This window comes from Marmota flaviventris, chromosome 12, assembly GCF_047511675.1.
Source record: "Marmota flaviventris isolate mMarFla1 chromosome 12, mMarFla1.hap1, whole genome shotgun sequence".
NCBI lineage: Eukaryota > Metazoa > Chordata > Mammalia > Rodentia > Sciuridae > Marmota > Marmota flaviventris.
In genome coordinates, this window is record NC_092509.1 from 908,177 (window position 1) to 977,533 (window position 69,357).

General features: G+C 42.1%; 1 protein-coding gene and 1 pseudogene across 1 annotated transcript; one reads left to right on the top strand and one right to left on the bottom strand.

Annotated features, from left to right (window-relative positions):
* The first annotated feature begins 24,027 nt into the window (after positions 1-24,027).
* On the top strand, positions 24,028-51,679 carry LOC139707867 (ruvB-like 1; annotated as a pseudogene).
* Positions 51,680-57,324: 5,645 nt separating this feature from the next.
* Positions 57,325-58,681, bottom strand: LOC114103316 (E3 ubiquitin-protein ligase RNF152). The gene has a single exon (XM_071619690.1). The coding sequence runs from the start codon at positions 58,409-58,411 to the stop codon at positions 57,800-57,802; it is 612 nt and encodes a 203-aa protein (XP_071475791.1). The 5' UTR covers positions 58,412-58,681; the 3' UTR covers positions 57,325-57,799.
* Between the last annotated feature and the right edge of the window lie 10,676 nt (positions 58,682-69,357).

Here is a 69,357-nt window from a genome sequence, read left to right on the forward strand (position 1 = left end):
GTGGTTTTGTACATCCAGGAAAGATGGGTGTGAAGTTCATGTGTGAGCACATGAGGGCCTGGTGAGCACATCATGATAAAGCCTGAGAGTGACCTACTGTGCCCACTGAGGCAAGTATCTTTCTCACTCAAAAATCAATCAGCCTGAGGAAGATAAATGCACATTATGGGTAAAATACAAATGTGAGATTGTGAAGAGTAGAGCAGTAACAAATTTAGTGTCAGGCAGTAAACTTCATTCTGTAATACACTCCAGTTTGAAGAAAAACATAATTAACAAGGTTGCATGTTTCCTAAGAATGTTTTTAACCTGATATCCTGGAATAATGACTGTCATCTCTATTTCAAAACTTACTAGGTAATCCACATTAACTTTCATTGTTTCATGGGGAAAGAAATCCATCAGTTTGTTAAAGCTAACAAGGGCCATCGATTTTACATATTATTTGTAGTTTCTTAACTAGTTTTTGCTTTGGTCTTTTTGGTGTCTCATATTTTCTCATGGAGATGAGTTATTGCCCCACAGGTAGCTGTCTTGGAGGAAATGCCCAGTAGTGAGTCAAAGTGATGGTCAGGATAAAGAATAATGGGACATCAGATGTCTGTGGACCAAACACAGAATTAGCCTCACTGTACAAAACAGAGGTGCTCCTCAAAGGTGCTGCCTGGAGAATCCCCTGAATGGGTCTTGGTTTGGAAAAGATCACTTTGTCTTTTAAGTTTCTGTCCTCCATTTCTCTTTGGCCTCCAGTGGGCAGAGGCCCCTGCCAAGTGAGCATGAAGTGCATCCTTTCCCTGGCTATTAGGAAGGTGGCTTTGCCCCCCACCACCCAATTCTGCAGAAAGAGACATCATATGAAATGCTTTGTGAGACTGCCATATGGCACTCCACCCTCTTATACACTCTGCAATAAGTAGGCTTTCCCAAAACCAAGGAGGGACATGGCAACAGGGTAACACAGGAGAAAGAGAGTGGACTCCATAGCATTCATGGCTCAAATCACAGCTGTCTTTTCACACGGCCTCTGCATTTTGTTTTAGTGTCCATGCCTCAATCTCCTCAAACTTAAAATGAGAAGAGGATCCATCAGCCAGGATGATGCAGTTAACACTGGCAGGGCAGTTTTTCCATGAAAATTACCTTGTGTGTTCAGATGTTCAAAGCTGGATATGACTGCCTAGGTGTGCCAGTGAGACACAGATCCTCATGTGAAGTTGAGTGCAGTTTTGCCACATGGAGTTGGTCCAAGGCTCCTCAGCATTGAGGCCCTGGGTCTCAAGCATGTGGTCAGCCAGGATACCACTGGTGGTGAGTGGACTTAACTGGACTGCTTAACGACCTAAGCACAGGACCACAAAGCACCAGTTCCCACCCACCACTGCCTGATCTCAGCAGCAGCTGTGAAGTCAGATTTGTTCTCTCCAGAAAGAAATGGAACACGAGTCCAAGAGGTCAGGCCCCTCCTCCCACACGTAGCACTGCTTAGGGACCAAATCCAGATTGATAGTCACACTTCTTATCCACAATACATGGAACCTCAAAGATGCCTCCTTCATCTTTTCCAGGTAAATTCAGGCAAGAGCACTGGGCTTGTGATCCTCTCAGCAGGTCTTTGACCACTGAGTTCCCAAACAGAGCCTTCCTCCAGTCCAAGTGAACTTTGTCCAAGGCCACATTTTCATGAAATACCAACAGCATTCCTTCTTCTGACTCTGGGCAGACAGTGCCAGCCTCACGAGTACCAAAGGTCCCATGCCCAGAAGGGCCTCCAGTTGTTCTGCTGTGCTGTGCTCACCATCTTAAAATCCTCAACAATTTCATCCTTGAACCTGTGCTCTGAAAGAGCAGCCTAGTGAAACAAAGGCAGTCCACAAGCATAGAGTGCCTGCATCAGGCATGGCCATCCTTCCTCACCTTCCCAGTCACCTGCAGAGCCTGCAACTACCAGGAGCACATGAGGCTGGGGCTGGCAGAATGCCTTGTCAGTCAGCAGGATGCATAGTGAGTACCACAGGTGCATCATGAGGAGGCCGGGAAGACAAGCTGCCTCAACAAGTTGCTCAGCACCTAACCACAGCTTGCTTTGAATGCAAAAAAAAAAAAAAGAGCAGCAGCATTCTAAGAAATATGACTGACCAAAGAGCTGCCTAATGGATTCCTGCCTCTTGTTACTCATCAGCATACAGAAAATCTTTCACTGTAGCAAACTTACTCATGTAACTGCTCCAAATACACCTTTTCCTTTGACCTTTACTCTATGTAAACATGACTGTAAAAGAAAATTACTAGTGGATATAAAAGTGAAGAAATTGGTCTCCCTGGATTGCACAGTTGTCTGTTTACTGGCTTCAAATGAAGTCTGAATGTTTAGCTAAACTGAAGGCTCAGTCACTGAATACTGAAAACATTACTTTTGCAAGCTGCCCTAAAGCAAATCTCTAATTCAAATAAATATTTACTGCACATAGCACTGTTGAAAGTGCTGGATTTCATGCAGAATAGACAGCACCAAATTACAAAGTTATTCCATGTCTTCTTTTGGAATAATTTGTAAAGTTTAGCAACACTTAAATCACATGATGAAAAAATAGCAATGGAAACATACCACAGCATAGAACAGTGACTCTTCTAATTAAAGGTTAAAATATTAAATTTCAACGATAACAAGACTGGAGAACTGTATCCTAACAGTTTAGAATTCCAAAATGACAAGTATATCTCATATCTTAAGTGAACTCAGAAAAAAGATTAAAAATTATTCCACACACAGCAAGTATTGAGTCTACCAGCTCTAAGAGGTCATTCTGGCTTAGAAATATAAAAGAATGTGAAGACTGACCCCAAATGATTTTTTTAAGATACCAATAACAAACTGGAAATTTTAAGTAAATATTCTAATAGTGGGTATTAAATATAACACTCTAACAGCATATTCTTCATTACTGAACTCAGCTAACTGGACCAAGAATAGAAATTACTATATCTTATAGAAGATACAACCTTAATTATTCATCATAAATATAACCATCTATAGCTCTGCCACAATATTCAAGACATTTTACAGCTTAGTAAGGATGTCCCTTTGAAAACCATCCACTATCTTTTTCCCTTGCAATGATACTACCCTTTAAGGTTGTTTCTCTAAAAGAACCCAACACCTGCTACATTTGTGTACAATGTATAACTACTCTCATGTATAACTGATTAGAACTAGTGAATATTTTTTTTTAAAGAACCCAACAAACTCATGCCATGTACACCAAAATATATAAAAATCACTTGTCAGTGATAACTGGATGGCATGTGCTTCAAATTCCCTTAGAAAGTTACTCTTCTTCTAATTTTTTCAGGTTCTTCAGAAATGTCATGTTTTGTGTTCTAAAAGGTAATTTTGCTAAACCATAAGCTTTTAGTGAATTTTGACTGACATGATTACTCTGCCCGTGTTCCAAACACATCATACCCAAATTCATATCTACATTAAACACTACTAATCCTGAGTGTTCAGTAACCATGGAACCTAGACCATGAGCTCTGCAAGCACAATATCCAAGTATTCTCATCTTCACTGATAAGCAGTGTCCACTAAACAAAAGATGAAACCAACCATAGTATTCAGTTATTTCATCTTCTATTTGTTGATTTTTGGAGTTTTACAAATGAAAATGGCTTGATTTAGGTAAATTTGTGAAAAAAGCACAGAAATTTAACTGCTTATAGTTAAAATTATGAAAATTTACATCTCACCTCTGATACTGATTTTAATTAAAATTGTGAAATTACACCTGCTACAGCTTGAGTTCCATTGAAGCTAAGAGCCAATTTGTGGTTACTTCTGATACCTCTGATGTCAGTTACTGCCCTCCTTTTGCATTTTACTTTGAAGAAAACACTGTTGTGTGGAGTAAGATCTACTTGTAATTTGAAATGTTCTTGGCACTGTGCTTACCAGTTGATATGAAGCAGCTCTGCTCATCATCACAACAATGCTATAATGGAGAATATTATAGACAGGTAGAGTGTCACTGACCTTAATATACTTGTCCAAGGTCACTGAGCTACTTCCCATTACTAACAGCACAGAGTATATCTTGAATATTTTATCAAGAGGGCCCCAAATAGGACCACACCTGCCAGAGAATATGGATTCATCCCACCATGAGTACCTCCCATTTAATCTCAGCAAATTTATTTTTCTCGAATTCACCTTAATCTGACCATATGCCTTGGCATGGAGGAGAAACAACATAGTGGCAGAGCTGGTGTGGGCAACAATTTATCTTCCAAGTATTAGCATTCAGCTAGCCTTCATTGTCATATCTTGCAAAGCTAGGAAAGATCAAGATCTCTTAAGTAAAATGACATCTATGAAATGGCCTTACCTGCAATGCTATTTTCAATACTGACCATGTATAAAGTGACTTTAAATATTCAAAACAATTCTGATCTTATATGTAGCAGTGTTTATCACATAAGCAAATGATTTGTGTCATGTTATAACACATAAGATATATAAATGAGTAATTTATCCTTCATTCCTCCAAAAATGACTTTGTATTTCATTAATGAAAACAGAACAATGAGTTGTCTGTGGAACTGAGTATCAAACCCAAGGCCTCACACATGTGAAGCAAGCTACAACCCCAGCCCAAAATGCTAGTGTTTGAATGATGCTGTTGGAGTAACAGTGTAGTTCCAGGCCAGCCTTCCACTGTTCTCTGACCAAAATTCCTATTTAACTGCTACACACACTGATGTTTCATGGATTTACATCCAGAAAAGAAGTTCTCAGAAACCATATAACTTCCACCCTTTTAGAGTTGCTGTACAGTATATTGTACTCTTTGAGATGCAGAAAGAAATTTCAATTCAGACTTCACTAACATAGGAGCAAGAACAGTTAAACAGCATCTACTGTTCTTTGTCCATTAAGAAAGATTGCTCAGCCAGGTTGGTGACACACACTTATAATCCCAGTGGCTTGTAAACATGAAGTAGGAGGATTGCAAGTTCAAACCCAGCCTTAGCAATTTAGTGAGGCTTTAAGCAACTTAACAGAACTCTGTCTCAAGAAAAAAGAAAAAAAAAATAGTTGGGGATGTGGCTCAGTGATTGAGCACCCTGAGCTCAATTCGTGGTACAAAAAAAAAAAAAAGAAAAAGAAAACATAAAAACAGAATAAGCTGCACTGTATAAAATAAATTTTAATTACTTTATCTAAGAGCTAATAAAGGTACCTCTGAAAATCCATGCTAGTCTCTGGAAAGTCATAGCAAAAAAAATAACCAAACCCTAGAGAGGCTTCTATTAGTGAATGAAGTCAAGTGAATTGTCACAGAAACATAACATCTTGACAGGCACATCACAAACTAAGCTGGTCTAAAAGTGAACTCTGTTTACTTCCTGCATTCTAGTCTACTCACTTGTGAACCTTGTTCTTGCACAGAAATGCTGTCATCATGGTCTACCCAGGCCACAAACTTCTGAGGCATTCCTAACCTTCCCCTTCAGATCTTAACATCTGTCCAAGCCAACTTGAATAACCAAAGAGGAATAGATGGCTCTGCTCCACAATCCTTCCCCGCTTTTGGGAATGCTAGTGATAAGGGTGCAGAGCTCCCAGCAAAACTTCTGCCTGAGCAGGGTCACAAAACCCAAGGCTAAGAGTGCTCTTGGGGGCTGGGGTTGTGGCTCAGTGGTAAGCAATGGCCTAGCATGTGTGAGGCACCAGGTTTGATTCTCAGTACCACATAAATATAAACAAAATAAAGTTCATCAACAACTAAAAAAAATATATAAATTAAAAAAAAGAGTGCTCTTGGGATTTTAAAAAGCACAGGTGGAAGGAGACCCTCTTTTCTCCCTCTTGTGTGAGGGCCTGAGTATGGCCCCTGCTCTGTCCCTTAGCCCCTAAGGGCCTAAAATAATGCTGGCTTCTGTGGAATTTCATTCCTTTGAAACTTTCTTCAGAAGTCTTCTTTCTTCAATAATCCTCCTTTTAACTTATGATGGTTGATTGCAGCCAAGCATTCTGACTTGCACCTTCTAAACATTTCCAATCTGTGTGTCCACATCTATCAGCAGTGCCCTAGCTCAGGTCCTCATTGGCTCTCATGTGGACTAGTCCCACAGCCCCACAAGTCTCCTGTCTCTAGTCCACACAAACAGCTTCTGTGGAACAGATAACAGGAGGGACCATGTTCCCCACACACAACCAAACTCATCAATGGCTTTCCATTATTAAAGAAAGATATAAATTCCTTAACAGGTCTCACCCAAATATCTATATACAATCTTCCCTCCAGTCAAACAGCTGTTCCTCCTTGACTCACATTTTAGCTCTGACTACCCAAAATTGCTTGGGTTTGGTCTGGAGCTCAGATACACACACACACACCACACTGAATTAATTAGTAAGTAGGAAGTTCCCATTCTTGAAAACCTGAAGAAATCAAAGAAATGTGGCTTTCTTCTGGCTTGCTTCTAGGTATCAAAGTCATCACATTGATGTCTACAATTCATTACATCAATATCCCTAAATATTGCTGTTACAAATAACTGGTGCCAATGTACATAACACACAGCAGCAGCAAATGTCTAAAAGGAAGAATCATAGGCTATAAGAAAAGATTCTGATCACCAATGAATCTCTGCAGACAGAGCACCAGCACCGACTCCCTGAGAGGCTTTCTCACCCAGACAGTGCCCCTCTTTCTCCACTGGTGCCACTACCCTCTGTAGAAATCTGTAGCATGGCACATGACCTCTGGTTCCTTAAGGACAGGACCATGTTCCAAGCATCCCTGGATCTCCAAGCCCAGTCAAGTCCTCAGAATACATTAGACACCTGTAAATATTTACAGAATAATGTGTGCATTCTGAGCTAAGCAGATTTTTAAAAAGTGCACTGGATATCAAGTTAGAAAACTTGGGTTTCTTTCATTAAATGTGATGAAAATATTTGAAAACAAAAAAATATTTTTAATATCTGTAACCCATTGTGTAGTTAACTAAATAATCATTGTTTGTGTAGGAAGAAAAATTAATGGAAGATGTTGAGAAATAAGGTCTGTTTTTTTTTTTTTTTTTTTTTTTTTAACTTATGGAAAAATTTCAGAGAAAACTGCATAAGCAGTCAAAAAACTGGTAAATTGGACTTGAACAAAAAACCTATTGGCCTTATAAGAATGAAAAGACTATAGAATAAGAAAAAAATATATACTTCATATATCTGATAAGTGAACATTTGTGTATATCCAGAATACAGAAGAACTATTAAAACTAAACAAGAAAAGGACAGCTCAGTTTTTAAAATGGGTAAAGAATCTGAACAGGAATTTGCCTAACAAAGATAAACAATGGCTAACAAGTACACAAAGTTATTGAATATCATTATTTATCAGGGAAAGGCAAATAAAAACCACAATGCAATGCCACTTCATACCCATTAGGATGACTAATATGGAAAAACACCATGTCACAATGTTGGCAAAGATATGGAGAAATGAAATCTTCAAACATTGCTGATTGGAATATAAAGTGGTTGAGTCACCTTATAAAACAGTCTGGCAGAGTGACTTATGGCCCATAAATTTCAATCCTAAGTATCTACCCAAAAGAAAACAGAAGTCAACTCAAAAACACAAATATTCACAGCAGCATGATCATAAGAACCACAAAGTGAATGTCACCCAAATATCCATCAACTGATAAATGGATAAACAAACTACAGTGTATCTATATAACAGAACACTATGTAGCAATAAAAGGAATGAAGTTCTAATATGTGCTACCTAAAAAACAGGATTAAAAAAAACAAATACAAAGGGCCATATATTGAATGATTACATTTATATATCATGTCCAGAACAAGTAAATCCACAAAGAGAGAAAGAAGATTCATGCCTACATGGAGCAAGATTGAGTGGAGACTGACTGCTAAAGGGCATGGGTCTTCTTTGGGTATGACAAATGTCTTTCCATATTAGATAGCTGGATAGGCACACAACTGTGTGAATATACTAAAACTCAGTGAATTGCACTTTTAATGAGTGACCTTGATGGTAATGTGAATTATATATCAATAAAGCTGTTATTTTTGAAAATGGCTGCCCAAATCATATACTAACACCTCTGCACAAGGGTCTGGTTGAATCACTCTGCCTGTGACAGAATAAGCTGTCAGAAAAACACACAATCTGTTAAAATGGGAAAATAATCTATGTTCCTACCAATAAATCTCTATTTCAACCAACCATAAAACCAAATCCAAAGTAGACAGAGCAAAGAACAAAAAAAGCATGCAATTCAACAATTAGCTGGAAGGTTACAGAATGAAACTAACCAAAGATTGTCTACCCCTCTTTCCAAACAAATGATCACTTACTCTGCCAGTCTAAATTAAACTTTATGCCTAATATAGAAAGAAACTGTTTCAAATACAGAAAATCCCACCCATTTAATATGTAATAAAGTCTTTGGGGGGGTAGTTGTTGATGGACATAATTGCTTTATTTATTTATTTGTCTGTCTGTTTGTTTGTTTATTTATTTATTGTGGTGGTGATGATCAAACCCAGTGCCTCACACATGCCAGGCAGGTGCTCTACACTGACCCATAATCCCAGCCCTGTAATAAAGTCTTAATATTTATTTAAATGTAGTATAAAAATTTTAACAAATGCAGCTAACAGGAGAAATAAAGAAAAAGGTCTTCATTTTTATTACAAATTCTGTTTAATCCCTCACTTTCCAGGAATATTTTTAGTAGGTTTTAGGGCACAAAATTAAAGAAATTAACTCATAAGTAAAATGAAAGGTACTGTATAAACAAATCCCTGTACTTTCACAGAAAAGTTTCAAAAACCTAAAACTTCAATATTTTAGAAAACAAATAAGATTACATCATTAGCCACAATAAGATACCAGAAGGAAAAGTCCAGGAAAACCTCATTAATTTGGCCCAATAATGAAGACTCAGTAATTTCAAGTCTGCCTTGATTTAATTTCAGACTATGTATTAAGAAATATTTGCTAGGGGCTGAGGTTATGGCTAAGCAGTAGAGTGCTTGCCTCGCACATCAGGGCCCTGGGTTAAATACTCAGCACCACATATAAATCATACAACTAAAAAATAAATATTAAAAAAGAAACAATTGTTAGGCAAAATAAAGTGCAAATAAAACTGGATAGAGTATTATTTAATTGATTTTAAAAATTTCACATGCAAATGACTTCTGCAAAAATAATAATTAAAACAAGTTACATGTATTCTTTAGAATCCTGTACTCTAATAGAAATATTAGAATAAAGTAAATAAAATAGAGACTAAAATACTTCTTAAATCTATTAAATCTTTAATTGTTCCATTTCTATTTACTTTGGCTGTGAAAAACTGGTTTAGGAGTCAGAAAAGCTTCACAGGCAAGACTCAGACAAAAATTTATTAATTCTACTCAAAGTCTGGCAATCTAATTTTCTGCTTTTATTTTAAAAAAAATGTGAACCATACAATTATATTTACTTTATTTTGGGGGGCATTTACTTTATCATTATTTTTAAACAACATATTTTATGAAATATTGCCATGTCTATACTGAGAAACATAAACAGATCTTAAACAGGAACCAGCAGCATACTCAGTTTAAATACTTACTCTGCCCTTTAAAAAAATATTTAAAATACAGGACACATGTGATTATAAAAATTAAATAAAATATAGTCCACATCAAAATTTGAAATAAAGTAACCATTGAATGTTATGGCAGCAAGTGCCATACAGTTATGCACATCGAAATTTAAAAGAAACCATGTTAGTCTTCTCTAAATTAAAATGTATACTATTCTCTTTTGCATCTTTAAATAATAATGATAATATGAATCAACCTTTGGGAGGTTGAGGCTGAGGCAGAAGGATCCTACATTCAAGGCCAGTCTTAGGAACTTAGTGAGGCCCTAAGCAACTTAGCAAGATCCTGTCTAAAAATTTTTAAAAAATAAACAAAAGGGCTGTGGATGTGTTTCAGTGGTAAAGTGCCTCTAGATTCAATTCCCAGTACCAAAAAATTAAACAAAGAAGTAAATAATGATTTTGATGTCTGTGGATGCCTAGCATTTAGGTAGGTATTCAGTGCTGAATGAAAACTGGTGAATAAATCGCCAGTTGGTCCATATTGTCCCAGCCTTGGGTTATTCAGTAAACAATGTTAACTGAAGTGAAAAGAAAAGCACTCTCAGGAAAGGCAATCTAGATGTACTTTATATATAGAAGACAGTTCAAAGAATAAACAGTCGGTCAATGATAAAGTTGTGAATCTGCTTCATGTGAGGCCATCTTTATATGTTACTCTTATTTGATTGAAATAAAATCTAAAGCAAACATAAAATTAAAAATCATATTTCATCAGGAAGTGATAAAATCTTTGGACAGAAGAGATACACATAGTTTTACACATGATTGGACAATCATATAGTTTACATAACTCATAAAAACTATATTATCACCCAATTACGGAAATAATATTCTTTATGCTATTCAGCCATTGGTATCCATGTTTGGAAATTGTTAAGAAATTTATTTTGAAAGTTACTTTAGGCTTTCCTTCAGGTGAATAAAACACAAAAGTACTACTCTTTGCAGAAGAAAACATTCTGTGTTCAAAACAATTATAGCTGGTTGATCAAGTTTTCAAATATTGCTTTTAATATTTGCTTTTTAGTTTTTTTTTTTTTTTTTTTTTCACGGTGGACACAATCCTTTTATTTTATTTTTATGTGGTGCTGAGGATTGAACCCAGTGCCTCATACAGTCCAGGCTAGTGTACTACCACTTGAGCCACATCCCCAACCCTCAAGTTTTCAAATATTAACAATGAGTTAAAATCAAGGCAAATGACCTAAAAAATACTCAATATATTTAAATATTTTCATCACATTAAATGCCTAAGAATATCTGACATGTAAGAATCACTAGTATGTTCTTAAGGAAGAGAATTCTTTTGTTAATAAAAATGTTGAATGAAAGAAATCTTTGAATAACACAAGGTTTCCTTAATAGTTTACAGTGGAACACACCTATAATCCCAGAAAATCAGGAGACTGAGGCAGGAGGATCACAAGTTCAAGGATAGCCTCAGCAACTTAGCGAGGCCCTGTCTCAAAATAAATAAATAAATAAATAAAATAAAATGTGCTGGGGATCTAATTTACTAGTGAAGTACCCCTGGGTTTGATCCCCAGTACCAATAAAACACATGTTATCTCAAAAATGTACTTTTTTCCCTATTGAATTAGCAAAGATTAAAAAGATTAACAAAACTTGGTGTGAGCAAGCGTTTTGAAAATAGGATTCTCATGGGCATTGAAGGGGACAGTTTTTACAGATAACAGCTTAGCTATATTTATCAATATTTAAAATGTATATAATCTTTGACCTGGCAGTTATACCTCTAAGAAGATAAGTGAATAAGTATACTATAATCAATATACCACTATTAACAAGAAAGAAAAACAAGTAACAATCTAAATGGTTATGAAAGGAGTAGCTAGATAAAGTATGATGCCTCTAAATAATAGAAAACTAGGCAGGCAGGGCTGGGTTGTAGCTCAATGGTAGAGCACTTGCCTGGCATGTGTGAAGAACAGGGTTTGATTCTCAACACTGCATATATAAAGATCTATTGACAACTAAAAATAATTAAAAAAAAAAACTAGGCAGCCAGTAAAATGATCACCCATGATTATGCACATCAGGTTCAACTCATAAATAGAGATATATATAGAACACTATAAAAATTACCACATAGCTTCATATATAGAGAGAGACTGATGTGTATTTAAAATCTTATATATACTTTCATATCCATCAATAAGTTTCCAAAAGTGAGTTAATTGTGGCCATTTCTTTGTGCAGGAGTTGAGGGTTTACTTTTGTCATTATGTTGTTTTATATGGGTAAAAATTTTTCTAATTATTATAATAAAAAATCACAACAAACTTTTAAGAGAAAGAAGTGCCTCTATATCACCAAAATTACTTCAAATCTTTTCATCTTCCTATTTAAGAGGAAAGAATTCATTGAATGTTGCAAGTAAATGTAATACAGAATCTCCTTCTCAGAACCACATTTTAAAATGACAAAATAATAGAAATTAAAATATTAGAGTCATAGAGATAGGCAAAGACAAACATCATTATTCAAACAGCCCACATTATTGGCATTCACCTTACTACCCAGAGGTTGTATGAACTCAAACACTCCTAAAACAATATCCCTTTTACACATTAAGGAAGCAGACTAAAATAATAATAATAATAATAATAATAATAATAATAATAATAATAATAATTTTTAAAATGTAAAATCATAAAACACCACAGTAAAAATATTTAATTATTTTCCTGTCTTACATTCTTTCATAGCACCTTTATTAAGAACCTGAAAAAAAAGTTTGGGGAAGTTAAATAGATTTTAAATGTATACATTTAATCTGATGTTTATTTCCTTTAGATTTTTGTTTTCCTGGAACTAGAGAAAACAGTTCAAAAGTACATGGGAAAATAAGCAAGCAAGAATTCCCAGGAATATGAAAAGCAAAAAGGGGAAACTAGTTTTAAAAGATATTAAAACTTTTATAAAATCAATAATGTGATACTGGTATATGAAGAAAAAGACTAATAGAATACAAACCCCAGAGACACCCCAATACCTCCAAAATTTAACAACACCATAAGAGATTCAAAGAAGGGCTCTAAAAGCAACAGGTGAAAATAACAGGCACACATAAAAAGATAAAGTTGAACCTATGCATCATTCTGAACACCAGAATAAATCCTAATTTGAACATTTAAATGTAAATGTGATACCATAAAAGTACTAAAAGAAACCATGGGCAAATTCTAAAAATCTTGGAGGCCTTTCAGTGACTTAAACTCCAGATACCTGGGCTGGGGCTTTAGCTCAGTGGTAGAGTGCTTGCCTAGCACTTGTGAGGCATTGGGTTTGATCCTCAGCACCACATAGAAATAAAGAAATATTTTTAAAAAATATCAAGATACCATAATGATTAATATAAACTGTAAAATTTTTAAAAAATGTAAGACTTTTGTATATCAAAATATGTGAAGGTAAATAAAAATAAGTGAAAATCTGGGGAAAACTAGAATTGATATCACACAGGGCTAATCTCTCCAATTTACAAATTTCTAGAAATTGATAATGGGAAAAAAGCAACCCAAAACAGAAATGTGAAAAAAAAAAAAAAAAACATTAACAGAGAGTTCACAAGAAAAAAAATACAATTCGTTTTTAAGCATAATATGCAGAGCCTTATTAAAAATGATAGAAATCCACATTAAATTACTCTATATTGATAATTCTCATCTATCAAACTGTTAACAAATTCAAGGGTTGTACACAGTACATTGGAAAGGCCCCAGAAAAAATAGGAACTCTCTCATACACTGAGATCTGCCCTCTCGTATCTGTGGTATTCAGACTGAATTCAACAAACATAGGTGAAAATATTTTTTAAAAATATTGTCATACTGAACACATACCAACTTTTTTGTTGTCACTAGTCCCTAAACAATACAGTGTAACAACTATTTATATGGCATTTATATTGTATTAATCTTCTAAGAAATCTAAAGATGATTTAAAAGTATGTGGAGAAAGTGCATAGGTTATATGCAAATACTATGCTTTTTATATAAAAGACTTAAGCATCCTTGTATTTCAGCGTCCACCAAGGGTTCCTCAAATCAATCCTCTATGAATAATGAGGAGCAACTGTACTTGTGGGAGTTTAAAATGGTGCAACACCTAAGAAAGGAAGCATTTAACTAAATTATAAATGCAATGCCCACTGGCACGGTGATCCCACTTCTAGGAATGTATCCCACAGATGTACTTGCACATGTATAAAATGATATGTATACAAGCTGGTTCACCATAGTATGGTCTGTGATAAACCTAGAAACAACCCAAACACTACGGGGGGGGGGGGGGGGGGCTGGATAAGTAAACAAGGCACTTAATAGACACTGTTTAAACACAGCTGTTTTTTTTTTAAGTGTTTTCTATAAACAAATATTATATTCATTCTAAATAAATACTAATAGGAAAAAATCTAAAGAGCATATAAAGAAAAAACAATAGGATAGAATTACTTAAATAGTATACCACATTTTATATAAAAAGAATATAGTACACTGGCATTTCTCCTACTATAAAAGGAAACAATTGACATCTATGGGAAATAAATTAAAGGTAGTTATCTAAAAAAGAGGGGTGAAGGGGGGGGGGGCAAAGCAGTTGGAAATCACATTTTCCCAAGCATGCCTGTGTCATTTTAACTTTAGAACCATAAGAACATGTTATCTACATTAAAAGAATTTTTAAACATTAAAAAGAATATTACAGAAAGAAGAGAAAGAGACACCCATAGATAAGATTTAAAACTAAGGTTTAAAGAGATTTTTTGCTCTGAAATTAGATGCTGAAAAGCAATCTTGGTGTGGTCATTAAAAAAAAAAATGCTTTTTCCCCCTTCAATCAAGTTAAAGAATATGAAAATCTGTTTTTAAAAAGCTATTTAAATGAGTAAGAAATTTGGAAAGGGGAGAAAAATGTACAATGAGGACACTCTAATATAATGGTTCTCCAAGTATGGTCCCTGTACCAGCAACATCAGCAGCATGTGATAACTTGTTAAAATTAAAATTCTCAGGCTCCCACCCAGACTACTGAATCAGAAACTTTGTACTAGTCCAGCAATCCTGGTAATACCCTCAAGTCTGAGAGTCACATATCTTGTCTGGTTCTTCCCACAGGTTCAGATACGCCACCAGTCTGCATTTCAAACAAGCTCCAGGACATAGGACCACACTTGGATAAGCAAAGCTGAAGTCCTCCTGGGGGAAAAAGGTATGTAACCTTCATATGGTTGAGTTTCCCATGAAACCTGTCCTCAGTATCAGATGGAAAAAGTCCTTATACAGGCTTCCTAGCCAAGAGATATCATGGAGCTAGTTTCCTACATAAACTGTACACAGAAAATAAATGTTTTCAAATACATTCTTATAAAAACAATAACAACTATGAATCATTGAAATTCAACTTAAGGATGTCTCACTTGAAAAAACTTATAAGTGGACCTACAAACTTTCAGAAATTGGGCTAAGAAACAAAAATAATCCATATTCCATAAATTCTGCCTGTGTTGTGTGAACAACTTAACCTCAAATGCATTAACTGCCCACCATGTGCTTTCATGGAAAAGCACCAAGAAGTTTGTTTCCCTCAAACCCTTTTCAAAAAATTGTCCTCATGTTGATGAACACTGGTCTTCCATTTGTTTTACACAAGGAGAAAGATCTGTACAGGAATCTTCTGAATAAAACATTGTAGCTTAGCAGAGCGCATCACACACATCCAGAAGGCGGGCAGCTTTGGAGCAGCGGCGCCACAGCAGCCGCGAGATTCGGACCGAGCTTGAGCCCTCCCTGAGCCCCAGAGCTGCCCCAGACAACCACCCTGGCTCCCCGATGGGGCTCGTCCATCTGTCCCCAGCCCTGCCGCCCAGCCCCAGGACCCGCGCCTTGAGCGCCCCCCGCCCCAATTTCCTCTTCCTGGCACTGCCTGCCACCAACCCGCTGGCCACCACGTTGGTGGAGCTGGAGAAGGCCCTGCAGCTCCTGGGCGCCAAGGGGGCCATGGGGAGGGCTGCGAGGTGTGTGTGGGGGGCAGCGACAAGGGCCGTGGTGGCCCCAAGCATAAAAGCAGCGGCAAGAAGAACCAGCCGGTCAGCCAGCTAGTGGTGGAGACGTGCGCAGGCTGAGCAAGCAGAAGCTTGTCGCTGGTGGGCATCTATGCAGAGGCCAGGAAGGTGGCGGGGTTCAACCAGCAGAACAGCTGCACCTACCTCAAGTACTTGGTGCACGCTGGTGCAGAGTGACTTGCTACTGCAGGTCAAGGGCACAGGCGCCACCGGCTCCTTCAAGCTCAATTGCCAAAAGCTGACGGCCAGCTAACGGTGCACAAACCCAAGAAGCAGGCAGCACCCCTGACCCACCAAGGGTGCCACAGCCAACAAGCACGCACCCCGGAAGGCCGCTGCCACAGAGGACAAGGGCAGCAGCAGCAGCAGCAGCAGCAAGGCCAAGAAGGCAGCGGCTGGGAGCAAGAAGTTGAAGAAGGCAGACAAGCCCAGTGTCCCCAAGGTGCCCAAGGGCTGCAAGTGAGCGCCCAGGCCCCACACGCGACAACGTGGAGGGGGACCTTCCCTGCTGGGCCACGACCTCCCCTCCCCTCCCCCACGCGCCGCTCTGACCTCACCTCCCCCATGCACAGCTCTGGCCTCCCCTCCCCCAAGCGCTGCAGGGAGATTTTTGAAACAGCCCGGGTGATGCCCTGATTGGCTCTGGCCCTTAGCAATGGCCGTCGCCATGGTTATCGCCCCACCCGGCAGCCAATGGGCAGGGCCCTGGTTGGCTAGCTGGATTCAGCCTCCAGGCCTGGCCCCCTCCCTCTTGCCACCTCTGGGCTCGCAACAATTGCTCAGGATGCAGGGTAGGGCAGAGCTCCCCTCCCCACCCAAGCCACAATAAAACATTCTTGACCTTTGCAAAAAAAAAAAAAAAAGATTCTAGTTTAGACAGAAAGATTTAGAAGTGAAATGTGGTGGCACATGCCTGTAATATCAGCAGCTCTGGAGGCTGAGACAAGACTCTCTCAAATTCAAAGCCAGCCTCAGGGATGGTGAGGCACTAAGCAACTCAGTGAGACCCTGTCTCTAAATAAAATATAAAATAGGGCTGGGGATGTGGCTCTGTGGCTGAGTGCTCCTGATTTCAATCCCTGGTACTCACCCCCCTCCAAAAAAAAGAAGGATATAGAAATCTGTAACTTTTTTTACAAGTCACCTTTGAATAGTTTTGGATGCTAAAAATTAACCAATGTGCTGACATATTTATATATTTCCTGTTTCATTCTCTCTGAGATGCCATCACCTTTAAGACACTTAGAACATTCTTATTCTATGTTCAACTCAAAAGAAAAATTTCCATGTGGTTACAACATGCCAATTTTAAGATTTCATCCATCTCAGATGTGCATCTTAAAAAAATCAATGAAATGCCTTAATTATAAACCACAGAATTGTATGGTAAATTATTTGTTTTTCTTCCAATTAACTCTTATGTCTCTCAAATGTAAAACTCCAAAAAGGCATGCATGTTTTGTCCATTTGATGACATTTCCTCCATGCTTAGAAACTGGAACATTTTCAATATCTTTGTAACTCGTTATTTATTTAGTTTACATAGGAATATGTGAATATGAAAAAAAAGTAATGATTTTTAACAGTGTTTTTAACAGTACTGACCTCTTTTACTCTGGGAAATTTTACTTGCTCAAAATAAAAAAAAAGTAATTATTTTCAATTTGGCTGGCTTCTCAGGTCAAAGAGATTCAATACATCTCTACACAATTGAAAATATATTCTCTTCTGAGAAGTCTTTACTTACATGTTTCCACAGCACCTTTCAATACTAATAAGCAACAAACACTTTACAAGATTTTTAAAAAGTCAAAATAAACATCCTTTTTAAAGTTAAACAAGTTGAAGAAATTTTTGTTACATTGTAGCTAGCTTGAGCTAAATGCTATTTTAATTTTTCTCTATCATAACTAGCAGTGTTTCAAATGAAAAGATAATTTGTAATGAGTCATACCATGAGATCTGGTGTATGTACATCTATTTGCATTTTCCAAATTTGCTAATATGAACACCAGTAAGTAGAAAGGGTTATTTTAAAAGTGATTACAGCTAGGCATGGTGCTGCTTTTTTGTTAATCCCAAGAATTTGGGAGGCTGAAGCAGGAAGATCCCAAGTTTCAGACTGCCATTTCAAGAAGGGGAGAAAGGGCTGGAACTCAGTGGTAGAGTGGCTCTGGGTTCAACCCCTAGTAAGTAACCCACCCCGCCAAAGTGATGACATGAATGTATATTCTACTCAACTCAGAACTACTATCGTACACACGGCTGTCACTTCCCAACTCTGTTCTCACATCAAACTGCTAAAATGATATTAGTGTTTAGATGTCAACATTTCTAATGTGAATTCCCATTAAACACAGACAAACATAACCTTGCCTTCCAAGATTCTAGAATAATTGACAAAGGTGTCACTAAACAAGATCATAGCCTTTTTTATATGTCAGACACATCAGAAAAAATAATTTTCCCAGAAAGAAGTTGTTTGTCATCACTTTCTTGTTAAAATAAAGTAGATAATGGATATGTTCTCAATAGTATTCTCAAAGAGGCAGAACAGTCCTTAAGGAAAATTTTTAGTTATCAAATATATTGAGGGACACCAATTTAGTGTTTGGGTGCCAAGATCTAGGCTTCACACAATGCTTGGGTGGGATGGATCTGTATCATCAAGATTCATCTGGTCACAAGAATTTTGATCTTAAAATGGTTTAATCAAGCCCACTTTAAATGACAATTATTTTAAGACACAATATTTAAAAGTTTTTTTTTATAGGAAACTCTACCCCTTGCCTCTAATTATGTAAGACAAAGTAAGGGGTGCTTCAGGAGAATAAGGAAACTTTATGAAAATTAGTGCTCATTTTTTCACACTACACATTAACTCAACATAAATTTAAAATTATAGTGAGTAAACATAGACTAGTATATATGCTAACAGTATGAGATGGCACATAAATAACATCCCAATGAATCTAAAAATTACAATCTTGCTAATATTTTACTTGTTATTACTGGCAACTGAAGGGATCCATGGAAGGGTCATAGTACAACCTGTGGGTAGACTGAGGCAGCCTGTAATTGACCTTGGCATGTCATCCCTAGTTCAATCTAGCCTCTACTTTTTATTAGTTTAAATAAGGTTGTCCCAACACTAAGTGTCCCAACACTAGTTTCCATCTTCATCTCCCTCTTGGATATTCTTGTTTGAACTAGATCCTAGTACTTTTTCTTTCTTTCTTTTTTTAACCAACTCAAAAGTCTTCACTAGCAGCAGGTGCAAGCACTGGAGCACATGCTGTCTTTCACTACAGCTGAAGTTTCTGGTTATAAGTGAGACTGCAATGCATGTCATATATTGTTCTCCCTTTATTTCTCTTCTACATGTAAGTGCAAGTATCACACCCACTTTCACTTATGTGTGTAGGCAGGTTCTGTTGTGTACAAACCTCACTGCTCAGTAGCAAAGTGGGCTTGATAAACATTCAATACCAAGGAGAGGAGCCTTGGTTCTGTGATTGAAAACCAACTGTTCCAGACTGGAATCCCATGCTTCAAGGGTTATCTAAGCGTTCCTTTGCCTGAGGCAAGGCTTGGGCTCCAGTATTTCACTTTCCTTGGGTGAGTGACACCACTTCTGGAGTACAAAGATCACTCTAAGCCCACCTCTGCTCTCTCACACAGGGCCAAATGATAGTTTAGGGGTGGAAGTGAAAGGAAAGTGACCACAACACTAGGAGTGACCAAGAGATCTTTATTGCAGCAGTGCAAAAGAGGAGGAGAGAGAAAGAGAGAGTGAAGAAAGAGAGAGCAATGGAGAGTGAAGCAAGAGATTGAGAAAGAGAGAACAAGAGATGGAGGCACCAGCAGGAGGGAGTTTTTAAAGCCAAATTCTAATGGGGTCTCTGGGTCTGCAAGCTGCCTTGTTGGTGGACAATGATTGGATTACACAGTAGTTGCTAAGGGTATCCTCTTCTGCCTTCAGGCATATGGGGCAGGGGTCAGATGTGGGTTTCTGTTGCACCAGATGGGTGGGGGTCGAGTGCTCAGACTTGATGTAAACAGGTGATAAAGAATGGGGGGGGTCATGTGTTATCCTGCAGCTAACATCCGTTCAGCCTGTCCTACATACAACTGGGTTCAGCCTGTCCTGAACCTAACATTCCTCCCATTTGTTTTTCTAAGTGATATGGGGAAATCATAAAATCCTCTGGCTACATCCTGCTTAATGGTGGGCAGCGTAGGACCTAGGGGGGAAAGTGGAGGAATGTTCAGGGACAGGTCTGGGAACACCAAGCAGCCAGAAATAACACCCAGTGGCTATAAACAGTTATTTTGGCAGGGGTAAAGTCCATAAAAGTTCCTTGAAACCACAAGTGATCGATGGCATCAAATCAGTCCTGGGCAGAGGAGATCCTTGGTATCAGCCATTGGTCCTGTCGTAGGGACTCTAGGAAGTATCAGAGGTAGCTTTGTTGAATCCAGTAATGTTAAGGGTGACAGCCCAATTTCAGCCAGTGGAAGGGCAATTGACCCATAAACTGAGAGTGGGTGGTGTAATCCTTGTGCCATGTCGCTTGGATGTTAAAGCACCATCTGTGGTTGGGATAGAAACTTGAAAGAAATTTAATGATTAGTAAAAGAAGAACAGGATTGGTGAGAAATTTTGAGTTTAGTGGGCGTGGTGGAAGTCCAGGACTGGATATTTGGAACAGGTGCCTTTTTCAGGTGGGAGACATGGTACCAGGGAGAATGTCTAAAAGCTTGGTCACCATTGGGGTAGTAAATATGACTGTATGGGATCCCATCCAGCAAGGTTGCAACAACTGAGAATGTAGTTCCTGAAGTAAGACTGAGTTGAAGAGGGTCCAATTCAGTTTGTGGTTGTGCTGGGACTGAGGTGATGAATGTTGCAGGAAGGCACTGGTCTGCTTGTTTCCTGAGAAGTGGGGGCTGGACCTTTGTCTGACTGGGAGGAGGTGGGAAGTCTTCACATGGGAATGGTCTGCTTGATGAGGATTGAGGTGACAGTGTCAGCAGTTTCCCTGGATGTAGGGAAATCTTCTATCCAACCTGAGAATGTATCAACCAAAGTAAGTAGGTAGTGAAGCTTTTTGTGCCTAGGCATGTGAGTGAAGTTGATCTGCCAGTGTTCATCTGACTGGTGGCTCCTCATCTGATGTGTGGGGAGTTTAGGTTTGATGCTTCATGGTGGGGATGCTGTAGAGCAGACAGACCAAGTAGAGTGGGCCTGCCAGAGAGCAGATCTCATTTCTAGGAAGTGAAAGAGAGGTTGTAATATCTGGAAAAGAGGTTATGAAGGGTGTTAGGTGGGAAAGAGTCTCTAGAGCTAGTGTTATGCTTGAATTCGGGACCCCCAAAAGACCACCAGAGACCCAAGATAAATGTAAGCAGAAAAGAGGAGTTTATTATGAGCTAGCTCGGTCCTCTGCACACACACAGCAACTGGTGATGCTGAGAGGCCCCGAGCCCAGGATTTGCAGCAGTTTTATACATTCTTTGGAGAAGGCAGAGACCCCCACATACATCATAGCATCTCTTAGCAAATCATCAGACACTGCAGGAAAATCAAATAACAACTTTAAAACATGATTAGCACATTCACTGGTGGGAACAAGTTGGGTAGAAGTGATTGGTTACAAATATTCATTTGAACTGATTGGTTTAAGCCAAGACGGTTTTTCATGCGAATTACATGGTTTCCCAACATGTAATTACTGGGAGGGTCATCTGGCATCCCAGGTATTTCCCTGTCTCATGCTGATTGGTGGCTGCTAGGGGGTTACTATGGGTTTCCACCTAGCCTGACTGAGTCAGGGACACCTGGTGCAGCAGATCTCTCCTGTTATTTGTAGATAAACCACTTAGCAGGTTGGGAATGTGCTTAGGAGTGCTCTGTGGGTCTTTCCAAGGACAATGGTCATGTCCCTTACTTGGACAGGCTTTGCTCTAAGGTATAGGCTGGTTTTTCACTAGAAGAGTTGGTCATGAGTCATAGGTCTCTGTCTTGGGCATCAGGGGCTGGTAGTCTTAAAGAAGTAGTTGATTGCCCGGCTGGTTGGTGAATTTGTGTATCTGATCTTGCAGGAACTTCTGTAGGCAATTTAACATACAGAGTTATATTAGGAGAAACATAAAGAGGACTAATAGGGGTCCTGTGAGGGGGAGGAGCCAAGGCCACACTTGACTGAACACCACCCCTGGAGTTCTGTTGGCCTAGTTGCTGTCTCCTCTTTTCTAGCTGTTCCTGTCCTTCATTACTCCCAGGAATGACTGTGTTTTAGCTTAACTGTTTTTGGTAGGTGTTTAAGATGAAGCTGGTCAAAATTGACTTTGTTTCTATCATTAAGAGTCAGCTGAGTTCCCATAGGGATCACTTGTGGGAGAACTTGAAAGCAGCCTCTTAGTTCTGCTAGTACTATCTGCACAATGATGGGTCCAGATCTTGCTTGACCATGTGGCTTTCCTTGGAAGAATCAGGGGCATCTCCTGTCTCAAATGACCCTCCTATTCACAGCAAGTTCACTGATTGGGTTTTCATTCTCCAGTGGTCTCATTAATCTCCCTGATCAGGAGATTATGTGGTCCAGAGTTGCAAAGCTCTTTAGAGAAGTTCCCTGTTCCCTAGATTCAGACTGACTCAGAGGGCAAGAGTCAAATATTGGTTTTCTTGGCCTTTTTAATTTAACTTTAATTCTTGATCTTAAAGATCAAGTAACCCTACTTTGGAGTCATTCTGATATATAGTAAGATGGTAGGCAGAACATTATCTCAGGGAAGGCAAGGCTCTTTATAAATCTTAGGTAAAGTGTTCTAGTATTGAAGTTGATCTTTGTTTCTTAAATATCATTTTATAAAGTTTACATATATTGTTGTTTGATGTTACATGAATACTAGCTAACAAAATATGATGTTACATTTGAATTCTACCCAGTGTATAGGACTTCATATTTATATTATTGATAACAGGTCCAGTTATAGAAAATTAAATGATATAAATAAATCTCCAATATGTTATTCTTAAAAGTCTAATATTACCATGCAACTTTAGTTTGGAGAACACCAGCTTGATATAATGTTTTTTTTTTTTTTTAATATACAAAAAAATAGTAATACTACCACAATTACTATAGTTGATTTTATGTTAATCAAGTTTAGCTCTTAAAGAAATAACATACTACAGTATTGCAAAATAGCAGTTGTGGTTTAACCACAGTTGTATAATGCTTAATTCCTTCAAGATTACTTGCTCAAAAACCTTACATATATAATCAACTTACACAGACCTTCTTTATGACTTACTGAATCCTATATAGCCAACATAAACAGACCTTCTTTATCACTTGTTTAAACCCTCTTATTTACTTAATCACATACACTCTCTTATCCCAAAACAAATTTTCCTTCTACTAAATCCATACTTAGAACCTTCTAATTTCTCTTTCCCATCTGTTAACTCCTTCTTTATTCACACTTTAAAACAATCCTTGTAAATTTCTGAACTTAGGCAAATTATTCCATTTTAATAAGTGATATTTTGTTATTTGAAGTACACAATTAATCTCATCTGTTTACCGTTTCATGAAAACATAAACAATGTTTAAGTGTATAGAAGTATACTTTTGTAGTGATGGACAAGGCAAGGCACCTAAGATAGCACTGAAGATGGGGAAACAGTTTTATTTGGTTGCAGCCAGATTCAGAGGGCACCTAACAGGAAGACCTTCCAGTAATTGGACAAAGGCATGGAAAAAGCCTGTCCCAAGGAACTCACACACTCTGCTGCATCCAATTTCAGAGCAAGTCCCAGAACACCCTCAGCAGCCCCACCAGGACCTGAGGGAACCAGTTGTGAGCACCGCTGGGAGAAGGACCAGAGGCCAGGAAGGGCGCAGGCCTGCATGGGTATTGGAAGCTCATCCCACCACATCCCAGCAGTGTGACTTTGGGCAGGGCGCTGCACCTCTCTGTGCACCCTGAGCATGGAAACACACAAGTTAAATGCCTGGTACACAGCAAAGTGGTAGTGCCATGGCCAGCAGTGCCAACCCCGCCACCCTGGGAAACTGAGGCGGGCCCCAGGGTTGCACCCGAGTGCAAGGATTGAATGGCCAGGGGGACTGGCCCACGGCACCTGGCGCCTTGCCCTGTGCTGGGTCCCCAAATGGCAGGGACTGGGCAGCGCTGAGCAGTGCTGCTGTAGCCTCGGGCCTGTTGGGCTGTCTCCGAAGATGCGGGCCACCCACCCCACCCACTCCCCTTGCGGCCTTGGTCTCTGCCGCTCTCAACCTCCTCAAATACCCCCCCTTAACCTCCTCAGCCCCCACCGAACACTGCTGCTGCCTGCAGCTCACGTGTTGGCCCCACCACCGCCAGTACTAGCGAGTCTTCCCTCCTCTCTGCACTCCGCCGCCCTCACCCCAGGGATAGCGGACTGGTCTGGGTCACTGAGCCCTAGCCCAGGATCAGGACCTTTTATCCATATGCCCTTCCTGGAATCCTCTCCACCAACCATCGTGACCTGGAAGGATTAAAACCCAGGTGCTGTCATGTTTAATTTGCGGCCCCCAAAAGACCCCCAGAGACCCAGATCAAGGTGAGCAGCAAAGAGGTGTTTATTGCAAGCTAGGTCAGTCCTCCATGCACAGCAACTGGGGGCGCTGAGAGGCCCCAGCCCAGGGCCTGCAGCAGTTTATACACTCTTTGGGGAAGGCAGGCACCCCACATCCATCACAGCATCTCTTAGCAAATCACCACACACCGCGGAAAATCCAACAACAATTCTAAAACAGGATTAGCGGATTAAGAATATGGAAAGGATTCTTAGTTCAAGGGTTTGATGCAAGTAAAATGATTGGTTTAAACCATGAGGGTGTGGCAAGGGGGGCAGGAGCCCAGCTGCAGGGCTTCTAGTTTAGATATTGGCCACCACACCTAGATGGGAGCATCTGGAATTTCAGATATTACAATATCTTGGCCTATCTTCAGCGATCATCATCTGCGGCTTTTTTAGAACTGTTTCCACAGAGCTTTTCTGTGGTATTTTCCTGACTTTAGGACTATAGTAGGTCAAAGGTTAAGTTTCAGAGCAAAATGAGGTCCCAAGAAGAATGAGGTTGCTTGGGTCTTTCAGTGGATCTGCAAATTAATACAAATCTGGAAATCTGTATGAAGATTAAAAAAAAAAAAAAAAAAAAAAAAAACTAGAAATGAATACTGAGCCTATTCTGTGCCTGAGGGCTTAGGAGATCCTAGTTTTGAACTCTGCTCTCTCCTTCACTATTTATTCAGGATCACTTTACAAAGCACTCTTTCTTGAGGCCGTGACTCTCATCATCTTAACACAGTTACCCCAGGTGCTTCCTGTGACCCTGGCAGAAAAAAAAAGCAGGAATGCTGAGAGAGTGTCCAGAGACTGAAGGGAAGGGGCCCAAGTGCATTCCATTAATTGTTTTCCTTGATGATTTAATGGTTCCTTTTTCTTTGTTTTTTGCAATGTTAAATTATAGGGAAAATACTGAAAATTGAAAAGCAAATGTTTTCATGAAGCCAGAATTAGACAGGCAGTCAGTACAGATAGATAACTTGAGTCAGGCAAAATCAAGAAGACCGATTTTGAATGATTCCAACCATTTGGAGACTGTCCAATAAGGGAAGAATTTTAACTCTCTCAGAGTTCTTCTTTGACCCCTGTCAAGAACCTCACCCCTCCACCTGTAACCAAGGTAATCTGTCCCAAGAATTCCCCCTCTTTACAGGAAGCTTTAAGGTGGTTCATTTGTCTTTCGCTCTCTGTATTGCTCTTCCTCCTTCAGCCCACCTGTGTTCCACCTTTGGGCCACCCCAACAAGAATTTCTTGGCCTATTTCTAGGCCTAGTCAAGGATTCAGAAAAGAGAAAAATAAGAAGAAAAGGCATGAGAACAAAGGAAGCCTAGAATACAAAAAAGGACAGAAATCCTCACTTCTTCGGACACCAGTGTTGTTGTTGTTTACCAGTGACGAGTCCTTGGTTCCCCAATGTTGAAGTATAACACCAGAGAAGCACGCTGAGGCAAGGTCAGAGTGGAAAGTAGAAGTTTATTAAAGGACAGCAGAAAAGACGTCTCAGAGGAAGAAGGAGACCCAAGAGGTGGTATCCGTGGAAGGGTCTTCTTCTCCTTTTTATAGCTAAGGTTTTCTTTTAGCTTTCCTGCATTTCTGTCAGGGTTCCTGTCGTTTGTTCTGTTATCTTTCAGTGATTGAATGTAGGTGTGAAGGCCTGAAGAGTGGGGAACATGTGGGCCAAAGGTAGCCTTGTGAATCCAGCAAGAAGAGCTGACCAGATTCCCTCTAAGAGTGGATGAATGTAAGAAAAAAAGTTCTCACATCTGTTGAGAATTAACCTCTGAACTATTTAACCAAACATTGGCTTATCCTGTCCTTGGATAAGGTGTATCCAGCAAAGAGATGAGAAAATTGGGAGGCTATTCTTTTAAATTACATCAGGAGGGGGCTTGTTTCTGCTGCAGAGCTCAGAGGGTTCTGTCTGAGAAATCACATCACCATCAGCATACTCAAAGACAGAATTGAGTGCTTTCTTCTGACTGGGAGTTCAGGAATTCACAGGGATAGATAGATGATATATAGATATACAGATATATAGATATAGATAGATATGATGTATAGATATATAGATGTATGGATATATAGATATATAGATAGATAGGTAGATAGGTAGGTAGATAGATATAGAGAGAGATTGATACATAGATACAGATATAGATATAGATAAAGCAAGAGGTATTTTAAAATAAAGTGCATGCATGGCAGGCTGTCTGACCTGAGCCAGGGCTATAGCATGGATGATTATGGAAGAAGAAATGGTATGTGTCACCATCACACAGAAGTTTCTAATGGTTCTTCTGCAGGAACATCACCTCTCATTTTTCCAGAGACCCTGTGTGAAGACTTCCAGAGCTGTTAAGGACCTCCAAGGACATCCTGCCTGCCCCAGCCCCCTCTTTGAGTGCAGAATTTCTTATTTCATGGCAGGATGGGCCAGGAAGAATTCTAGACAGGTAGGGCTGTCCAGCCAGCTTCAACTGGCAGATCAGAGTCATTGCAAGGCCACCAGGCCTTGGACAGAAATGTTGGGGTACAGGCTTTAGATGCTGCCAATGGACCCACCTTCTTTCCTGTTTCTCTTCTGACCACCAAAAGATAGGAGCAGGTTCTGTAAGGGTAAAAGAAATTGAAGTTAAAGCGTAAAAGTTAAAGGGTAAAAGACCGGGTGTTGTAAAAGTTTCTAAGTTGCAAGGTCTGAGTTAAAATGTAAAGGAGGTATTGTTAGGTTTCTATGCTACCTGAAAAACCCGAAATTTCTGTAGCTGTTAAGACAATGCTTAGAACCACCCAGTAAATATTTCCCCTGACTATTTGGTTGTTTAGGGCTCTGTGTGGTCGCACATAGGCATTGCAGGGCCTGGACCAATCAGTTTAAATGTAACCCCCTCCTTAGGAATGACCTATCACTCCAGCCTGACCTGTTCCCGCCAATGAATGAACTAATCATGTTTAGGAGTTGTTGTTCAATTTTCCCACGCCTCATGATGATTTGTTCTGATGTATACAAAGCCCTCCGCCCTCCCCAAAAAGTGTACTTAAGCAGTGCTCAGCCCCTGCTCGGGGCTCTGGGCTGCTTTCCCTTCTTGAGTGGGCACGGAGCCCCAGCATGCTGGCTCAATAAATCCCCCTTCTGCCAATTGCATGAGTGGTCACTTTGGTGGTCTCTTTCTCCGACGTTTTGCGGGACCCTTACAGTTCTATCTCCCTTTCCATGACACAGGTAGGCCCTCTTTCAGTCCCAAACAGCCTGCATGGGAGGTTTCATGAACTGTTATGCTCGAATTCAGGACCCCCAAAGACCACCAGAGACCCAAGATCGATGTAAGCAGCAAAGAGGTGTTTATTGTGAGCTAGCTCGGTCCTCCTCGTGCACACACAGCAACTGGTGATGCTGAGAGGCCCTGAGCCCAGGGTTTGCAGCATTTTTATACATTTTTTGGAAAGGGCAAGGACTTCACATACATCATAGCCTCTTTTAGCAAATCATCACACACCGCAGGAAAATCAAATAACAACTCTAAAACATGATTAGCACATTCACTGGAGGGAACAAGTTGGGTAGGGGTGATTGGTCAGTACAAAAGGGGTATTCATTTGATCTGATTGGTTTAAGCCAAGAGGGGTATATGTGCTGAACTACATGGTTTCCCAACTTGTTATCAACCACCATAAACCACTGGCATCCCAGGTATTTCCCTGTCTCATGCTGATTGGTGGCTGCTAGGGGGCTGCTATGGGTCCCCACCTAGCCTGACTGAGTCAGGGACACCTGGTGCAGCAGATCTCTCCTGTAGATAAACAACTTAGCAGGGTGGGAATGTGCCTAGGAGTGCTCTGTGGGTTTTTCCAAGGACAAAGGTCATATCCCTTCCTTGGACAGGCTTTGCTCTGAGATAGAGGCTGGTTTTTCACAACAACAATACAACCTAAAGACTAGGTTCCTGGGGAAGGAGCCTTCAATCTGCCCAGACACTGGCACACTGGGAAAGAAGCAGCCAGACCTATACTAGTGGGTGGTTGCATGTGTTGCACCTGGCTACCTGACAGATTCAAGGAGAGTACATGGCCATTGCTTCCTTACTGCCCCCTTGACAGGATGTCCAGGGAAACATGGATTCCACAGATAGATGTATCATTAAATGCAACAAAAATGCACAATTCTGAGGCCCTGGGTTCAATCTCAAGCACAAGTGCACAGAAAGCATACTGTCTCCTTTGTAGACCTAAAGCAGTATTCTTCTACAAAGCAAACACAAGTCTGTCTCAAAGGAACATGAGATGGGGGAGTGTCTGAATGAAAGGAGGGAATTTAGAGTTATGTGGTTGGTTCTCTCTAAAATGGCATTGACCTTGACAGTGGTGAAGGTGAGAGATGGGAAAGGAAGAGAAGGAAGTGAGGCCTGGTAACAGCTGTCTCATGGCCTCATTCTAGGCCAGACAGGCAGTGCTTACTGACATGAAATTCTCAGGACAATCTCATGAGATCTGTGCTATCAATACTCCCATTTTGCAGATGAGAATCTATAAACACAGACAGCCCTTTGCTTGAGGTTCTCCAGTGAGGCAATGAGGAAGATGGATTGGAAAGGGGATGGGATTGGTTATAATGCCTCCTTTGGTTCTTTGCGGGAGCTGTGACAACTTTTCACTGCAACCACCCAGCTTTCTCTCACCTCAGGCCCTTTGCACATACTATACATTCTATCCTTTTCCTTGACTCCTTCCTTCTCTCCTTCAGCATGTTAGCCAAACCACTTTTGACCCTTATTTTTCTGGCTTCATTTGTACTATCTTTTTTCTTCTCAGGATTTGTTCTAAACTGTTTAAACTATTATTCTCATGATCTTCTATTAAAAGTTAGCCTTAGGGCTAACTTTTAATACCGCTAAGCCACAATCACCCCCACCCCTCAGGGGCTGGGGTTGTAGCCATAGAATGCTCGACTAGCATGTGTGAAGCCCTGGGTTTGATCCTCAGAATCACATAAGAATAAATAAATAAAATAAAGGTATTGTGTTCAACTACAACTAAAAAATATATATTTTTAAAAAATAGTTAGCCTTAGTTGGGTGCGATGGCACACGCCTCTAATCCCAGGGGCTAGGAAGGCTGAGGCAGGAGGATTGCAAGTTCAAAGCCAGCCTCAGCAAAAGTGAGGCACTAAGTGACTCAGTGGGACCCTATCTCTAAATGAAATACAAAACAGGGCTGGGGATGTGGCTCAGTGTTGGAGAGCCCCTGAGTTTAACCCCTGGTATCCATCCCCCCAACAAAATCCTCAAGAAAAAAAAAAATAAGGTTTTTTTTATCATCTAGCAAACAAGCTCCAGCAGGGAAGAGTTGTAATCCTTCTGCATTGTTGTACCCTCAATCTTGGCACACAGTAGGCACACAATCAATAAATAAATGTTGAATAAACAAGTGAACCAAGGAAGTTATAAATCTTCCTCCCCAAAATGACTGATTCTCAGGGGCTGATGCAAGTTCTCCCCACAGAGAGTGAGACTTTCAAGTAATTAACCAGCAAGCAAAAGGTGCAAATTTCAGATTGCATACATACATGTGACAGGTGTCATTTAAGGTAAGTGTGCATATGTGTGTGCACATACAAGTAGAAATGTGTAGGTCACTGGGTCACTTACTGCAAAGCATCTTTTTTTTTAAACTGGTAATTGGGACTTGAATACAAAGATGCTCTACAACTGAGCTCCATCCCTTGCCTTTGTGTTTTATTTTGAGACAGTATCTCCCTAAGTTGCCCAGGCTGGTCTTGAATTTATGCCCCTTTTGTCTCAGCTGCCCTGATAACTGGGATTACAGGCATGTGCCACTGTGCCTGGCTTTCAAAGATTCTCATAAAAGACTCTGGGAACTCTTCAGGATCTAATTTAGAGGCCTCAAAAGGAACTCTAACATAGGATTTTGTTGGGGGTAGGGGGTGTATACCAGGGATTGAACTCAGAGGCACTCAACCACTGTGTCACATCCCCAGCTTTATTTTGTATTTTATTTAGAGTCAGGGTCTCACTGAGTAGCTTAGCACCTCGCTTTTGCTGAGGCTGACTTTGAACTCGCAATCCACCTGCCTCCGCCTCCTGAGCCACTGGGATTACAGATGTGTGCCCCTGCGCCGGGCTCTACAGTTTTACAGGTTTGTTTTTGTTGCTGACTGGACTCTTGCATTCACCAGATCGCTCTGGATGATACACTTGCCTCTTCTTGGAAATTCAGAGCAGCAGCCTCACTTGCTCCATGTTCAGAGACACATTCTCAAGATGCATCATTTGGGAGAATGGCAGCTCTTTGGCTTCCCCTCCTCCAGCTACATGATGACTGAGGGAAAATGTCTATTTATTTGAGCAAGTCTTCTTTGTTTTAAAAATCATCAACTTGTAATCTTTCTTGCATTTATGATGTTGGTTTTTTACAGTTTACTCTGAGTTTCCCAACCACTTCTCTGAGCAGGGCAGAAGAAGTTGCCTCTTCTAAATCTTGATCCACATAAAGCAGATGAAATTGAGGTCAGAAAATGCCTTTAAAGTGTTATAATTGCCATGTGCAGTGGCACAGATTTTTAAGCCTAGCAGACCTGTAATTCTAGCAGGCTTTTCTTTCTTGGAAATCCCTTGCAGATAGCCATAATTTTTTTTTTTTGTACTGGAGCTTGAACCCAGGGGTGCTTAACTACTGATTTCCATCTCCAGCCCTTTTAATGTTTTATTTTGAGACTAGGTCTCACTATGTTACTGAGGCTGGCCTCCAACTGGACATCCTCCTGCCTCAGCCTCCTGAGCCCTGTGATTACAAGCATGCGGCAATATGCCCAACTGAGAAAAATAACTTCTATTTTGCTTTACCCACCATTGTTTTGAATCTCTCCATTAATGCAGTTATACTAACATTCTAACTAATACAATATTAGATCATCACTTGCACAGCTGTGAGTGTTCAGCTGAGGTCGGAGGCTATGATGACACAAGGGCTCCTGGGGAACCCTGGGTGACTTTCTCCTCCTGAGCAGCAGTACAGAAGGAAAGGCAGGCTTGATCCCAGGCTTGGGGGTTCAAAGATAAGATGGGACAGAGGTCAAGGCAGGCAGGGAGCAAAAGACTTGGGAACCAAGTGACTGAGGGCCTCAGTCTTGGGCTGGAGAGAAGAGAGGTGGAATGACTTAAGGTGAAACTTGATGGGAGTGAGAAGCTGAGAGACGGGATAGATGGTTTGTCCAGTGCACGGTTCTGGAAGGTAGTTCTCCATAGGATTATTGGTGTATGTTTCATTGCATTGATCTGGCATTTTAGTACCTATTAGTGGATAAAAATATAATTGAAGCCAGGCACAATGGCATATTCCTGTCATCCCGGTGACTTGGGAGGCTGAGGCAGGAGGATTGCAAGCTGGAGGCCAGCCTCAGCAACTGAGTCCCTAAGAAACTCAGTGAGACCTTGACTGTAAATAAAACATAAAAAAAGAGTGGGGATGGGGCTCAGTGGTGAAGTGCCTCTGGGTTCAATCCATAGTATAAAACTAAAGAGCATGGATTCAACACTGTGTGTGCGTGTGCAGGGGGATATCTTCTAGAACCTTCTTTGAATTCATCAGAAGTCTTATCTAGAAGCTTGTTTGTAGACTGTGTACCACGTTCCAAAATTAAAATTAAAATGGTAAATATGTGTTCTCCACCTTCATAATGTAAAGCAGTATAGGGATAGAGGCAAACATTGACTGAATAATGATGTCAATGATTAGAATAAAATAATTAGATTTTAAAGTCAGACTAGAGAGGACAAAGAAATCACATGGGAGTCAGGAGCCCCCACAGCTGGGCTGGATCTCGGGCGTGTCTTCACCCTCCTGTGAACTCACTTATCCCTGGAAGTTCTGTATTTCTCTGGATGCATTTTATTCATCTGCAAAATGGTGCAATGCCATTTGCTTCTGATAAATTCTCACTCATTTATTAAGATTCTGAGTAGGTGCCAGGCATGGTGGCGCACACCTCTAATACCAGCGGCTTTGGAGGCTCAGGCAGGAGGATCGCTAGTTGGAGGCCAGCCTCAGCAACTTAGCAAGTCTCTAAGATTCTTAATGAGACCCTGTCTCTAAATAAAATACAAAATGGGCTGGAGCTGGGGCTCAGTGACTTAGAGCCCCTGGTTTTAATCCTTGGTACCAAATAAACACCCAGAATAACGCTCCTCGGGGCCACCCACCCCCTGGGCTCAGCTCCTCAGCCAGGCAGCAAAACTCTTGGCTCCCTCCTGCAATCACACCCTCAGAGCTAGCTGGAAGAACCTGTTGCCAGGGAAGTCAACCCAGAGCCACAGCGGGAAGTGTGTGGGCGGAGCTCTACCGGCAGCTGCGATGAGCACATGCCTGAGCCAATGGAGAGTGGCGGTGTTCCAATATCCTCCAATGGGGCACCGACAGAGGCGGGCTCTTGCCAGCCGCCCTTGTAATGGCCCTTGGTAACCCCTGGGCGGGTGCAGGGTAGTGGCTCCTGCACTGGTTGGGCTCTGGCTGGCACTTTGAAGATCGAGGAGGTGGAGAGCACCACGAAGATGCCGCGCATCGCCTCGCACAGCCACGGGAAGGGGCTGGGCCTCAACGAGAGTGCCCTGGTCAAGCAGGCGGCCTCGGGGCTCCTGGGCCAGGAGAATGCATGAGAGGGATGGCGGGCGGGGCTGGGGGGCGTGGGGACCTTCCCGGCATTCGCCCCGACTCAGTGTCACTTTGGTGCCCGGCGTTGACCCCGGGGGCGCTGCCCACAGAACCACACTGTGGCCCCTTTTGTGTTTATTCCGAGACAGGATCTGGCTGAGCTGCTGACGCTGGCCTCCACCTTACAGTCCTCCTGCCTCAGCCTCCAGGTGCCCTGGGATGACAGGCCTGCACCATCGTGCCCTAACCCTAACCATCCTTTTACCAGTAAGTTCTACTTTTGTTAAGTGGCAACTGTACCAAGTCCCTTCAGTTATGGTATTTATTATTATTATTATTATTATTATTATTATTATTATTATTATTTTATTATTATTTGCAGAAAAAAATGGCCTATCTATAGGCCACCGAGTTTAGTAATGACAGCTGGAGGTTTGCACTCCACCACCTCTAAGCTGCTGGACCCTAGAGTCATGGCCCATGGTCTCCCTGGAGGCTGAGCAGCTACAGAAACCTGCAATTTATATGAGCTTGTGACTGTGGCCTTGGAGTCTCCTAGTAACAGAAAGGGCCAAAGAAAAGCCTCTGGTTTCTTGTCTATGTCTTTTTTGGAGGGCGGGGGGAGCCCTAAACCCCTGAGCCCCTCCCCAGCCCTATTTTGCATTTTATTTAGAGACAGGGTCTCTCTGAGTTGCTCAGGGCCTCACTTTGTCTGAGGCTGGTTTTGAACTGAGATCCTCCTGCCTCAGCCTCCCGAGTCCCTGGGATCACAGGTGTGGGCCACTGTGCCCAGCAGACTTTCCTCTCTCACCTCCACTGTCTGGGCACCCAGAGCTGTGCCTGGAGGGTGCTGGCTCTCAGGGTTGGTTGGACAAGTCTGTAAATTGTTTGGACCAGGGACTGCATTTTTTTCCCCACTGAAACACAGTAATAGTGACCATTTCTCCCCTCTGTGCTGCAGGCATGTGACATCATAGAAGAATTAATTGAAAGCAGGAAAATGGCAGGAAGAGCCTTGCTGTGGGCCGGACCCCTGGGAACTGGAAAGGTGCTTGTGTTCTCGTTGATTTCTGCTGCCCAAGAGGACGATTCTCACGTTGAAGCTAGTTGGAATATGCATCTTAACTAGTCTTTGTTTAGCGACGTGGGTCACATGTGTGTTTAAGAAAGGAATCTGATCTCAACTCATACTTCTAGAATGAAAATCATCCTGGTCAGAGGGAGGGGAAAGTCCTAAGAGGGGTCTGGTCTCTGGGATGGTCCTTGAACTCTTTCAAGTCTCCTTTGCTTGGGAAATGTATCTCTTTTCCTTTTTTTTTCTCTTCTTTTTTTTTTTTTTTAACCAGTTATTGAACTTGGGGGCAATCAACACTGAGTCACTTCCCATGTTTGTATTTTATTTAGAGCCAGGGTCTTGCTAAAGTTGCTGGGGGTATTGCTATGTTGCTGAGGCTGGCCTCCAACTCGTGATCCTCCTGCCTCAGCCTCCTGAGTGGTAGGATTATAGGCATGCACCACCGCGCCCAGCTGAAAATCCATTTCTGTTGGTCCAGGGCCTCGTAAAAAATTGTGATGGGCTGTGGCTGTGGCTCAGTGGTAGAGTGCTCGCCTCGCATGTGCAGGACCCTGGGTTCGATCCTCAGCACCACATAAAAATAAATAAGTGAAATAAAAGTATTGTGTCCAACTACAACTAAAAAATAAATATTAAAAAATTGAAACAAAGATATTATGTCCATGCACAATTAAAAAAATATTTAAAAATCTTCTGTGGCACATTTTTGGAGGGGGAAAATGAGTCAGCCAGTATTTTTTTGAATGCGAAATTTGCCCACCACTATTTTGGCTACGTGCATGATTGACAAATAACAGAAACACAATTTTGATCTTCAAGGGGCTTCTAGTGTTTTCTGGGCAGAGAAACAGGAATTCTCCTGATGGCACAAAATGGCTCAGTTGAGTCTGAGCTTCAAACTGCTGACTGATTATAAATGCTGGAATTGGGCAGAGGGTTTGATAATTCCCCCCAATTTGGGCTTTCCAGGGGACAAAAGAGGACACATGGTGGAGCTTGTTGGGATCTGCAAGGGGATTGGTCAGATCCTCAGGCTTCCCAGAGCTCCTGGTCTGGGCATGGCTTGTTCTCTGGAAGGGCCTCTTGGCACAGGAGAGTAGGAGCCTGCACTCTTGTATGTAAAGAAGTGGGCTCTTACAAGGGGTGGTGGCCCCTGCCTGTCATCTCAGTGACTCTGGAGGCTAAGACAGGAGGATCACATGTTGGAGGCCAGCCTCAGCAGTTTCACCAGGCTGTAAGTGACTTAATGTGACCCTGTTCAAAAATAAACAACATAAAGGTCTGGGCTACATCTTGGTGGGTATTGATTGATCAGCTGGGAGGCCTGGGGCAGGCCACTTGACCTTTCAGAAGCAGAAACACAATCATCTGTGAAAAAAGCTTGAATTCTAATTTTGAAGTTGTACATATGGAGTTGCCAGGGTGTGTTTTGTGGTGTCTGATGGTGGATGAAGAAGTCCTGTGTCTGGGGGAAATTTTTTGAGGCTGGAATGCCATACAGTGTGCACTTACAGGAACATTAGCTTGTCCAAGTCGTCTTCCATTTTTTGGGGTGGTGTTACCAAGAATTGAACCCCAAGAATTGAACCCAGGAGCTCTCGACTCCTGAGCCCCATCCTCAGTCCTTTTTACATTTTATTTAGAGACAGGGTCTCACTTAGTTGCTTAGGGCTTCGCTTTTGCTGAGGCTGGCCTCCAACTCTTGATCCTCCTGCCTCAGCCTCCCGAGCTGCTGGGATGACAGGCCTGCGCCACAGCACCAGCATGATAGCTGTTTCCTTCAGTGCTGTTTTACTCAGTGTTATTTGGTACTTTTTGTCTTCCAGTGTTGCTCTTAAGAAGTCTGATTTTCAGGGTTGGAACCTTCCTTTCTGGATGTTTTGGAGGTACTTTTGGATAGGGCGCCCTCCCCTGATTTCCCTTTCTTAATGTCCACAGGGCTTTCTGAGACTCACTGTTTGGTGTCGTTGGTGTGGACAGTCGCCAGCTCTGAACCCCTGAGCTGTGGCCTGTTCCTGTTCTCTGTGTGCTCTTTCTGGAAGTCCAGCTAGGTGAGATTAGCTCTGAAGTGATTTTCAACCTGGGCTGGTTTTGCCCTCCAGAAGATCTTTGCCACTATCTGGAGAGTCATCTCTTGTGGTTTTCAAAACATGATGGGGGGACTCCAGTGTTAGTGGCCAGCGATGCTGCCAAACAACCTGCACTGCAAGGCTGTACCCAAAAAACAGAGAAAAGACTCTCCTATTTTTTTGGGGGGGCTTCCAGGGATCAAACTCAGGTGCTTAACCCCTGAGCCCCATCTCCAGCCATTTTTGTATTTATTTTAGAGACAGGGTCTTGCTGAGTTACTCAGGGCCTTGCTAGGTTGCTGAGCCTGGCCTCCAACTAGCCATCCTCCCACCTCAGCCTCCCAAGCTGCTGGGATGACAGGAGTGCACCCCCACACCCAGCTCTCAGTTTCTTAATCCATAAAATACAAGTTAGCAGGCTGGGATTGTGGCTCAGTGGTAGAGGGCTCGCAGAGCATGGACAGGGCCCGGGTTTGATCCTCAGCACCACATAAAGATAAAAGCATTGTGTTGTGTCCATCTACACCTAAATCAGTTATATTAGTTCCGTCACCTATATCAGTTCAATATTTATTGCTAAGGGGAGGGGTGCTTAACTTTATAATGGCTTGATTTTTGAGAATTTTTTAAGATTTAAGTTCTTCCCCCAATTTAGGGCTGGAACAAAATTAAACTTGTTTCGAAGAAAAAAAAATTTAAAAATAAATATGAATAATGCAACCCTGTTCAAAAATAAACAACATAAAGGTCTGGGATGTGTCTTGGTGGGTAGTGATTGATCAGCTGGGAGGCCTGATAATATTAAAATATTAAAAAAATACAAGTTAGACTTTCAAGATGACAGGCTATGGAAAGATCAGTGAGATATAAAGAGCTCCATAGGAAAGGGTAGGTATATGTGCCTTTCTTCCATGAGTTTCTTTTTTATAATATAGTTTTTTAGTTGTAGTTGGACAGAATACCTTTGTTTTATTTATTTATTATTATGTCACACGGAGGAAGAAACCCAGGGCCCTGCACATGCTAGGCGGGTGCTCCACCACTGAGCCCCAGCCCCAGCCCAGCCCCTTCCATGAGCTTTTAATTGGAGAAAGCTGGACAGAAAAGGAGCCATTCTTAACCAAGTATTGTTTCTATTTGAATGGAAGGGTAATGGTCACCCCTTCAGTATTAGGTGGAAGGAGGCAGGGATGCTGTTCAGTGGCTAGTGGGCACTGTCTTTGACACTGGAAACTGAGAATGGGGAGTTGGGGGCTGTGAAAGAACAGGGAAGAGTCAGGCACAGTGGCTCACAACTGTAAACCCAGCAACATGGGAGGATGATGCAGGATGATCTCAACGTGGATGCCAGTCTCAGCAGCTCAGTGAGACCCTGTCTCTAAATAAGAAAAGCTGGGCCTGAGGCTCAGTGGTGGAACAGCTGCCTGGCACATACAAGGCTCTGGGTTCCATTCCCAGGAACATCAAAATAAAACAGATGAGCACTGCCACCTGTGGCCTCCCCTGGGCCTCATGGTGTTGGAATCGCATCCCTCTGTGTTCATTTTCCCTTTGCTATTAGAACACATGCTTTGGGCTTGCCAACTCAGGTGCCTAAGCATTCGGGCAGCGAGGTAAGCAAAGTGACTTGCTCAAGCCCAAGGATGTGGTGCCCTTTCACTAAAAGAGGGCCACTGTGTCCAGACCTGGTTTCTCAACAGAAACCAAATAGTTGGATTTTAACAGGAAAGTTCCTAGGGTTCAAAAAATGGCAAGAGCTATGCACTGTGGAACATGCCTTTAATCCCAGTGGCTGGCTTGGGTTGCTGAGGCAGGAGGATAGCGAGTTTGAGGCCAGCCTCAGCAGAAGCGAGGCCCTCAGAAACTCAGGGAGACCCTGTCTCTAAATAAAATACACAATAGGGCTGGGGATGGGGCTCAGGGGTTGAGGGCCCCTGCGTTCAATCCCCCCCCACAAAAGCCAAGTTTAAAGGCACATATAAAACTACATGGTCCCAATCAAACCATCCTGTGGGCAGCTTGTTGGCTTCTTGTAATCTAAACAGTATTTTAGTTCGCCAGATGAGGCTGTCCAGCATTAGCACTATTGTGTGCTCAAGACCACCCTAGAAAACAGGGAGAAGATCAGAACTAGAACCAACCTCTGCCCCATGGGCTAGTGGATTTTTCCTGACAGCATTCGCTGATCATCCCCCATGTCGGCTGCTCAGAGCTGAAACCAAACGGGCATTGAAAAGAGGAGCCTTCCCTGGTCCATCTTTGAAGCAGTAGCTTCAGTTGGCCTTGTTCCAGCAGCTTGGGAGGCTGAGGCAGGAGGATCTAATGTTGGAGGCCAGCCTCAGCAACTTAGTGAGGCCCTCAGCATCTCAGGAGGCTCTGCTTGGCCTACACACCTAGGGTCTGACCTCATTCTTATTTCAGAGATGAGGGAGGATGAAATGGCACTCAGAGGCCATGGCATTTCCCAGTCCTGGACCCACTTGAGAGCATATGCTTTCTAAAACTTGGTATTTGATGACATGTCTGTTTCACCAGGTTCTCTTTAGCATCTGCCAACCAAAGTTATGTTACTGAGCATCAATTTATAATTGACCACAGGGCACTGTCAGGGGGAGCTTGTGCAGACCAAGCCACCGCTTACAGATTTGGCCTCATGTATTATCCATTATTTTCTGGCCTTTTAACATAAAATAAAGGTCATGTAATAAATCCTTCCTGATTTGTTAGTGTTGTTTATTTATTTATTTATTTTGGTCCCAGGGATTGAACCAAGGGGCACTTAACACCTGAGCCCCATTCCCCAAACTTATATATTTTATTTAGAGACAGGGTATCACTGAGTTGCCCAGGGTATTGATAAGTGGCTGAGGCTGGCCTCCACCTTGCCATCCTTCTGCCTCAGCCTCCTGAGTCTCAGGAATCACAAGTGTGCAATACCATGTTCAGCCTCTTGAATAAATATTTTTATAGATGGGTTTGAATTATGTTTTCAAGACTGTAAAATGAAAACCTTTCCTTTCTTGCCTCTGTAGACAGCCCTTTCTCTGGCGATTGCACAGGAGCTGGGGAGTAAGGTGCCTTTCTGCTCCTTGGTGGGGAGCAAAGTTTACTTCATGAAGATCAAGAAGACAGAGGTGCTGATGGAGAACTTCCGCAGGGCTATTGGTGAGTATCACATCAGTGTGAAAGATGGCTGTTGCTTCTCCGGTGCTTTGAATCCTTTCATCTTAAAAATGCTCATGTTCTTTTGGTGCTGTTGACAAGACAGGCAAGAGTAGCTAGCCATCCAAGCAGCTTAGGGGGATGAGGTAAAAGGAACACAATTTGGAGGCCAGCCTCAGCAACTTACTGAGGCCCTGAGCAACTCAGCAAGACTCTGCCTCTAAATAAAATATAAAAAGGGCTGGGGACAGGGCTCAGTGGTCGAAGGCCCCTGGATTCCATCCCTGGTACCCAAACGAATAATAAATAAATAAAAAGACTAAGCAGTCTACTTGGGGAACTTTTGATTTAATGCTGAAGGAAAGAAAACGCAGTAGGAGGGTGCAGCATTTGGAAGTGGGGAGACATCATGGGACCCTGTTTCACCCCCCACAGCCACCTGGTACCCCCGTGGCTGGCACTCTATCTTCCTGTGGTTCCTCTTTGTGGGACTGGCTCTGCCTTTGATCTTCCCCAGCAGGTCCCTGTAAGCACTCAAGTATGGGGCAGGCTCTCTCTCTCTCTCTCTCTCTCTCTCTCTCTCTCTCTCTCTCTCTCTCTCTCCTTTTGAGACCATGGCTGCTGAGCCACCCCTAGCCCCTGTGTGACACTAATGCTGAACTGAAGAGTTCTAATTCTGAACTTGTGTCTAGAAGCTAAGCTTTGTGTCACATTGAACTTAGGCTTTTTATTTTTATTTTTTGGTACCAGGAATTGAACCCAGGGGCACTTCACCCCTGAGCCCTTTCCCCAGCCCTTTTAATATTTTATTTAGAGACAGTGTCTCGCCAAGTTTCCGAAGCTGGCCTCCAACTCTCGATCCTCCTGCCTCAGCCTCCTGAGATGCTGGGATTATACATGTATACAACTGGGTTTTACGTTTAAAAATTTTCTCTCTATTGTTTTTTATTTCTTCATATCTTCTTTTATTTTCCCTTTTCATGTCCTATTTTTCAGGATCTCACTATGTTTCCCAGGCAATCCTGGAACTCCTGGGTTCAAACCATCCTCTTGCCTCAGTATGCTGAGTAACTATGGCTACAGATGTGTGCTACGGTGCCTGGATTACTTTTCCTTATTTAAACATGTGCCAGTGATTTTATTCAACTCATAAGTTAAACATATGAACCATATTCCAACAGCTCAGAAGGCTGAGGCAGCAGGATAGCAAGTTGGAGGCCAGCCTCAGAAACTTAGCCAGACCCTGAGCAACTAAGTGAGACCTTGTCTCTAAATAAAATATAAAAGGGGCTGGGGATGGTGCTCCAGGGTTCAGGGCCCCTGAATTCCATTCCTGGTACAAAAAGGAACCAAGAAAAATATGTGACAAGTAAGATATTACTACCTTTCAAATACCTGGATATTAATATTTTAAGAACTTAAATTTAAAAAACACCATTTTTCTGGGATGGGTCAGGGGCTCAGTGGTAGAGCACCCACCTAGCATGTGTGATGCCCTGGGTTGCATCCTCAGCACCATATAAAAATAATTAAAAAAATAAAGAAATTATGTCTATCTACAACTTAAAAAAAAAATTAAAACCCCCATTTTTGTGAGACAAAAACCTGATAAAACTGGCCTTCACACAGTTGCTTGTATTTCAGTGGCTCAGTGGGAACTGAAATGCTTTAAAATTTGAAAAAGTAGAGGTCACCAGGCACATTTGATGGGAGTGGCCCCTGGAGTGGTGTGGTGGGGGACACAGCAGGGCTTTTGGTGGCAGCAGGTGAGGAGAAATTTCTAGATCCTACCACAGAATAAAGGGCAAGCTGTGGTGTCCCCTCAGACAGAAGCCTGCTTTTCCCACATCTTTGAATTCCTGCAAAGCTGCAGAGAGAGGGAGAGAGGGTCATCTGTCCCCGTCTGTGCCACTTCCTTGATGTGATAAAGTCCCTGTCAGGGACTTAGAAACCTGAGCCAGCAGATGAAACCTGTGTCCTTTGTGCTGTCTTGGCCAGAGACAGCGCCCACAGCCTCTCTCTTGGCCAAAAGCTGGGCCCATGGTCCACTGGGCCTTCCTCTGTCTACTTGTCACCACCAAGAAACTTCTAGACAAATATGAGTGGCTGAGAGTTGGGGATGCCTTTCTTCCTCTCCTGGAGAAATTTAATGTCACTGTCCCCTCACAGTGAGTATGGGCAGGCATTCCATTTGGAGGAATTTCCTCTTTGCAAAATAGAAATGGTTCTATTAAAAAAATCAAAGTAGGCTTAAAAGCCCAGAATTTTCCAAGCTTGATAGAGTTTTCTGATACCTTCATGTTGTCTGGAAAATTTATTTTTTTTGTACCAGGGATTTAACCCAGGGGCCGTCGACCCCTGAGCACCGTCCCCAGCCTTATTTTGCATTGATTTAGAGACAGAGTCTCCCTGAGTTGCTCAGGGACTCAGTGTTGTGGAGGCTGGCCTCTAACCCATGATCCTCCAGCCTCAGCCTCTGCAGCTACTTGGACTCGAGGTGTGCACAGCTGCTTCGGGCTTTGTTTGGGAAGCTTGTTTTGGGGTTCAGGAGCTGTGAATTTGGTTCATCAAACACAGAATGTGGCTACCCTGTTGGATGTTTTCCACAAGCCCCACTTATAGGCTCTCAGGTGGATCACAGGCAGAGGAGAGCTGGCCCTTAGCTTCCAGTCTTGAGTGTCCTTGTCCTGGTTGGGTTTCTGGAGAAGAGAAGGCAAGGGACAGGGTGATAAGATAATGCCCCCCTTTGCCACAGTCTGGCTGGGCACAAATGCCGCAGTCTGGCTGGGCACAAATGCCGCAGTCTGGCTGGGCACACAATCACGAGCCACCACACAGCTTGTAGATTCAAACAGCAACTCTTTATTCCCGAACTCACACCAGCCGTCTACCATCACATTCTGGGGAAATCCACGTTCTCTGCCCAAATCCACGTTCTCTGCCCAAATCCACACCCACTGGGCTTCTACCTCCAAAAGAATGCTGTCTAAATCCCGTGAGAACTCAAGGGGAACTCAGGCAGCAGGATACGCCCTATTCCCAGGAGGAATAATCTTAAACCTTAAACCTGGAACCTAAACTGGGAACGCCCTAAACACGATTATCTTAAAACCGGGAACACCCTAATCTGCCTTGGTCCTTGAGCAAGGTCACCTACATTCAATGTCGCTGCAACATGTCAGCAACATGGGGTACGCTGGCAAGGAAATTGTCATACCTACTTGGCTAATGGCTCCCAGCATCTCCCCCCTTCTGATTAATTAAACAACAAGCAATGTGGCTTAAGGACCGTGCCTGGTAGGTTGTCCAATTCAACATATGGTTCTTACCCGTCATCGGAAAACTGACATTTAGGCATCAGCCTCCTGTCTTAGGTTGATACCACTGTAATTGGATCATACCCGTCACTGACTACCGGTCCAGCATAAGCCATTGGCCCCCAAATTTTAGACCATCACTAGCAGAAGGGAGGAGGATACAGAAATGCCATGACACCAAGCCAATTGACGGCTCCTTGGGAAAAAATTGCATCACTGGTGACACCATCAGCAAAGATATGTCAGCACTACCACAATTAACATGGGGTGCGCTGGCAAGGAAATAAAAATTGCATCACTAGTGACACCATCAGCAAAGATATGCCAGCATTACCACAATTCGCTGCACCAAACGATAGTTACATAGTCCAGGCAAGTTCTGCAAGCAGTTCAAAGCAGAGGAATCTATCAATATATCCATTTCCTCCCAAAATCCATTTCCTCCCAAAGTAAGTTGACTCCTTGATTGAGCATTACTTGTTGAGTTATATTCATTGATGCATCAGTTTATACAGCTTACTGTGATAGCTATCATAGAAGCTGTCTTCACCGGCACTGGGATGGAGATGGGAATTCTGGCAATGATGCTAAAAAGACATTATCCTGAAAAGAATTATTAAATATAATGAAAAGGAAAGGTGAAAGTAAACAAACAGATCTGTTAACCTACTTTAAAAACAATCCTTAACAGCCTTTTACCTAATTTAAACTAGTAAACAAACAGATCTGTTAACCACCTTTAAAAACAATCCTTAACAGCTGTTTACCTAATTTAAATTAAACCATTTAAATCACGTGATTAAAAATAATAATAATTCGGATCCATTTTTTCATGAGCGCTCCTCATATAAGAAATATGGACATACGCACATACAGACATACAACACAAAACACAAGAGTGTACACAAACGTACAACACATAAGAAAATAGTAAAGGCCTTGTAGCTTTACCTAGGTGAAATCTCCATTGCAATGTTTAAAAACTCCACAGTCAAAAAATAAAACTGATCAGAAAAACATTAACCTAGGTTTGTATGAGCTCAAAAAATAAAAATAGAACCTTATGATGTGGAAAATGCAATAATAAAATAGCTATTGAAAAAAGCATCCTGGTTAATCACTGTTGCAGATGTAAGAATGGCCAAGCTGGAGTTCTGGATATCAGCTGTTATGGATTTGAGTCAAATCATCTTCTTTTCGATCTGTAGAGACTGTTTTAGTTAATCTCTCTGGAATCCAAATGGGCTGCTGTTCTCCCTGTGGAAAAACACAAACAGACCCCCGACTCCAGACAATCACTGGGTCAGGACCTTTCCATTGTCCTGTTAGAATATCTTTCCAAAGTACTTTAGGCTTATGTACATTTTTTGGATACATATGTCTTTCTGCAGCACTAAGTCCTGATGAATCCAAATTTAAAAAGTTTAGAGTAAAAAGGGTTATTTTAAGTTTATCTATGGGGGATATATACCCCTTTTCAATTCCCTCTTTTTGCTTTAATAAGTATGTCTGTATCTAATAGTTGTCTTAGCTTTTTGCATTTTCTATCTGCAATACCTTACTTGATATTTTCAACCATTTTTTATCTTATTTCTATCTTCTAGTTTTTTTTTCCCCCTAAGGTTTGTATTTTTACCCTTAGTTGCTTATTTTCCTCCTAGTTTTTTTTTCTTCCTATTTTGTGGGTTTAAAATTCTTGTCTTCCTACATCTTTTCTATCTTTCTACATCTTCTTTATCTTTTTTTCTTTTTAACTTTCTATACTTCTGTCTTTAAAGTTTTTCACTTTAAATTTTTAATCTTCTTTATCTAATTATCGTTTATCCTATTATTTTCTCATTTTTTTTAAGCAATGCCTTTAAGATTAACTAAGCTTCTTTCCTCCATCATGAAGGCATTTTAACCACCTTTAATTTAACCTTTTAAAGCCTTTTAATTATCATCTATTCTGTACTTTTAAATGTACTTTTTCACCACCTACAACTTCACTCTTTTAAACGAGGCTTAGATTTTGTTTAAATCGCTTCAATGTTAGTTTACATGGCTGCCCATCAACCAAAGGCTTTTTTTTTTAACTCCATTGAGAAGCTTTGTCTCAATCTGCCATGTACAAATACCTTTTTCTTCTTTCTTCCTTTCTCAAGCTTTTAAAGTAAGTCTAGTTTCCTCAAAATCTTTTTAAACGGCATTTTACAACTTTTTACATTACCACACAGAGATTATCTCATCTAGAAACATTTCTTTTTCCTTTAACCTTTTATATTAAAATATATTTCCACAACTTGAATCTTTTTCTATCTCTTTTTTAACCGTTAACCCTTTTTATAAATTCACATTTTGAAACAACTCTTATAAAATTTCTGATTTAGACAAATTACTCCACTTTAATAAGATGAAAGACTTTCATGTTTTTATGATACTATAATACTATAATTGAAACCCAACTGAAAATTTTTCTACTTTTTGTATATAAACTACACGATAGAATCTTAACACTTAGTAACCTTATTTCAGCAAAGACACAGACACAAAGCAATATTAAACATTTTTCCATTTACCAATTTATGAAAACACACATAATGTTTAAATATATTACCTTATGGAACTTAATAAGTAAAGAGTACTTGATTTCATATTTAGTGGTTGCTCCCAGCACCCCTTGAACCGAGGGAAGTGGCCTGAGTGTCTGATCATGTGGCTGTGTGTCTCTGCCTTTGGGATATTTCCATATCAGCTCACAGGGATCCTGATGGCCACCTGCCAGCAGAAGTCTTTTGTGGCCTCCCCATTTGTTGGGAGAGCAGCGACCCTTTTTTTTTTTTTTTTTTTTTTTTTTTTGAGGAGGGGCACCAGGGATTGAACCCGGGGATCCTAACCACGGAGCCACCTCCCAGCCCTGTTTTGAATTTATTTGGAGACAGGGTTTCCCTGAGTTGATCAGGGCCTCACTGAGTTGCTGAGGCTGGCCTCCAGCTTACAATCCTCCTGCCTCGGCCTCCTGAGCTGGAATGACAGGCCTGTGTCACCGCTCCCAGAAGAGTTGCTCTCCACCCATGATGTTGTCACTGGGTTGTACTGTAAGGTGACTTGTCAGTTCTTGTGCTGTGGCAGTTTGAGGTAAGAAGGTTGTTGGTGAGGAGGAGATGTATGTGAAGAGAAGGATGGTCCCACTTCTCACCATGTACCCATCGGCCATCCCTTCCAGGGCTGTGGATAAAGGAGGCCAAGGAGGTCTATGAGGGGAAGGTGATGGAGCTGACGTCATGTGAGACCGAGAACCCCATGGCAAGACCATCAGCCACGTGATCATAGGGCTCAAGACAGCCAAGGGCACCACACAGCTCAAGGGGAGTCTGTCCTGAGCCCTGTCCTCAGCACTGTGGCACAGGCAGGTGGTGTGACCTCTGTGTCCCCCTTTCCTTGGCCTCTGCACTGTTGATGCCATATGGGACACTCAGGATAACACCGTGTAGTATAAAGGGACACCTCGTAAGGACTAGGACATAGGTCCCTTCATAAGGTAGGTCTTTCTTTTTTCATTGCTTCTGTGAGTTGTGTGGTTAAGTCAAGAAATTGTTAATGCCATCTCATCCCCCAAATGACAACCATTGGCCAGCCAGGTACAGTGGAGCATGCCTGTCATCCCAGCCCCTCAGGAGGCTGAGGCAGGAGGATCACAAGGTGGAGATCAGCCTCATCAACTTAGTCAAGGCCCTGAGCAACTCAGTGAGAGCCTGTCTCTAAATAAAATACAAAATGGGCTGGGGGTGTGGCTCAGGTATAAGTCACCCCTGGGTTCAAATCCCCAAACTGCCCCCTCACCTCCCCAAAAAGTCTAAGTGGACATAATTTTGTTTTCTTTTTTCTTTCTTTTTCATAATATTTTTACTCATCCACTGTGTTATGACTGACTCACACTAGCTCTGTACCTCCCCTGCTGCATGGCCAGGTCCCCTGCTGTGAGCTTGGGGAGGTGTTTTACCTGTGGCTCATCACAGCTGTGTGCCCGTGTGTGCAGGTGCCAAGAATCTCATTTCCCCTGTTTTCCAGATCAAGTCTTCAGGCTCAGAAAGAGGCTCCACAGTCATCCTGTGTCCAGTGCTGGCTGAGGGGCAGGGTGATTGTGAGTCCTCTGGTGCTGGGTGACCCCTGAGAGTCCTCTGAGCTCTCTGGGGCTCAGTTTCTCATCTCTAGACCACTCTCCATCCACCATAGAATCTCTCCATCTTTCCCCCTTTTATAACTTGATGATTCTTTGATCCTCTGAGGTAGTTTCTTGGTCACAGCTTTATGGAGATCATGAAAATGTCACTTCTTCCAAGGGCTATTTTTCTGTTTCCTAATGGGGCCTTCATCTCAGGAGCTTGGCTCCACAACCTGTCTTTATCTCTTTAATCCCTCATCACATCCTGTCCATCCTGGATTAATGAGGTTCTGAGAAGGTGGCCCCTTCTCAAGAATAACACCTTGAGAAAGTTCTTCTGGAAAATCAACCGAATAAAAGTGCCTGAGGTGAAAAGAGAAAAATTGTCCTCTTCCCTGTAGGAGAGAGGACACAGAAACACAGTGGAAATTTGAGCCATCCATCACTCTGCTTCGACCAGCTTCTCAAAGAAATGAGCCTAACAGAGAAGAGGAAAATTGTCTTCCAAAACAAAGGTGCTACCCACCTCTGATCCCAGCAGCTTGGGAGGCTGAGGCAGGAGGATCGCAAGTTCAAAGCCAGCCTCAGCCAAAGCAAGGCCCTAAGCAACTCAGGGAGACCCTGACTCTAAATAAAATGCCAAACAGGGCTGGGGATGGGGCTTGGTGGTTGAGGGCCCCTGAGCCCAATCCCTGGTACCCCCAGCCCCCCCAAAACTCATGTCCTTCTGGGCAGTTTTTCCACATGGATGAGATACTGGGACAGAAGGACCTCAGGTGTGTTGTGTGGAGTTGTGAAGTGTCTGAGTTTGAAGGAGGCTTATGAATTTTTTGCCTAGGGACTCCCCAATCCTGCTCCTGTTTGCCAGTGCCCCAACGAGGCCAAAGAGGCCAGGTCCTGTTGAGCTTCTGGCAGCTCTCTTGGGGTGCAGTTGTGAACATGATCCACCCATTTTAAGTTTGTGTAGCACACAGGATTTTGATGCATGACATTGTTTACACTCTCCATCTTAATTCTAGAATATTGTCATGACCTTCCAAGGGACCTCGTTCCCATGAATGTTTAGTCCTGTGAACTGAACCCGTAGCGCTTAAGCAGGGAGCCAGAAGCCTGCCCTTTTTATTTTGATTTGTATTGTTTTGAGAGAGAGTCTCCCATTGCTAAGTTGCTGAGGCTGGCCTACAACTTGGCGATCCTCCTGCCTCAGCCTCCGAGCCCCTGGGATGACAGGTGTGCACTGCTGTGCCTGGCCTCTCAGGTCTCTTCCGGAAAGGTGCCTTCCCTCGGGGTCAGGAGGAACTGGAACATGCATCATGGTGGTCTGAGTCCCCCTTTGTCTGGTTTGGTTTGGTTTTAGCTGAACTCCAGCATTTTTTAAAGTCTGCAGAAGGAGCGAGTGGAGGCCAATGACGTCATCTACATGGAGGCCAACATCGGGGCTGTGAAGGTATGCTCCCCGGGGACAGTGTTACACATGAGGGTCTGCCAGGGGGACAACTGGGTAACTAGGGTGTCACTTTGCTCATTGGTGGTGGGTGGGGGAAGGTCAGCAGCTGTCCCTTTACCTAAGTCACCTTGGATTTCTCTGTCTTCCTCTCCTCATGACTTAAGCAGGCAGAGTGTGCAAGACGCAAACCCTGTCGGGGACAGGGACCAGATAGCCTTTGTCCCTTCCCACTGCACCAGGCAGCATCTTCCATTTTCCTTTATCTCCCTGGTGTCCCTCCCTGAGTCCTAAACCTGGGGACTGCACCAGGTGGCTCGTCCTCTATCTGCTGCTGCGTCCCATGGTGGCTGCACCTCTCTGGTGCATGGATGAGCCTAAGGCCTCGTGTCACCCATAAATCACCACCTAGAAAAGCCCGGGACCCCGGCTCCAGTGAGTCCCCTGGATGCTCCTTTATCAGGAGTGAAATGAAAAGGGAGAGAATCTTCCAGAAAGTCTCAGGTGTGGCCCGGGCGGGTCTGGGAGCCAAAGCGGGGCCCCCGGCTGTGGGGAATAGGCAGAGGTTGCTGTTGGGGGCCCTCGGTGGGCAGCGGAGACCTGGCTGTCACTGAGCTCTGTGTGGTCCCGGTGCCCCATGGCTCTGCTGGCAAAGGCAGAGGCCACGGAGTTCGCCCTGGAGGCCGATGAGGACATGCCCTGCCCAAGGGCGACATGCACAAGAAGAAGGAGGTCATCCAGAATGGGATATTGCATGACCTGGATGTGGCCAACACCAGGCCCCAGGGACAGGCTCTGCTGGGCCAGCACATGCCCAAGGCCCTGGGAACCAGTTGTCAGGGCCGTGCTGTCCTCCTGAAAGCCCTCTGAGAGGCTCAGCAATGAGCACGACATGAGCTTCGGCCCCTTTGTCCCAATGTCCAGATGCTGTCACCGCTGATCTCTGGGCGTTGTCTGCCCCTGGCCGCCTGCCAGCCTGTTGGGGGCTGCTCTCCACCCCGGGCTGGGGGTTCCTGGCGGGAGCCTTCACAGGGCTTCAGACAGCCTCACGGAGGCTCTGGCCTCTATAGAGCAAGAGCTCCAAATCCTCCAGCTCCCAGCTGGCGCTGCTCTGGGCCCCACTGGACAGAGAGTCAGGTTTGCTCTTCATCCTGAAGGGGCCTCCTCCTCCCCACCAGGAACGGGCTTTCTGCTGGGAATCTGGTTTTTCTTTTAGTCCCTTGGAGCTTTTCCCAGGAGAGGCCAGAGACTCTTGAGATTGGAGTTTCTTCCTTCTTGGCCGGAGGTTTTTTTTGTTTTGTTTTGTACTGAAGCTTAAACCCCAGGGTGTTTACACATGGAGCCCCATCCGCAGCCCTTTTTATATTTTATTTAGAGACAGGGTCTTGCTGAGTTGCTCAGGACCTCACTAAGTTTCTCAGGCTGGCCTCCAAATTGCGGTACTCCTATCTCAGCCTCCCAAATTGCCAGGATTTTTAAAGACATGTTCCACCACACACGACTCTGCTTGATTCTTGCAGGTCAGGGGAAACCTCAAGGGGATCCCTCTGAGTTCAGAAGCCCCTCATCCCTTCCAGGGGAGTGTGCTGGGCCTGTCCACCTCAGGCCTCCAAGTTGAATGACATCAGGGACCCACAGGAGGAAGGAGGATGAGCTTTGGTAGCTGCCTTAGAAAGTCCTCTCAGGTACAGGGGGACAAGATGTCCTGTCCATGATGGGCCAGTTGATGAAGCCAAAGAAGACAGAGATCACAGGTAGGACACATGGCAAAGCCAAAGCCTGGAGCCAAGTTGAAGCCCTTCTCTGACAAGCTCCTGGCTCTGAGCGCCTCCCACTGCGTGGCTCTGGGTCTTCATTCCCTTTAGAAGCCATGGCCACACTGTGTGCTCTGGCCCCACAGAGGTCAGCATCTGCTTCTCTTGAGGTCCCAGAAAGGTGCCGAATTTGACACCAGGGAGTGGGTCTCCCTTGCTCCTTTATGGACTTATTTATTTATTTATTTTTTGATGCCGGTGATTGAACTCGGGGGCCCTCGACCACTGAGCCCCGTCCCAGCACTTTTATTTTTTATTTAGAGACAGGGCCTGGCTGAGTTGCTTAGGCCCTTGCTAGGTTGCTGAGGCTGGCCTCCAACTTGTGATCCTCCTGCCTCAGCCTCTCTGGCTGCTGGAATGACAGGCATGTGCCATCGCGCCTGGCTCTTCCCTAATTTTGTGTCCTTCTCCGGACCATTACCACTTTACTCCCTGAAAATGTAAGTTCAACATGAATCCACTGTTGCCTTGAGGCATTGCAGCAGCCTAAGCTCCTCCATGAGTGGCCAAGAGCAGATCTGTCTCTGAATTCGGTTTTGAGAGCCATGCATCATGGCTCTGGGCGAGGACAGGCCTCAGATACCGGTTCTTTGGGAACAGCTCCATCCTGATGACAGGGGACGCTGGTTTGGAAGGTGAGGGCTGAGACCTGAGGTGGGCCTGCTGTTCTGTAAGGGCTGATGTTTCTGGGGCCAAGGCTGGGCCTGCTCTGACCCTCCTTGCTCAGGTTTCCTGGGGAGAGGATTCTAACTGCACTTGATGGAAAGCTCATTAACCTAAGCATTGTCATGCACGGCCCCCAAAAGAGCTCCTTGACTGAGTGCAGCAGAGGGGAATTCACATTTGAAAACACATCTCCCTGGAGCTCCCAAATGAGGTGTCTTGGCATCAGGGTCAGGGCTTGATGGGGCAGCTCCTGGTCATTGTGCCCCACACAGCTCCACAAAAGGCGTTTTGTGGCATTTGGGGGCGATGATGCCTGTTTTATTTTTTTTTAGATGAGGGTTCAGGGATTCAACTCATGGGCTCTTGACCCTGAGTCCCATCCCCAGCCCTATTCTGTATTTTATTCAGAGACAGGGTCTCAACTGAGTTGCTCAGGGCCTTACCACGTTGTGGAGGCTGGCCTCCAATTTGTGATTCTCCTGCCTCAACCTCCCAGGCTGCTGGGGTTATAGGCGTGTGCCACCACAACTGGCATGATTCTTGTTTACAAATGATGACACCAAACCTGGAATGGGTCCAGTACCCAGCCTTGGGTCAGAGAGCCAGTAGGAGAACCAGGCTGCAGGGTTGGGTCTTGATTGAATTTAGGTGTGGAGAAGAGAGCAGGTGACATTTCCCCCACTGACTGGGACCCTGCCCAAGGCGAGGTCAACAAGGTGGTGAACAAGTGCATCGACCAGGGCGTGGCTGAGAGGGTCCCCAGCATGCTGTTTGTGGACGAGGTGCACATGCTGGACATCGAGGGCTTCAACTCCCTGCACTGAGCTCTGGAATCTTCCATTGCCCCCATCGTGATTTTTGCCTCCAATCGAGGCCACTGTGTTATCAGGTAGGTGCTGCCAGCTGTCCCTGCTGCCCGGGTCTGTCCCCTCCCATGATGTCACAAGTCAGGATGGGATGAAGGGAGTGCATGTTGCCCCTGGGAGGAGACAGCAGGGGGACTGAAGGCCGCAGCTGCCATGTCCCTGATGGGCAGGGTCTCCATGGGCCTCTGAGGCTCGACATTCCCGTGGGGAGCAAAGGCCTGAGGAGGTGGGGCCCCTCTGGTGACCTGAGTGTCAGGTTCCTCACACTGGCATCCAGAGGCCAGCAGAGCCCGTTTCATCTTCAATGAGGACACTGAATGACATTGCACCTTGTCCCTTGGCATAGGTGGGAACACAGATTTGTCTCTGAATTGGTTCTTCTTAGCTCCCCATGACAGCAGCATGCATCCTGCCATGTCACCTACACAGGGTATGATTTTCATTCCTGTGACTGGCCCTACTGTGGGGTGTCCCTGGTTGTGTTCTTATGTGAACATGGGAAAGTGACATCCATTTATTTTCCTGCATCCCCCAGTCCCTCCCCTCCCTTCCCTTTGTCTCATCCAATTAAATTCTATTCTCTTCTCCCCTATTGTGAGTCAGCATCTGCATGTCAGAGAGGACACTCAGCCTTTGTTTTTTGGAATTGGCTTACTTAAGCAGCACAGTCCTCTCCAGCTCCATCCATTGACCTTCAAATGACATCATTTCATTCTTCTTTATGGCTGAGTAATATTCCACTGTGTATAGGGACCACAGTTTCTTTATCCGTCCATCTGCTGTGGGGAACCTAGGCTGGTTCTGTAGCTTGTCTACTGTGAGTTGAGCTGCTCTAAACACTGAGGAGAACGCAGGTCTCTCCAGGAACAAAACCAGTAAGGACAGTAAGACCTTCCTGGAGACACAGTGGGGCCTCTGGCCCCTGCCTGGCCTCAGCCTGCCTTTGAGTATAGCTACTCCAGGCTGTGGGGACAGGGGGTCTTGTGCAGAATGGCGTGGACACATCTTTAGCACAGTGGCTCTGCTATCTGTGCCACAGCTGGGGGATATTCCTCCCTGGGCCCCTGCGCTGGAGGCCTCCCGCCTCCCCTCGTGCCAGCAGCTTCAGTGGTCAGGTGGCGCCCTCAGGGTTTTCTGTCTTCCTGGTTCAACAGGAGCTGGGCCTGGGTCTTCTCAGCAAAGGTGGCAGGAGGGCCTCTTCCACCCCAGCAGCCGAGGGCTATGGGGACGAGTCCCCGAGAATGCATGCTGGGGCAGGAATTAGAAAAGAACCCTGTGGTCCAAGTGTCTCAGGACGGCTAGAGCCAGAAGTGACCCCCCCATTTGCCCAGACTGGCTGCTGAGTGACAGACAGTGGGAAATTCAGTTGCTCTCAATGGAGAAGCCCCATCTCAGGAGCTAGGGGACCACACCACTAGGCCACCCACGAGTCCCTGCCACTGGGTGCTCCCTTGCCCTTGGGATCTGAGTGAATGACCCAGGTTCATGGGCAGCGTTGTGTGGTCCCCCCAAGTCCCCTGACGTGACTGAACAAGATCAGGGTCAAACTACCTCCTGCAGCTTGGGGGCAGCTGGTGTCAGTCTGGCCAGCTGCTGGGGGAGCTCAGGGCACCCTGAGTAGCATTGGGGGCCGGGGGCCCTTCAGCCACCACCTGATACTGTAGGAGTCCCCTCGCTGGTTCCCCATACTGGATCTCCTCACTGGGTCCCTATCAATGGGTCCCCTCACTGGGTCCCCTATCTGGGTCCTGCCTGGCTGGCCAAGGGCTCCACGTGGATACATGGCACCCTCTGCTGGGGAGCCCTGCTCACAGCCCCCTCCCAGGGTCCCTGGCCTGGCCAGCAGGTGTCTTCAGAGGGTGCTGCTCTGTCCACCCTGAGCCCCAGAGAAAGCTCCATGGGAAGGTGGCTCTGGCCCGAGAACCTGCCTGTGGGGATGGAGCCCCGTGGTCTCCAGAACAGGACTCTGGTGCCTAGTCCCGGGGACATGGTTGAGTAGCACTGAGGGACATGGCCCTGCCCCCCAAGCCCAGGAGCAGGGGCTGTGACCTGGTGTCCAGGGAGCGTGCAGCCCAGAGGCAGGCTGGGCTGTGACCAATGCTGGACTGGGCCAGGACCCAGGGCTCTGGGCAAGATGGGGTTGGGGCGGGGGCTGAAGAGTATCTGGGACATGAGCACATTGTCGGCGACTTCTGACCTGCTGCCAACAGGCTGCTCCCAAGGGGACCTTCCCGCTCCCTGCCCGGCAGACCCATGTCTGACCCCAGAACTCATGAGGGACAGGGGAAGAAGGTATAGTGTTGGCTGAGGGATTTTTCTCCTGGCTTTGCACGTGGGACCTCAGGGGCAGTGGGACGTCTTGACTTGCTGAGAGCCCGTGGGGCTGTCCTGACTCAGGGACCTGCCCAGGCCAGAGCCAGCAAGTGTCCACCCCAGCAGCACCTGGTTTCAAGGCCCACCCCCCACCCAATGCATTTAGAGACAGAGACTCACTGAGCTGCTTACTTAGCATCTTTCTTTTGCTGAGGCTGGCCTCCAGGTACGATCCTCCTGCCTCAGCCTCCCAAGCTGCTGAGATGACAGGCGTGGGCCTCTGCAGCATCCAGTCTTTTTTAAAAGTCTTAGGTGGTGAGTCTGGATGGCGGACTTGGCCTCCTCGTTTTCTTCTGTGTGGGGCTAAGGAGGGAGCCCAGTGCCTCCCGTGCCAGGCTAGCTCCAGGCCATAGGCGCCAGGCCATACATAGGCAGTGGTGTGGCCTGGTCCCAGTGGGAGCCTGTGGCCTAGTCCCAGGTGGGGCTTTGAACAGCCCTCTATGAGATGCAGCTCCTACACCCTGGAAAACTCAAGCAGTGCTTAGTGTGTCCACAAAATCGCAAGGCTGCCACCATAGTCGGTTTTAGAACACTGCAACCCCCATCCCTGTCAGCCATCCACAGCCCCTCTGCTGCTGCGTCCCATCCATCACCCTGACCTCAGGCAGTGGGAGGCTGCTTTCTGTCCCTTAGCCATCTGTGGCTGTGTGGGGTGTGACTGACAGGATTCACCCTTGTCCTCCAGGCCCTTGAATCCCCCGTGGCTGAGGAGCGCCCACTGCATGGGGCCTTCACCAGCTCATGGATCTGTGCACTCATCAGCCCCAGCCCGTTGGGAGGTTTGGCTGTAGGAGTGATGCTGCCACAGATGTGCAGGGACTGCAGTTTCTTTCTTTTGGATCTGTGTGGAGAGGTAGAGCTGCTGTGTCACACAGCACCTCTGACCTTCCAAGGAACTGCCAGTAAGATGGCTTTATTGCCATACTCCTACCAGGAATGTCTGAGGGTCTTGGTGTTTCCATATGCCACTTGACATCTGTTACTGTCCACTGTAGATGTCCCGGTGGGTGTGTGGTGGCCTCTCACTTGATTTGCATTTGCCAAGGGCCAGTGAGACTGCATTTTTTGTGTTTTATTGGCTATTTGTATATCTTTGTAGAAATATCTGTTTGTATCCTTGGCCTTTTTTTATTATGTTATCTTTTATTATTGAATTGTAAGAGCTCTTTATATATTGTGGATATGGCTTAAAGTCATCTTTAAAGGATGCCATTTTGGAGAAAGAGTCAATAAAAGCAGAAAAATTGGTGGCAATATATAAAAACCTGGATAGATCTGTATCTAAACCTGAGGATGAAATATTCTTTCTAGAAAAAGAGCTACAAGAAGAGAAAACTAAACATTCTCAACAGGATGAATTGATAGTGGGATATATAAAAAATTAAGTTTCTAGTAGATAAATCAAAATTCCTCAAATCACAAATACCTGAAAGTAAAACAACATTGAGAATATGTCAAATAAATAAAGGAGTTACGGTAGCAATAAAAAATTCTTTGAATAAAAATCCCCAACTTCAGGAAAGTCAAAAATAGCTTTTATAAGAAGTTGAAGTATGAAAAGAAAACCTGAATTGCCTTAATAAATGGCACATGAACACTCTAAAGTACATGCAGAACAAGTTTTAAAAAATAAAGAAAATCACATTAAGTCTCTGAATGAACACTTGCTGCAGATGAAAGATTGGGTTCCTCTGCTTGGAGAAGTGCTAACAGATGGTGGTAACTTGGAATTGGAAATGGAAAGTGAATCAGAAATTGGTGCTCACTTAGAAGATCAGCCAAAAGGAGCTTTAAAAACTGGTTTATGTTGCTAAGTTAAATGCCTCTTTTAAAAGCTTAGAGAAAGAAATAAAATTTTTACTTTATTATCTGAAGTAGGTAAAACAAAGGAAGACCTTATAGAACATTAATAATCTTAAGACAGAACAAGCATCTTTTTTATATTCTCTTTTTTAAAATTTTTATTTATTTTTTATTAGTTGTTCAAGACATTACAATGATCTTGACATATCATACATTTGATTCAGATAGGGTATAAATTGTCATTTTTCCACGTGTACAGATTGCAGGATCACATTGGTTATACATCCATGTGTATACATACAGCACACTTTGCAAGCAGAAAATACAGAATTTGAAAGTCAAAAATCAGAATCTTTAGCATAAACTTAAAGTCATGATGGAACTATATCAAGAAAATGTAATGAAACTCCAAAGGAAATTAATAAGAGAAGAAAATTACCAGGTAGAGCAAGAGGAGAAACATTCCAAAGTGGAGGAAAAGATCAGCCATATGACTAAACCACTGCAGATCTATAGAAAGCAAGCCAAAGATCTTGAAGAATTCAAGAGACCCATTTGTTCTTTTTTTTTTATTTATTTTAATTTTTTTTTAAACCCAGAGATGAGAATTTATTATTTAATCCAGCAGTTCTTTCTTTATGAACATCTATAAACCATTACACATTTAAGAACACTTACATTAGGAATGTGAATTGTAAGTCTACCTTGCCATTTCTCTCAATAAAAAACATATTTTGAAACACAGAAGATTTTCTTGCTTACACCAACAAGAGGAAACTGGAATTCAAAAAGGTCTAATGCTCAAGGAACAGCATCTTTCAAAAAAATAATTGTGGACTGCCTTTTGAAATGCCCATCAGTTTTGCCATTGCTAACAACAAGTGTGGCTTTTATAATACTCCAGAACTAGGAGAAAAGTCAAACTTTTGTTACTCTCCATTTGTGCCTTAAAAAATACAGGACTTAAACACAGAGCAGAGGGGTGAGTATTGGGGTGTCGCGTAGGGGACGTCTCATTGGGAGGATCGAGGTGCCCACCGTTTCAGATACTTGACTTCTTCATGCCCACGAGGTCTTAATCCTGGGGTTCTTCTGAAAAGACTCAAAAACCTGAGGTAAATCAAATCACACACACACATATACACACAAATACACAATATTTACATTTTAAATTCTTATTTTGTGAGATGGCTTGAGAAAAACTGGCATACAGGTTTCCTGCGGGATTAGGCATTTCTCATTATTTCTTGGTTTATTGCTTCCCTGTCGGGCTTTCAGCTTAATAAACATGTAGCAAGCTCTAATCACAAGTGAAGAAAAATGAAGGTACATGACAAAACACAACACACTGGAGACACTTGTTCAAATATTTTCTCCAAAAACAAAAACGACTATCCATTTCACTTATTTTGATTTGGGGTTCCATTCAAAATGTATATATATATATATATATATATATATATATATATATATATATATATATATATATATATATAAATCTTAGCAACTAGATGAAGACTGGGTTCCATTAAAAAAAAAAAAAAGAGCAAAGAAGCCTGCAGTGTATGTCTTCACTGAATTTTTTACATGGATTCAAGATTTAATTCTACTTGTATACACAGCATCTTTATTTTCATCTACCGCATTTAGAGATCACATGGTATGCACATGTACGGTTTAAGGTCTAAGTAGAGTATGTCTATCTCATAACATGATCTTGAAAACTCATAAATCACAGCCCATTTAGTTCATGATTATGAGGATGCATGCAATCATCTTCAAAGCCGTTGCCATCCACACTCAGAACAATTCACCTGGCATCTTGTAGAGACCTCACCTTCCTCCCTTGGCATCTGTCTTCAGGTGAATCAAGTGGCAACCCAGAGGCCAGCGCTCAGCACCAAATGGTCAGTGTCGCCCCCCATCTTCTCGCTGGGATCCCGTCACCAACACCTACTCAACCCCTAAGTTGACACCCACAAGAGCCTTCCCTGCACCCCGCCTCAGCCACAGGATATCACAGTGAAGCGCTTAGAAACACAAGACATGTTGTGGAGCACGATGCCCAGGAGGAAGACCAAGACACAGGCCACCAGGATGACAGTGCACACGCCCGACCAGGTGGAGCTTTTCACCACGCCCCGCCTGTCCGGCTCCTCGGCCACTGCCTCCTGCGGAGCCCCGCCTTGCAGCGGCTGCTGTTCCGCAGGGATGGTCACCACCGTGACGGACTTCTGCTGGCTCCCGGGGAGCAGGCGGCAGCCCATGTCTCCGGGCAGCAGTGTGCGCTCCTTGGAGATGGGCAAGGGCAGCATGTAGCACCCATTGCTAGGAAGTTTGATGAAGACCGGGGTGTGCTCGGAGGTGTGCGGAATGGCGATGACGGCCAGGACCTCGGGGTCATCGGGCAGCTGCGACACGGAGAAGCCAGGGGGCAGCTTGGTGATGCTGCGGCACCAGGGGCACCTCACGTCCTTCTGGCTCGTCCTCATCTGCTGGAGGCACACCGAACAGCAGGTGTGTTTGCAATCCAGCAGCTTGGGCCTCCGCCGGGGGCTGTAGTAGTTGAAGCAGATCTGATATTCCAGCAGCGAATCCTGGGACAGCGTCTCCATGGTGGACCGTGAGCAGCAGGGGCAGCGCCAAGACCAAGGGCAAGGAGCCGGTACTCGGAGGCCTCCACTCTGCCTTTCCAGTGCCGCCGAGGGAGCTCACAGGCATCTAGCATTCGTGGGCGTGTTCATTTCTTTCTCCGCAGCGCGCTCGGGCGCTCGCTACACCGGCGGCGGCAGCATCGCTGGGTGGTCCCGGCGCGCCCGCCCCGCTCAGCCAGACGCACGCCGCGGGCCGGCGGTCACCCGCTCCTCCCGCGGCGGGCTGCGGGGCGGCGCGGGCAGCGCGGCGGCGGCGCCTGCAGCCCAGCTCTCCGCCCGGCCCTTCGGGCGGCGCCCCACCTGCCCGGCCGCCCTCCGCGTCCCCGGTCGGACACCGCCTTCAGGCGCTCGGCACCGAGCGGGGCGAGAACCATTTGTTCTTATCAGGCACACTTTATTTACTATGAGAAAAAAAGCACATGATAATGTGTTGGCAGCTCAGAATGCTGAAAGATACCTCAATGATTTAAGGAAACAAAATGCTCTCAATAGACAAAAATAAACTGAAATGGATTTCAAATTTAAACTTGTGGAAAAATATCCTTCTGTGCTTGATGTTTCATATTCAGTCTTTGCCAGCAGAATTCCCCAAATAGTTCCTCACCATTGAGTCAAACTTCATGTGAAATAAGACCTTCTCATTCGGAAAAGAAGGGTCCACTCATACTCTCACCTTTGGTGCCATTGGGAGGAGAAAGAGGCCAAAGGGCCCAGAGAATCCTCTGGACCATCTTATCAGCAGTTTAAAAAGAGAATCAAGCTGTGATTTGTGAAGTGATCTTCAGAGAGCACCTTCTGGTGCTGGGCCCCTGGCACCTCCATGGGAACAGGCCCATAGGATAATGATCCTGCCACCAGCCACATCTTCCTCTACAAAGGCAAGATGGATGTTATTCTAATTATGGTAGTAGACCATCTTGATAAGCAGAAGTCAGAAGTTCCAATATGCTGCCCTTGGATTAATTGAATGGGCCTCATCTTCAGAAATGAAAGCCAGTAGAAAGGATACCAAGTTGATCTTGGTGATTCCAATGAAACTGATTCATCTCTCCCTGCTGGAATCCAAGCAACTGACTCTGGCTTTGCTTTCTTACCTTTCCCTCATATCAAACATCCATTGTTTCCAATGGATCCAAGGAGTAAGTTCATGAGAAGAGGACCTTTTTTCTTCCACCTCCTTCAGAAAACATGTATGGAGCATCTCAAGAATATTTTCCAACCAAGGCCACCACCCCGTCCATTCTCAATGGGACCATGATGTTTTCTTCATTATCTACAGCCAGAGCTGGATTTCCTCTCTCCCCTGCATTCTGAAAGTAGAAGTGAGTTCCCTTCAGGGTGGATTCCACCTTCAAAAGATTCTGCTACTGAACATTCAGAAGTACAACAGGAAACTTGACAATAATTTTTTATCTGCCTTCAAAAGTAATATAGTTCTCATTTTTAGTTTATGTAAGTGCTTTTATTTAAGTGATTATAATTTTGCTTCAATTGAAGCTTGATGAGATTATAATTCTGAGGATAGTATTTTATAAATAAAGATGGTTTATAAATCTTATGAGTGAATTATTTCCATTTTATCTTATTTAAGAGAGTATAACATTTAATTTGAGTAATCCACTATTATATGAGCAACAGACAGAGTTTTAAATATGTAATCTTTCAGTTGGGGAGATTTTAAATTCCAAAGACTGTCCCTTTATACAAAGAACCTATTTACTGTGATTGTAGCAAATGTGAAAGTAATTTTATGCTTAATGAAAGATTTTAATTGATTTAAAGTCTTGTTTGGCATTGATAATGATAATAAAAATCTGCTACTTTTTCCATTAAAAAAAGTTATAACTAGAGCATATTAAGAGTAAGCCAGGAAACACAATTAAACATGTCATGGAAATAGGAGATTTTGAATACAGAAAAAAATTACAATTCTCAGAAAACTTATAGGAGTTGAAAACCATAATTTAAGTTCACTCTGTCCCTGTTTTTTCTTACATCTTCTTTATTTCATACACATGATGCTGATATGGGGAGTGTTCTAGTCTTTGTTTTGTTCCCAGGGAGAGTTTTGTAAAATGCAAATAAATTATTAGGACACTGAAATAAAGAAACAAAGACATAACTCAAAATTTTGTTATTGTTAGATTCAATAAGCATAAAATGACTCAGCTAAACTACTATAACATGTTTGAAGTTCTTATGTTCAATTTCTATATCATTTCAAATAAGTAATAATTTCCAAAACTGCACCAGTCCAGAGGTGACACTTTGAACAATGCTTCCCTGATAGAGAACAAGAAAGAACATTTATTAAAAATACCCTAATTAAGAATTAGTGGTTAAAGCTTTTTTTCAAGTATAAATATGTTCTTCAGTTTTTTGTGAAGATTATATATTTAAGTCTAAAATAAATACAGTAATATAACTTTCTTCTTAAATATAAACAGTAGCTTTATCACAATTGATGGCCAGTGAAGACTTTCAATGATACTTGAGCCCACAATTAATTTAAATGAGGAAAAAGTTGGGCCTTGAAAAAGAAACTCTACAAGTTCAATAAATCTAATCTGTTTTCTCTCAAAAGTAACATTGGTTGTTAAATCAATCCTATAAATAATTTTTACTTTCCAGCATAAAACATTACTCGCTCTAAATAAGTGGATGGCAGTCTACATCCAAAGTTTCTATAAAATGGGCTGACTATTCCCCACTGATATTAATCAAGAACTACTTCTGCCCTAACTACTGTAGGAGAATAGTTGCTAGTATAGTTCATGTTTTACATCAAGAAACCGAAAATAATATAATTTCATGTTGAAAACAGTACTGAAATGCCTAAATACCATGATACAGTCCTATAAAAAATTATAGCTTCAGAATAAAAACCGGAAGGGCCCTTTTAAATATGACAGCATTTAGTGAATCAGGTTCCAACATTGTTTACAGCTCTAAAAAATGACAGTAAAATAAAATAAAACAATATTAAAATTCGGCAATTTATGGAAAAAATAAGGAAGCATTAAATCAAAAAAAAAAGTAATATATACAGTACATGTTTACATGTACTTTACCTAAATAATTGGGCTGTTATTGTAAAAATCAAAATTTCCACAACTAAAGAGGAATACTCCTCCTGATATTCACGCTGTCATAATTAAAGAAATAGTCTTTTTTTACATGACTAATGTGGATAAATATAGTACAAGTGAATGAAACTAATAGGTATATGACTAAGCGTTTTATTTATGACTTTTTAAAGTTGTTGATTGACCTTTGCTTTACTCGTTTATTTATATGTAGGATACAGAATCAAACCCAGTGCCTCACACATGCAAGGCAGGAGCTCTGCCACTGAGCCACAACCCCAGCCCATGATTATGTTCTAATAACCACTAATAATAATCTAAAAATATAATGAGGATATCTACATTATAAAATAAATACAAGCCCAAAATAGATAACCAATAACAATTAGGCCTGAATTATTTTCAAATACTCTATTCATTACAGGGATTCCTTGATTCTATAGTGGTTTTACCAAAGGCCTGAAGAAGTATTTCCTAGCACTTGGCCACCATCTACTCTTCTAAAATAGAGGAAATGTATATGGTAGAATTTTGCTGAAATGAATTAAATTCATATATTCAGGGATAGCAATATTTCTCAAATATGCTATGGACCTGAGAGTATTTATATTGAGGAAAATAATTAGGTTTAAAAAAAATTTGAGGGCTGAGGTTGTGACTCAGTGATAGAGCACTCACCTAGAACATTCAAGGTCCTGGGTTCAATCCTCAGCACTGCATATAGAAAAAGAAAGTTATTATGTGCATCTACAACTAAAAAATATTTTTTTAAAAATGCTTAACATGTAAAACTTTATGTCATGTCTATTTTAACCACAATACAGTGTTTAAAATGGAAAACAAACAACTGAGGGGTTCCAGTGAAGGAGCAGTGAGTCTAAAAGAACAGAGAGGTGAGTTCTCAGTGAGGATGGCAGGTGACTCAACTTCAATACATATATTAGATAGTGCCACATGCTGGGATATCCATCCTGGTGAGGTGTTCATTTGAGGATTCATTTGGGAGGGTTTAGTTGGTGATGACAGGCTGTTCATAAATCCTTGCCTGAAATTTTGGTTGAATAAGTCATTATGCCATTAGCAATATTAATATTGGGTCAGAGGAAAACATACAACTTTTGTTTTCAACATACAACTGAATGAAGGTCATAAATATGACAAATGTGGCCTTCTATTAGAGTTTTTTAAAGTGACAGATTTCTGAAAATAAGAAATGACACCTTCATTTGGGACATGTAAACCTCTATTCAAAATATGTATATACTTTACGTACCCATAGGAAAATTCTGTGATATAAATTACATGATGCACTTTTTCCTGAGTCCCCTCTCTTCCATTAGCCCATGACTCTAAGAAGAGCACCTCCTAGAGGCTGTAGGGCCTGCTTCCTTAGAGCATTGAGCTCTGCCCTGAGCAACCTTGAAAGTGGCTCTCTGGTGAGGTCCAGAGAAAGGCAGGAATGGAGAAGTTTGGGCAGGGCAATGACATGGCATGACAAGAACTATCCTGGAAGATGCTGCCTTCTGTCTGGAGGATCTACTAGAAGAATAGGTGTTGAAAGGAATTGTGACATCAGGGAACTTGGGGGAGGAACCATGCAAAGCATGCTGAGAAACCTGGCTTCACCTTAGAACTTTTCAGTGAACCTTTCTCTAACTGTGCCTGGAGAGGTGTGTGGCTGTCTGCACTTGGGACAAAGTACCTAGTGGCTCTTCCTTCATCAAGGATAAAATCAGAGCCTTAAGTGAGACCCTGTCTTTTTTATGACTGGCTTCTTTGAGTTGGCCTAATATTTTCAAGGTTTATTCATATAATAGCATGTCATCAGTATTCCATTTCTTTCTATTGCAGAACAACATTCCATTAGATGGAAATGCCATATTTATTAATCTGTATTGTTAGTTGACTGAATCACTTGTACTTTTTGGCTATTTGAATAATGCTGCTGTGAATACTCATGTACCTTTTTTTCTCTTGGGTGTACACTTAGAGTAGGATTGCTGGGTCATTTAGTAAGTCTGTGACTAACATGGAAGGAGTTACCAGACTGTACAGTAACCTCTGCAATATGACACCCTATTTGCTACTTGACCAAGCACATGTCCATCTAGATTGGCCAGAGACCAAGGCACATTGAACCCAAAATGGACTGTTAGTTCCTTCAAGTGCATAGCTCCATGTGGTTACCACAAAGGTCTCTTCCTAGGATGTCATCCAAAGGGGCACATTAGCAGATTCTTTCTTATTCCATCCATGTAGGAATCAGTTATTGATTGTACGGGTGAGAGATAATTACATTTATATTAAATATCCAAAATTAGAAAATCATAGAGTTAGGAAGGAGAGTTTGTTGCCAGGGACTTGGAAGGCATTTAAGTGGTTGATTAACAGATTAAATTAATTAAATCAGTTATTAAAATGTTTAAAACAAGGTAATTGTGGTAATTTTACCACAAAATTGTAAATGTCAATACTTAATTAATTTTTTGATGGGCACTCTTATGAGAATTAAACCTCAATAACACCAATAAGAAAAAAAAATTGTGAAAACACTGAAGTCTATACAATTATAGCCAGAGGTTACAGAAATGAACTATGTGTTTGGACATAACTTTCTTATCTTTGTATTTGAACAGATGACCAGAGTAACTGCATGATGTAGAATCACAAATATAGAATTCTGACTACAATGAGTTATACTCACTGTATGCATAATATTCCAAAATATTTCCTATCATTATTAATATTTAAAAATAACAAATAAAATATAATAAAAAGAAAGAAACTATGGAGTTGTAGTCACTCACATGTACTCTGCATCACGAGACTAAAGCTTGGATGGTAACACTGGATAACAGAATTCAATAGCTTTCTCTGTGTCAGACATTCATTTTTTACTTTGTCCTTATCTTTCCATTATCTTGAGTCCTGATTGGAAGACTTCTAATCTTACAGATGAGTACACTAAGTTTGAGGGATGACTGATTGTCCCAAGGTCACCATCTATGCAGACTAAGGCTCTCACAATTCATTTGTGTGATTTACAATTTACTGTATCATGTATCACAATACAAGTCCATGTTTTTTTGTTGTTTGTTTGTTTGTTTTGGTTTGGTTTGGTTTGCCACCCCCCCCCCCACTGTAGAGGAGGAGAAATTAAAACAAGAGGTAGAAATTACAACAGGGCACCAAGAAACATATGCATAAACTCTCAATGTAAAAAACTTGATTGTGGTCACTGTTATATTGGTAAATAGGTATGTCCAAACATGACAAAATATGAATTATATATGTATATTTTATTGTATTTTGGTATTACCCTAATACAATGGTTTTACATTTGAATGAAAGAAATAAATATATTCCTCAGAAAACAAACTATATATTTGGAAAGCATAGAAAAAATTACTGAATATTATATGTCATTAATAAATTACAAATTAAACAACCTATAAAAATTTACAAAATTTCAAACCTCACAATATCAAGAGCTGGCAAAGATGTGGAACAAGAAGAACTCTCGTACACTGCTGTTGGGATCACAAAATTGGACAGCCACTGTGGAAGACAGTTTGGTAGCTTCTTAAAATTACAATATGCACTTAATATGGTTCACTAATTGTATTTCTCAGTGTTATTTCAATGGAATTAAAAACTAAGTCCACACAAAACCCACATACAAATGTCCACAGCTTCTTCATTCATGATTGCCAAAAACAGGAAGCAGCTAAGAGAGACTTTAGTAGCTATTTACCTGTTATTAATGTAAACACTGTGATACATCCATACACTGGAGGGTCATTCAAAACTTAAAAAAAATGAAATTTACTATCAAACATAAAAATAATGTAGGCATCATAAATTTATATTTGCCAGAAAGAATATATTGTCTGAAATGCCATATTTGTGACATTATGTAAAAGTCAAAACATTAAAAATGTTAAACATTGCCAAGAAATCAGGGAGAGTACAAGATGCTAAAGAGGTGAAGAACAGGGACTTCTGGTGTGGTGAATATACTCTGTAAGACACCATCATGAAGAAAATTGACATTATTCTTTGTCAATGCTTTAAAAACTGTAAAATTAGTGTTTTAATAAATAATTAAACTATTCATTGCCATTAATAATTTCTTAATACCAAAACTATTGGCAAAATATTTTGATTTTTTGCGTATATCAAATATTTCTCAGTCATATACAAAGAAAAAAGTAGTGAAAACTCTAAATAAGGGAAGGCGTATCATATCAAGGTACTTACTATGTGCTTCATTTTCCTGTAAATCTAAAACTCTTCTTAAAATAAAGTCTGTTCATTAAAACAATCAGAGAAGGTTTGCTGATTTTCCTTGCCTCAAACATGCACAGCCCTAGGACTGGTCCTCAATAATAAAACTTGTACTAAGAATAAATAATTTCCAACAACCTTATTTTTCTTTCTTTTTTTTTTCTATTTTTACAATTTTCATTATCTTTTTAGAGAACAGTGAACATAAGTCCTTAGTGAATAAACTAGTACCTTACATTCAAAAGATGCTTTTACATCAATAAAAAATGGTTATTCATCACTCTGCTACATAGGTAGTAATTCTTCGAATACTAAGGAAAAGATGTTCTAAACTTATTTTACTACACTCATATTCATGTGAAAATTATCTGAGATTTTTTAAGTCTACCTCACTTCCAATATGCTACCTATAAAATGAGAGTACTTTCTTTTTCTTACTCAACAAATCTCTGGTTGAAATAAATAAAGATAGTCCAAGTAAAGAGGTGTGCTGATACACATTAAAGGCCAGATAAATTGTGGGTGATATTACTGAGAATCACAGTCCAATTGATCTGATAAATAGTAGGCATTTGGTAATACTGACAGCTCCATATTCTTTCTTCATCTTTTAATAAATTAACCCTTTTCGGGTAGATCTTGCATTTCTGAGCTTTGGTAGTTACTAACACTAACCTACCCCAAACAGATAACAGGGACTTTGAGTCATTTCTGTCCAGATCAAGTTCCATTACGCTCACAACAATATTTAGTAGAGTTGGACATAATCAGGGCCAGTCAGGACCTTCGCTTACATTCTCAGCTAAGGTTAACAGAAAAGAGGTTCTCATTTTGGTTCCTAGAATGGGAAAAAGAAAATCCTGCATGATTGGCAACCACAGTTCTTTTTTTTTCACAGTTCTTAAACTACCTGCCCATGGCTAAGCTGGACTGTACAGTGGCTGAAGAAATTATCTTCAAGCACAGATTAGTTCATAATCACAATGTATATCTGCTATATATTCAACATGATGAGTGTGAGAGAATGAGAAGATGGACTATAATGGAAAGGGAGTAATTGGAAGGAAAACTGGCTCCCTCAGGAAGAAGTTGTTTAACCTGTCTTCATTCCCAAATGAAAAAAAAAAAAAAAAAAAGTCAAATGTCTTTTTTTTCCTTTCTCTCTTCTCTATTTTCTTCTTTCCTCATTTTATCGGTTATTTCCATCTTATCTCTCACTCTCCATTCATTCCTTGATTTCTTTCTAAGAGAAGATGTCTCAGTTCACTCTTCATATTTACTTCTCACAAACTAGTCATTTGGAAAATAAAGCTGTATGGGAGGCATATCCATTTATATTAGGTGTCATTACTCTGAATTGGTTTTAGTTGAAAAACCTGAAAAATATATTTTAAAAGTATACACACTCACATAAAACATTAGTTTTTATTTGTTTGTTTGTTTGTTTGATTGTTTGTTTAATTTATTTTCTTATACAACAAGCCATACACGTCCAGGGTCTAATGAGAGGTCTTACATTGTTTTGCGAGGAACACAACCAAAAACAAACAACAACAACAAAAAAAAAGACAACATCAATAAATACCAAATTATTTTCTATTACATTACTGACTTTTCTGTAATAAGAGCAGTTAATAATAATTTAGAGAAAGGTATTTTGTCTTTTTCTGAGAAGTATTCAAACTTTCAAAGGAATTTTCACTGATTTTTCACCCAAATATCAAAGGATGATTTTGTTCATTGAAAACTTTCAAGAAAAAATGCTCTTCAAAGAAAATTTAAATTCTTTCAAAGAATGACACTTTGGGTGTTTGGGTAAAGTAAACATTTTCTACAGAAATTTTTGTAATTTTAAAAGAAAAAGGTAACCGGATCATCAGAGTACAGCGTTGCCCCAAATATCTGAATCCACACATTGATGTCAGGATGGCTAAATCTTGGAAAAAAATGAATTTTTTTTGAAGAAGACTATAAGACCTTGATATATATTTCTTTGTCCCCATGAGTCTTTCAGGAACTCTGAGACTATTCTGTAAGCAGAACCAGAGTTAATGAATATTGCAATATTTTTCAAAGTGTAGCCATTTATCTGAGAAAACTTTTGTTATTACTGAGTTTATTCATGGAAAATAGTCATTTTTTCTTCTCGGTTATAGATGTGTTAAAGACAGTTGAACAAGTTGAACTTGATAGTTCCTTCAACCACAGCCTGGTTTATTAGTTTCCCTTGAAATGAAGCATTTTATTGAATTTGTTACAAATATGTGTGTAAACTATTACCTTCTAGACTGTACTCAGAAGCAAGAAAACTGATGATCTATTTGCTTAACTTTGTTGCTTTCTACAAAACATCCCTAGGCTTCACATTTGGGTTTTCAGCAAAATTCAACATGATGTTCATGATAGAGCTCCTCTTATTTCCCTATTTCTTAACACTGCAATAGTATCTTATATCCTCCTACTCTACAAACACCTAAATGTCTTAGTGTAGTAATTATCTCAATACACAAACATAAAAATATTGATTCAACTTTTCATGGAACTTAGATTTTAATTCAGAAATATTTTATAATCTTCATCCTGCTCTCATGCAGTCTTTGTCACTTCCCTTGAATGATATACTTGTGTTTTGTTTATTTCAAAGTTTTTATATTTATTTCAGGAGAATTATGTGAAGTATGAATAACATTAAATTCAATTAGAAATAAATTTTATAATATTGGAGAGTTAGAGTGTTAAAATATTTTATCTCATTATTTCATATTTCCATGTAGAGACTCTGATAGAAATTATAGCTAAAACTGTTGTATGGATCAAAAATTTAAGATGTGGGCTAAAAAGCTTGAGTAAAGTACCCAAATTGATGTGATGGCTGTGTTATTTAATGCAGTTTTACCAAGTGATCACAAAACATTGGATACACACACACACACACACACACACATACACATTTTCACATACATGTTTAAAGAAAGGAGTCTTGGAGATGTCAGTCTTCTTCTGGGGAAAACAAAAAATGTTCAACAATATTGTTATTTGAGGACTAACATTTGCTAAAGCAGGCTAATGTTAGAGTAGGCATTTCTCCTCTAAAGTATAAAGTCTTGAGTATATTACATTAATTCTCACAAGCCAGGGATTATCACAAGCCTAACAACTAAGAAAAACCCAGGATCAGAGGAATTCTCAGCCCAGTTCTACAAGAAGTTGAAAAAAGAATGAACACCAATTTGTCTAAAATTATTTTATGAAATAGAAAATATTAAAGACCTTCTAACCTCATTCTATGAAACTGATATCAACCTGATGCAAAAACCAGACAAAGACACATCAAGGAAAGAACATTTCAGACCAGTATTCCTGATGAACAGAGATGTCATAATTCTCAATAAAATTATGGCAAACAGCATACAAAATCATATTAAAAAGATAGTACAACATGATCAGTGGGCTTTGTCCCAGAGATGCAGGGTTGGTTCAATACATAGAAATCAATAAACATATTTTTAATTAAATAGATGTAAAGACAAGAAT

Bases quoted from the DNA above. Each gene is read 5' to 3' on its own strand.
- LOC114103316 (XM_071619690.1), bottom strand. From the start codon at position 58,411: ATGGAGACGCTGTCCCAGGATTCGCTGCTGGAATATCAGATCTGCTTC.